The sequence below is a fragment of the Ruditapes philippinarum genome, unplaced genomic scaffold (genome assembly GCF_026571515.1).
Source record: "Ruditapes philippinarum isolate M1 unplaced genomic scaffold, ASM2657151v2 ctg5897_1_1_1_1, whole genome shotgun sequence".
Taxonomy (NCBI): Eukaryota; Metazoa; Mollusca; class Bivalvia; order Venerida; family Veneridae; genus Ruditapes; species Ruditapes philippinarum.
In genome coordinates, this window is record NW_026859329.1 from 1,602 (window position 1) to 73,690 (window position 72,089).

General features: G+C 33.3%; 3 protein-coding genes across 3 annotated transcripts; 2 read left to right on the plus strand and 1 right to left on the minus strand.

Annotated features, from left to right (window-relative positions):
- Positions 1 to 3,460: 3,460 nt before the first annotated feature.
- LOC132756102 (RNA transcription, translation and transport factor protein-like) lies at positions 3,461 to 19,313 on the minus strand. Its single transcript, XM_060747091.1, has 8 exons — positions 19,177 to 19,313; positions 14,662 to 14,786; positions 14,020 to 14,119; positions 13,301 to 13,402; positions 10,540 to 10,628; positions 10,076 to 10,144; positions 4,407 to 4,455; positions 3,461 to 3,691 (listed from the first exon to the last, which is right to left on the minus strand). The coding sequence occupies exons 1-8, from the start codon at positions 19,235 to 19,237 to the stop codon at positions 3,537 to 3,539; spliced, it is 750 nt and encodes a 249-aa protein (XP_060603074.1). The 5' UTR covers positions 19,238 to 19,313; the 3' UTR covers positions 3,461 to 3,536.
- LOC132756101 (phosphatidate cytidylyltransferase, mitochondrial-like) lies at positions 19,273 to 22,034 on the plus strand. Its single transcript, XM_060747090.1, has 2 exons — positions 19,273 to 19,411; positions 20,353 to 22,034. The coding sequence occupies exon 2, from the start codon at positions 20,781 to 20,783 to the stop codon at positions 21,816 to 21,818; it is 1,038 nt and encodes a 345-aa protein (XP_060603073.1). The 5' UTR covers positions 19,273 to 19,411; positions 20,353 to 20,780; the 3' UTR covers positions 21,819 to 22,034.
- A 5,822-nt stretch (positions 22,035 to 27,856) lies between these two features.
- On the plus strand, positions 27,857 to 52,434 carry LOC132756103 (uncharacterized). The gene is made up of 10 exons (XM_060747092.1): positions 27,857 to 27,958; positions 29,794 to 30,076; positions 35,696 to 36,034; positions 37,422 to 37,518; positions 39,899 to 40,014; positions 40,792 to 40,854; positions 42,806 to 42,859; positions 45,410 to 45,609; positions 47,404 to 47,481; positions 50,919 to 52,434. Exons 2-10 carry the CDS (start codon positions 29,794 to 29,796, stop codon positions 51,012 to 51,014), a joined length of 1,326 nt encoding a protein of 441 aa, XP_060603075.1. The 5' UTR covers positions 27,857 to 27,958; the 3' UTR covers positions 51,015 to 52,434.
- The last annotated feature ends 19,655 nt before the right edge of the window (positions 52,435 to 72,089 follow it).

Here is a 72,089-nt window from a genome sequence, read left to right on the forward strand (position 1 = left end):
TATAATAAATCTGTCTTAAAATTGACATCACAAAATACAGCTAACAATTAATTTCAAGCAATCTGGATGTAAAACTGGAAAGGCAGATAAGTCAAAAAGTCTGAAATACCAGGTTGTAAATATGTTAACTATACAATAAATACAATATCTTTTGACTTGTTTGACCAAGCCTTAACCTATATAATAACTATCAAGTCATGTATTGAATAATGTTTACTTAAAGGTACATTATGCCTCAGAAACGCATATTTTTTCCATTCTTTAAAAGGGCAAACATGAGTTTTAAAACATTTAAGTAATGGTTTTAGAGCATTTTTGAAACTCATCACCTCAAGAAACTAACTCTGAGTGTGAAATTATTTGTCATAAAAGTAGCAAAATATAAACAAATCAATAGTTTGACTTCCATACAAAATACTAATTCACTTTACCTGTACTTATTACCAAAAATGCAACAGAAGAAAAAAGATGATTCAGGTATTTGGCCAGTGACTAACTTTTTGGAAACTATAAAAGTACACCAAAAATAAAAAAAAGCCTTTGGGAAATAAAAACTAAAGCATTTCTGGGGCATAACTGCCCTTTTAAAAAATTCAGAAAGGTTAAAAATAAGATTAACAGAACAGAGCTGACAGAACAGAGCTGACATTTTCTATGTTAACGTGATAACGTCCAGAAACTCCATGTACATACAAATGAAAAAATAAATTTTAGATAACATAGTAACTTTTTTCTAACATCAAAATGATGACACTTTTGAGCAGACGCATATACAAATAAATTTCTTGACAGGCTTCTGCCAGTAGTATGGCTTCCAAAATGTTCAAGTCTGACCATACTAAATTATAACAAGATATGTTTGTAAAACATGTATGCCCCCTATCAGCAGCCAATTATTCATGTGATAAGGTAATTATGCATGACTTCTGACCCAGTGATCAAACAATTAATAAGGGTTATCAAGTATCTACTGGTCATGACCTTGACCTTTGATCCCTTGACCCAAAACTCAATAGGGGTCATCTGCTGGTCAAGACAAATCATCATACAAAGTTTGAAGTTCCTAGGCCTAAGCGTTTTTACTTAATTGATCAGAAACCGTTTTTACTTACAAGGTCAATGTGACCTTGACCTTTGACCCCTTGACCCCAAAATCAATAAGGGTCATTTGCTGGTCATGACTAATCACCATGCCAAGTTTGAAGTTCCTAGGCCTAAGGGTTCTTTTATTATTGATCCGAAACCGTTTTAACATACAAGGTCAATGTGACCTTGACCTTTGACCCCAAAATCAATAGGGGTCATCTGCTGATCATGACCAATCACTATGCCAAGTTTGAAGTTCCTAGGCCCAAGTGTTCTTTAGTTATTGATCAGAAACCGTTTTTACTTACAAGGTCAATGGGACCTTGACCTTTGACCCCTTGATCCCAAAATCGAAAGGGGTAATCTGCTGGTCATGAAAAATCACCTATACCAAGTTTGAAGTTCCTAGGCCTAAGCGTTCTTAAGTTATTGATCAGAAACCGTTTTTTACTTACAAGGTCGATGTGACCTTGACCTTTGACCCCTTGACCCAAAACTCAATAGGGGTCATCTGCTGGTCACCACCAATCATCATACAAAGTTTGAAGTTCCTAGGCCTAAGCGTTTTTTAGTAAATTGATCAGAAACCGTTTTTACCTACAAGGTCAATGTTACATGACTTTGACCCTTGACCCTAAAAACAATAGGTCATCTGCTGGTCATGACCAATCACCATACCAAGTTTGAAGTTCCTAGGCCTAAGGGTTCTTAAGTTATTGATCGGAAAGCATTTTTACCTACAAGGTCAATGTGACCTTTCCCTTTGACCCCTTAGCCCCAAAATCAGTAGGGGTCATCTGCTGGTCATGACCAATCACCATACCAAGTTTGAAGTTCCTAGGCCTAAGGGTTCTTTAGTTATTGATCGGAAACTGCTTTTACCTAAGAGGTTCAATGTGACCTTGACCTTTGACCCCTTGACCCCAAAATCAATAGGGGTCATCTACTGATCATGACCAATCACCATACCAAGTTTGAAGTTCCTAGGCCTAAGGGTTCTTTAGTTATTGATCCGAAACTGTTTTTACCTAAGAGGTCAATGTGACCTTGACCTTTGACCCCTTGACCCCAAAATCAATAGGGGTCATCTACTGATCATGACCAATCACCATATCAAGTTTGTAGTCCCTAGGCCTAAGGGTTCTTTCGTTATTGATCGGAAACCGTTTTTACCCAAGAGGTCAATGTGACCTTGACCTTTGACCCCTTGACCCCAAAATCGTTAGGGGTCATCTACTGATCATGACCAATCACCATACCAAGTTTGAAGTTCCTAGGCCTTAGGGTTCTTTACTTATTGATCGGAAACCGTTTTTGCTTACAAGGTCAATGTGACCTTGACCTTTGACCCCTTGACCCCAAAATCAATAGGGGTCATCTACTGATCATGACAATCACCATACCAAGTTTGAAGTTCCTAGGCCTTAAGGTTCTTTAGTTATTGATCGGAAACCGTTTTTGCTTACAAGGTCAATGTGACCTTGACCTTTGACCCCTTGACCCCAAAATCAATAGGGGTCATCTACTGATCATGACAAATCACCATACCAAGTTTGAAGTTCCTAGGCCTTAAGGTTCTTTAGTTATTGATCGGAAACCGTTTTTGCTTACAAGGTCAATGTGACCTTGACCTTTGACCCCTTGACCCCAAAATCAATAGGGGTCATCTACTTGTCATGACCAATCACCATACCAAGTTTGAAGTTCCTAGGCCTAAGGGTTCTTTAGTTATCACTCGGAAACCATTTGGTCTACGGACCGACGGACCGACGGACCGACAAGTGCAAAGCAATATACCCCCTTTTTTTCAAAAGGGGGCATAATTATTTGTTGCTGATTTTTACCATTCTTGACAATTTAACAGAATAAAGTGTTATGATACAGGTACTTTTATTTTGAGTTCAGAAGTTATAGAATATGCAAATGAGGTATCACATTGTATAAAGTAACCAACCGAGAACAAAGCAAATAATTTCAAGGAACTCCACTAAGGTTTTTTTGTCAAGGCCACGCTGGAAATATTTTTTTCGAGATTTTTACACCATCTGATATAGGTCTGGACCAATAACTTTCAATAACTTTTGTGCTAAAATTTCAGATTATTTGCTCACTTTCGTTAGCCAAAATAATCAATTTTATTGAGTAAAATAACCTGAAAATATGAAAAGCTTTCAAACATCTTTAACTAAAATTGGGCCCAAAATCACACTAAATATTAAATTTCAAATTCATCTTCAAATTGAATGTATTTCTTTATTATCTTTTTCACATAATTCCATCTTAAGTGCTTTAGATTTTCAGTTTTTATATTTTTTCAGCTTTTGGGCCTCAGTGGAGGTCCTTTCAGGGGTTGTTTTTGTTTTTTCTTGTAAGTTTTGAACACACATTACAAATGCATAGCCCATGCAGGAATATTTGAGTCGAGTCACTTTCATCTAATGAAACAATCATTATCTTCCTACTCTGCCAAGTCGACTGTCTGTTTTAGGATTGGCGGTAACAGTTTGGACTGCCACAATGGCCTGATTAATACTTGACTGAAGCTCACGTAAATCCCGAATATGAAGAAGCCGTAATATTTTCGCTGCTTCATTGATGATGTAATCTGGAATACAAATTTTCACACTTAATAAGCATTTGAGATCAATATAACAGAGGTATAAAGCATTATTTGGACAATAAAATGTATTTATTTCAATTAAATATTGAGAGGGTTACTCTGTTTTGCAAGTTGTACTAAAAAGACTGCAAGTTCAAAACACATTCTTAACCGCTTCAAACTATTCCCTATCAAACAGACAGGGCAATCAAAAGCATTATTACATGCAGAGCATGAAAAAGGAATGCTTACATATCATATGATGTCAGATATGACATCAATTAACCAAATGATGTCAGGAAAATTACTTCTACACTTAATGTAATTCAATGTATTTTTTTCAGTTCTTTTTTTCATGGCAATGTAAAAATGGACATAGATATAAATTTTTTTTTTGCATAAAGATACAATTATTGAGTAGTGAGCCATCGAAAATGACATTCACCGGCAGATGACATATAATATTGATTGAAGCGATAGCCGAGGTCAATATGATTTTCTGCCTGTGAATGTCACATCACATTCAATGGCTCACTAGTCAATAATTGCTTTATTACATGAATAGGCTAGCCTAACAATAAGATATTGTTTTTTTTTAAATCACAAAAAGTAAAGCTTTATAAGGAATTTCAAAACACAACTTTTGCCTATTTGAAGCATGGAAAAAAAGGGTTTGTAGTCAATTTATCTGTATAATATTATATGTATATATATATGTTACCTCCAGTGTCAAATCCTAGATTAATACTGTCTATTGTTGTCTGTTCACCCTGAAATAAAAAGTAAAATTATTGTTTCACATGAAACATAGCACTGCCACAAAGCCAGGTTTTCAATTATCACCATTGTAGCAAGTTTTGTTGCCATTGGAATATAAATACAAGCAAAATACAATGTAACTTTGTGCATTGTAAAAGATAAATAATGAAAAAACAAATTAAGAAAACAAGAAATCTGTTGGCATGCCATTGTTGCCCCCGCATGCAGCCAAAATTTCAGATGTTATAATATTTGGTTCCAAATTTGTTTACACAAACTATTTTCATTTTAAGTTCAAAACCCTTAAAACTAGTCAATGTTAACACAAACCATTTTATTACTAAGTTTCAGGCACTGAATGTTAACCTTTTGTAAATTGCATATTTATAGGCAAATTAATGACTACATACATTTCACAAAAGTATGAGTGCTGAAACTGAAAAATCAAAATTTTTCCAACATTCAAGAGAGATAATTTTGTCAATACAATACAATACAATACAATACAATACTCTTTATTGGTAAATCAGGATACAAACATGGTAACAACATGACGATTTATCTAAAATATTAACAATATGTGGGTTAGATCATATATTAGTTAGCTAGTTATCAATTTAAGGTAAATGAGCATAATGTTGCGGGGACAGAATAATAAATATATTTATCAACAATGTTCATGTTCTTTGTCAAATGTGAAAAAAAAAAAAAAACAACAAAACAAAACAAGAGCTGTCTGTAGGACAGCATGCTCGACTATTCTAAGTGCTTGATAGTAAAAGAGCCTTGATATTGTTAAATTTTTTAAGTTCACAAAAGGGCTAATTTTTTTTTATAAATTCATGTTATAGGCCTTAGAGAGAGTCTAATTATACAGAATTGGGTTGACTATTCGGAAGGTAATGTCACAAGGGTTTTTTATTGAGTATAATAATACTAATTACCTATGAATACATAAATTTGACAGAAAAGGTACAAAGGCTTGTTATTAAGATGTTTTATCAAGTAAATCACTACTTTATTATTATGAATGCATAAAATTGTCCAAAAAAAGACACAAACCCTTCAGTAGTTATTGAGATAACAGCTTACAAGCAAAACTTTTATCATGAATTTCTAAAGTTGAAAAAGGGGAGAAAAATCAGCCTAAATGCAAGATAGAATTATGGATCTTTGTCAGTGACCTACAATTATGACCCTAAATGCATATGTGAAGTTTTAAATAAATATCTTTAATAGTTATTGAGATATGTAAAACTTGCATGTAAACATTAACCAAGAGACTAAGTAGAAAAGGGGATATGAATCAGCCTTAATGCAAGATAGAGTTATGGAACTTGGTCAGTGACATACAATTATGACCCTCCAATTATGACCCTAAGTGCATGTGTAAAGTTTCAAGTAAATATCTTTGAAGACCGTTAACCTTTAACCAAAATTTCTAAGTTTCAAAGGGGTAAATAATTCTGCAAATATTGCAGATAGAGTTATGCAATTTTGCAAACTGATGTACATTGTTACTACATGTATAAATAAGTATTTTAAATTTCAATTGATTATCTCAAGCAATAATTGAGATATTTGACTTTACAAAAAACTTTAACCAAAATTTCTAAGTTCCAAAGGGGCATAATTCTGTCAATATGGTAGGCAGAGTTATCCAACTTGTCAATCTGATGTACATTGTTACTATAAATAAGTATTGTAAGTTTCAATTGAATATCTCAAGCAATAATTGAGATATTTGACTTTACAAAAAACTTTAACCAAAATTTCTAAGTTAAAAAGGGGCATTATTCTGTCAATATTGTAGGCAGAGTTATCCAACTTGTCAATCTCATGTACCTTGTTACTATAAATAAGTATTGTAAGTTTCAATTGAATATCTCAAGCAATAATTGAGATATTTGACTTTACAAAAAACTTTAACCAAAATTTCTAAGTTAAAAAGGGGCATAATTCTGTCAATATTGTAGGCAGAGTTATCCAACTTGTCAATCTGATGTACCTTGTTACTATAAATAAGTATTGTAAGTTTCAATTGAATATCTCAAGTAATAATTGAGATATTTGACTTTACAAAAAACTTTAACCAACGCAGACGCCGACGCGGACGCTGACGCCGACGCCGACGCCGGGGCGACTACAATAGCTCTCATATTCTTCGAATAGTCGAGCTAAAAACAACAACAAAAAAAAACAATAGTGACAAATAAAAATACAACAAATACAGCAAATGATGGTCATCAAAAATGCAGTCAAACCTATAGTTAATGTAAACAGATACCGTGGGAATTTTTATTTACTATAGTTAGGCACGGGTTTCCATGAATTTTCGTGGCATTTCATTTTGTTATTGAAACAGTATTTTTTTAACAAAGTTAAGTGCATCGGGAAGAAAAACAAAACAAAAAGGATATTTGCAAAAAAAAGGATTGTAAACAAACTGGGTATGTTTATTTAATGCAATTTGAAATTTCGAGCTTAGGATGTTATACTATTTATCATCAAATATATAATTATTGTTGCGCACGTGGTGTGTTTAGTAGAAGTAGACGTAAAATATTTTACTTGGAACTATTATGCGGAGAATTTTGTCCAATTTACAGCCGACCTTTTCTCGAAACGGAAAGGGAAAGGGGGTTAACTTATTGGACCACTTGTATTTAATGTTTATTGGACTATCTTTTAAATGAAGTCATTATTTCTTTTGAAAAAAGGGCGATATTTTTTAAGTTCCTTTTGGTAAAAAGACATTTAGAAAGACATAAGTTGTGAAAATTTAAGCATATTGGGCCTATTGGGAAATAGTAACGGTTTATAATAACGTTTCCCCTAGAAGCTAGGAAAAAAGGACATTTGAAGAATATAATGAAAACTCGTCTCCCAAATCGTTTTAGTTGACAGTGTTGGCACTTTCGTTCAGCAATGTGGGACAAAAGACTGCCTCCACCGCCTGCCTGTTTCTATAGGGAAGCCGTGGTTACCTGTTCTTAAGTGAAAAAAGGGTCAATCTAAAAGATAATTAGGTAATGCAATGAGGTACTGTTCGAAAATTAATTATCGGATTTGAATGATTGGTATATGTCAGACCTTTAGAAGGTAAACCCTGTAAGTGAATATTTCCAGGTTTGCAAGAATTGGTCAATTAATGTACGTTTTATTGTCATACTGGGAAAATTTTTAAGATTGATATTGCATTTGGTTTTCCCATAATGTATGTGTTACCTTGTATTATTCTAAAAATTTGTTTAAATACACTGTGACCATTTAAAACTTGTGTCAGAATTGAGCATTATATCATAACATACTTTAGAAATTTTATTTCTGTTACCCATAACTAATTTACACCAATAATTAACCATCCTCGATTTTTAATGACTATGTCCATTGGATAGCGCCCAAGCTCTCCGTATACCATATATAATGGTGTACTTTTTTTGCTTTTAGTTATAGTTCTTAGGAAGTTATTTTGTACCGTTTCAATTAAATCTAGATTTTTCGAATCCCCAAACTTCGCAGTTAAAAGTAAAGTATAGGAACAATAGTTTGGTCAAATAATTTCAACTGTAAATCAATTGGGATATCAAGATTAAATATTTTTGAATAAAGTATATGCATTGCTTTATTTGCTTGATTTACTTAATATTTTCTAGCATTAAAGAAAACTTCCCAGAAGATGAGAAAAGTACTCCTAAGTATTTATATTCCTTTATTATTTCAATTGGTTCGTTGTTAAGAAGGAAGCGGAAATTACCGGGTTTATTCGATCCAAATATTATTATTTTGGTTTTACTTTTATTTATTGTAAGTTTCCATTTACAGCAATATTCGTAAAAGTCGTTCAATAATTTTTGTAATGATTCAGGACTATCACTTACAATTATAGTATCATCCGCATATAGTAACACAAATAGTTTTAAGGTAAAGGTCAGCTTGAATATTTTGTTGTTCAATTATAATGCCATCATTGGTTTAAACCAAGATGCGATTCTAGGTCGTTTAGATAAATAGAGAATAACGCTGGAGACAAATTTTCCCCTTGGCGTACCCCACAGTTACTTTTAAAAAATGGGGATGTAATATCGTTTACAGAAACACATGATTTAATACCTGAATACATGTTTAAAATAATGTTATAAAATTTTCCATCGATCCCATTCTTAATTAATTTGCCCAGAGGCCAGTCCTCCATATTTTATCAAAGGCTAAAGAAAAGTCTATGAATGCGCAAAAACAATTTCTTTTTCTGAGATTTTAAAACATTTATTAAAAATTTAAGTGTAAAAATATGATCTGTTGTTGAGTAATTTGCCCTGAAACCAGCTTGGTTCTCTTTTAATATATTATTTCTCTCTAAAAAGGTAGACATTCTCTCATTAAGTATAGCAGTGAAGATTTTACCTAGACAGCTTAAAATAGTTATTGGCCTAAAAATTTTCTGGTTTAAAGGTGAGCCTTTCTTTTTATAGATAGGTTTAATGGTCCAATAAGCCAGGTATCGGGTATAATTCCTGAGTTAAAGAATCATGTTAAAAAATAAACAATAAATTGGAAGCATTAAGTGTTTTGTACATTTTATATATTCATTGATAATATTATCTTGGGGGGATGATGCCTTTGAGTTCTTACATTTATTTATAACCTTATTTATTTCTACGGTAGTGATTGGGCAGTTTAAACATTCGGTATCATATTGTGCACTTTGGTCTTGATTTATGAATGAATCTTCATTATGACTTTCATCGTAATTAATTTTTCGAAAAATGGTCATACAGATCTTGGATATCGGGCATTTTATCGTGTGTATCTATATTAAAATTCTTCAATATTCTCCAATAATCTTTCGTTGCTTTAAGTGTTTATCCCTTAGTTTACGTTCATTCATAAATTTATGTTTACGGACGAATGAATTTATTGGTGCACTTATAATGTTTACTTGCTTTGTTAAGTAAATGTTTATTTAGGTCACATTTGCTACGGTTATACTTTTTTCGTGCAATATGATATAATCGACGTGCTACAAGAAGGCCCGTACCAAGGGTTTATTATTTGGTTGTTTTAAATGATTCTTTTTATTTGTTTTATTTTTGAAAGTAGCGAAAGCAGAATCCACAAATCCAAAATCATTGAACCACGACCAAATTAAAACTTGAACAGCTTATTCCTAAGCTATATCTATAAGTCAAATTAAAGTCAAATGTGTAATACCGTTGCCAAAAATCATCGAACCATGACCAAATTCGAACTAGACCTGCACATTCCTTTGAAGTATCCATATGTCAAATTTGAGTTGAATGTGTAATACTGTTGGGGAGATAATGAACGGAAACTGAAAATTTCATATTATTTTCAAAGTGAAAGGGGCATAACTCTGCCAAAAATCATAGAGCCATGACAAAATTCGAACTTGACTTGTATTTTCTTATGATATATCCATATGTCAAACTTGAGTTGAATGTGCGCAACCGTTACTAAGATAATGAAAACCAAAAATTGATGGAATGATAGAATCACAGAATGACGGAACAGGGTAACACTATAATTATGCTCCGGCCATTTTATGGTGGGGGCATAAAAAACAACAGTCACTTATAAAAGAAATTTAAGTGATTTAAACATTTATCATACCTGTGATTCTTTTTCTGCCCTATCTAATGACTCCTTGGATAATTTTTCTTTTACTACAATGCATATTGCCTACAAATAACCAGAGTAAATGTTAAAACATAAAAATATGTAAACTATAACTTTATAAAAGACATTTAATCTTAGTTTTAAATTTATTAATGAGGCTCTCCTAAAAAATGGGAAAAACACTCAAAAATCACAATTAAAAATACATACTTATATTTGATAAAACTGCACTGAAGAAGTTCAAATAGGTCCAAAAGTCTAAAACCATACAAAATTTAAAACTCTTACTTAGATCACATTTGCAATTAAAACTGAAAAACACGCAACTGATAGTTAATAAATGCATTTGGCATTTGATATTGAACAATAATATAGTCACATATCTGTTACAGATAACATTCTTAGCAAAGGCAGAGAAATATGAAATGGTAAAAAAAAACAACAGGGGAGGTAAATACCTTTAACTGTTCAAGATGATCATGATATGGAGGTATCTGTAACATCATTGCAAGGGAAGTAACTCCTGCTTTAAAATCTGGATCCTCAACTGTTGAATAAAATTATTTCATGTAAAAATAACAAACATTTATGTACATTTCATATAATTAATGATACTGAAAGGTATAGCCAAATAGACAATTTTATTTTTCCAAAATATTTTGTTTAACTTTTAAAGTGCTAAATTCTTTTAATGGACTTGCTCTTTTGTGAGTTTTGTGCAGAATAACATCCTACCAAGAAAGACATTTTTTTTAAATCACCAAAAGAACTTCAAATATCTCAACAGCAGTGATTTTTTTACCTCTGCATCCTGAGTCCAGAACTCATTGAATTTGCTGTGGATGCAAAGTTTCAAATAATGTGCATCTTTTGGATGCATTCTTTTTCTGAGTAGGGGGTCCTGTCTAACAGGAATTTCGTAATAAATACCAAATTGTGTTCAAGTTATGTCAAATTGTCAATCATATTCTAGGTCTGCAAATCTTCTACAGATATGAAATAATAATGATATTCATACAAATATTAAGGAAAATGAAGTTTTGATTAATCTCAAACTAAACAAGATATGTTTGTAAAACATGTATGCCCCCTATCGGCAGCCGATTTGTCATGTGATCAGGTTATTATGCATGACTTCTGACCCATTGAACAAGCAATTAATTAGGGTTATCTAGTATCTACTGGTCATGACTAGTCACAAGGTAATAATTATTGTGACACCATAGGTTGTGTGCAGCAATTAAAGTTATTAAAAAACTTACCAAATAATATATACATAAATTTTATGAATCACATAGGCCTCATTAATGACAGCCAAGTTGTTTTATTACATAAGACCTTCAAATGTGTATACCAAAAGCACATAAAAATATCAACCAAGGCAACTTGAGTTGTTGAGTTATTGGGTCAGAAATGGTCATTAAGTACAAGGTCACTATGACATTGACCCCTTGACCCCAAAATCAATAGGGGTCATCTACTGGTCATGACCAATCATCATACCAAGTTTGAAGTTCCTAGGCCTAAGCGTTCTTTAGTTATTGACCAGAAACCATTTTTACCTACAAGGTCAATGTGACCTTGACCTTTGACCCCTTGACCCCAAAATCAATAGGGGTCATCTGCTGGTCATGACCAATCATCATACCAAGTTTGAAGTTCCTAGGCCTAAGCGTTCTTTAGTTATTGATCAGAAACCGTTTTTACCTACAAGGTCAATGTGACCTTGACCTTTGACCCTTGACCCCAAAATCAATAGGGGTCATCTGCTGGTCATGACTAATCATAATACCAAGTTTGAAGTACCTAGGCCGAAGCGTTCTTTATTTATTGATCGGAAACCGTTTTCACCTACAAGGTCAATGTGACCTTGACCTTTGACCCCTTGACCCCAAAATCAATAGGGGTCATCTGATGGTCATGACCAATCATCATACCAAGTTTGAAGTACCTAGGCCTAAGAGTTCTTTAGTTATTGATCGGAAACGGTTTTTACCTAAAAGGTCAATGTGACCTTGACCTTTGACCCCAAAATCAATAGGGGTCATCTGCTGGTCATGACCAATCACCATAACAAGTTTGAAGTTCCTAGGCCTAAGCGTTCTGTAGTTATTGATCGGAAACCATTTTTACCTACAAGGTCAATGTGACCTTGACCTTTGACCCCTTGACCCCAAAATCAATAGGGGTCATCTGCTGGTCATGACCAATCACCATATCAAGTTTGAAGTTCCTAGGCCTAAGCATTCTTTAGTTATTGATCGGAAACCATTTGGTCTACGGACCTACAAGTGCAAAGCAATATACCCCCTCTTCTTCGAAGTAATTAATGGAAATAAACTTATTAAATTTATTTGAAGGTTTTGAATAATTTCAATATCAAAAGTATTGTAATTAATGTAGAAATCAAATTCATTTTTTCTTCATTCTTCATTCCATTGTTAATATACCTTTCATATCACTAAAGCAATATTGAGCCTTGTAACTTGGATGACTCATAGATTTATAGCCCAGCGAGTCCTAGGACCCACACTGATGAGTTTGTAAAAAAATCACTGCAACAGTGGTTTAAAAATTATTTATTTAAGCTCGTTATTTGAAATATCTCTTGAAACACTCTTGAGTCCTAGGACTAACCAATACTGGTACCATAGACATGAGGAAACATGGCAGTGCACCCAACGGGGATTGAAGCACAATTCCTGGGTTGAGAGGCAGATATTTTAACTTCTCGGTCACAGAACTCAAAATGATCATTATAGGTGTTCGATAGGGCTGTCATTGAATATCCCAATATCGCTGTATCATTGATATTTACCATTCGATACAATATTGATACACAATTTTGAATATCGAAACGCTCAAATATTTTTTTCTTATCTTTTGAAAATATTTTTCCATTTTGTGTAAATAAAGAAGTCAATTCTTATCATTTTTTATGGCAAGCTTTAACTATAAGTAAAATTTTTAGTCAGTGAGAAAAAAAAAGCAAAAAACAATTTTCCTTTATGTTTATTGTATTTGTGACATCCAAAAAAAACTTACATACCACCATGAGCATAGTCTATAACAAAAATTCAAGCATTTTTCACTCGACTTACATGTACAACGTAATTTTATATATCATTGATAATTGTCCTTTGATGTATTGATACAAAAAAATTCCATCAATGAAGCCCTGGTGTCAGACATCATTGATAACCAATTTGAAAAACTTACAATCTAATGCATCTAGAGGATTAGTTGATGCCCCACCCTGTGGAACTTTACCAGCATCAGATGAACCTAGTGTCAGTGGTTTGGTGGATCTATATTTCTCCGCTGAAATCATATGTATGTAATCTTTAATGAAAGTCAATCTGTCCATTAAAGACAGTTAAAACAAATTGCCCCTAAATAAAGTACAAGCTGCCCATTAGTATCCATGATTTTGTTGTCAATACATTAAAAATAAAAAGCTATTTGCCTTGCTCTTTACTGGTGACAAGTGCAATTGATCAATAGAGGCAGATCATAGTGTTTATTGATGATTAAAATTAATCTTTTCACTGCATTATTGCCATTCTAAGATAAAATATCAAAGCTATCATCTGATACTCTGACAGATACAACAGCAGTAAAGTAAACTAATCCAAGTTGGTGAAAAAACAATAAAATATAATTAATTTTCTAACATAGTTTATTTAAACATATTCACAAAACAAGTTCTTTAAACTTGTATTAATCATGTTTAAGTCCGCTTCCTGGAACTTAACCAGTACTGGTGTCACATGAAGGGACATACATGACACAAATCGGGCTCAGACCCACAACCCCTTTCGATAAGAACAATAACAGACAAAAGTTTATCACAAAAAATATTTTCTGGGGAAAATATTTTCATTGCATTTACAAATGTTTATCAAAAACCTCGGCCTTCAAATGGTTAATTTACATACCTTCGTCTCCGTAGTCCAGTCTTACAGCATAACCTAGCATCCAATCTATTAAAGCTAACCTTTCACTTATAGGGTACGGACAACCAAGCTCTTGTACATACTGAAAATAAACTTAAACATAGTTTCTATGACACAAGAAAAAACGCCTACATTGTATATTCTAAATACATGTACACCTACCAAGTACACATCGCTACATGCTACACTATAACTAGTGATTGTAAAGATTCAAATTCTCAACTTTTCATGTAACATATATGTTACACAAAAATTGATTAGAACAAGGCGAAAGGGTGCATTTTAATAATTTGATATTTTTGATAAAAAAACCCATCATGGCCATACTATGCTCTAATGAATTCCACAGGTCAAGTAATAAATCATGATAAATTCTATGTTAAATTGCTTTGTAAAAACTATGCAAAACAGTTGACTACAGACAGAGATCTAAATCAGAAAAGCTTGTTTTGATGTTGATACCTTTAGAAGTCTAAATTCAGACAATATCATTTCAATTTATTTTGCAGATTATCATCACACTTTTTACAAGACAAAATCAAATGCACAAAATGACATAAATGTTATAATTTCACTATAAAGAAATAATGACTGGAAAAAAAAAGACCATACGGAAGCCCTTACATTTTCCAATGCTTTTGGCCAGTCCGATGACTCAATGTTTCGAAGTCCCGCTCTATCTTCAATCTTGTAATGTCGGACTTTCTGATCTTCTAGCCATACAATCATACTACGAAATTCATTCTCAACTGAAACATTTGTGAAAATAAAAGTTTCAAACAGTTAACTCTTAGGCTACTGGTGTCAACTACTTCTACCCATCTGATCAGAGCAGAGCAAGATCAGTCAGCATTAACTTTGTCATCTGATTAAGGTCTGCGCTGGTCACTTCAGTCATTACTTATTTAGAAATTTTCCCTAAAAATGAAGAATGGTTTGGTCCAGATTGAATGTCCAGACTGAAAGATGGACAAGTACATGATCTGAAGTGTATATATCTATCAATATTTGCTGCCTCTGTGTGGATTGTAAAATTATTGTTTAAATTGTGATTAAATTGATTACAGAATACCTAGAATAATACATAAGAAATAATACATATATTGTACATTACCATATGAACTTTACTATACCTATATGTACAATAAAATGTATTTGGAAAAACTTCTTTAAACAGCATGTAACTGTTTAAATAAGATACTACAAATACATAGGAGAGTTACTGTAACAGATCCCATTGCATTGTTTCAATTGTCAGTTTTTTTTTCAATTTTAATTGTTTGTTTGTTTGGGGTTTTACATCGCATTGACACAGAATAGGTCATGTGGCGACGTTCCAGCTTTACTGGTGGAGGGAGACCTCAGGTGCCCTTCCGTGCATTATTTCAGGCACGAACAGGCACCTGAGTAGAACCACCGACGTTCAGTAAGCTAGCTGGATAGCTCCCTCACATGAAAGAATCCAAGTCCCTGTTGGGATTCCAACCCACAGCGGTGAGGGGCTAAGTGGTTTGAAGTCAACGACCTAACCACTCAGCCACAGACAACCCCAATTTTAGTTATAATCATTTCAAAGCAAGAAATTAATATAAAAGTAGCCTACATGTACACAAGAACAAAAACATTTTATATAACAAATTAATTTTGTGTTATTGTAGCATTATTATAAAAAAAAGCACTAGCTTCTGAGATTTTAGGGGTACCTCTTTACAGGCCGGTGAAAATGCCCAATCAGACTTATGACATTAAAAATCATATTTCTAGAAAAATAATGAAGAGATTTGTTTTAAACTTTGTTTGTCTATTGAGCATAATGTTATAACATAAACAGAAAGAAAAATATTTTGTAACTGTCACTTTTGTAAAAAATTATTTCCCATTTTTCATGTTTATATGATACAAAATTTTCCAAGTTCTTAAAAAATATGTTACATGTACATAGGCAAAGTATAAAACAAAATAGGTTAAATAACTTCTTTATGATCCAATTCATTGCACCAACACCTGTCAGCATACGTTTCATTCAGTTTTCCAGAGATCGGGAAAAGAATTTTTTGCAGATGAGACTATGTCTCCACCTGTTGGAAAACTTATGAGACATTTTTTAAAAGTTATGAGACATTGTTCAAAAACTAATGAGACATGTTTTTCTTAATGATTATAAAGTACGGATACTGGTCGGAGACCATCAACCAGACACTTTTGGAATATTTTTCTGTACAGATTTCATAATTTTTAACCTAGAGACCAAAAAAATTGACACAGTTCAGCTAGGTTCTTCTCCTAACTAATTAACTAGTTTGTTTATTTCTGATTTTATTGACACTTTATATATCTGAGGCTTGACAAGGAGGTAGGTAGGTTAATTTCACCAACAATTGCAGACTTGATAATTTGGTCCTATTTGAATGAACATCATGGTTTAATACATAATATTTGTTGTTGTGTAACAATCATGACGAGTTAAGGCCCTTAAATACAGGAACGCCATTTGCACGTAAAGTGAACATACGTAAACAATACGTTGCACTAGGAACTATATTTTTTTTTTAAGGTTAGTTTGCTAATAATCTTGTGTAAATAATGATGTGAGCATTTCTTTGATGTCATTGTAATGTAAAGTATAAATAGTTTCTACTACAATGTTTTAATTGACATTATTTGTAATGCAGACTATATAATCTATATTAACATTTTATTAGCAGGTGATCGTTTCTGTATAATTGTTTTGTAAGTTAATTAGCCAATCATAAAATAGCCGTAAGAGGGCGTTGTTGTGCAAAGCATATATAAGCAGAGGTATTCAAGGTGAGTGTGGGTTTGTGTTGGTGGAAGTCAGATTGTCAACATCTAATCTTGAAGCTTTGAAGTTATACCTGCTATATATTGTCTGTAATCCGTGTTTCTCTAGGGGGCAACGCTACCGGAGAGGATTACAGGTTTTTATGTAGTAGAAAGTAAACCGGGCTGCAGGATATTTTTGATGGATAATTATTTGAAGATAAATAAAACAGAAGACATAGAAAATACGGGGTTTATATAAAAGGTAGAATCAAGACGGGGTTTATAAAGTTAAAAAAGGGGAATTTTAGACTAGGCATAGAGGGCCCTTTGAAAGAAAACAGGATTGTAACCAAAATACCAAATATTGTGTATTTTCTTATCTAATATGGGGTTTAATTCAAGTTGATTAATTTATATTCCAATTATTTTGAAATCATTGGTCTTCAATCATTTAGGTAAGGAAACCTAAAGGAAAATTATTAATATAATATATTGATTATAAATACGTATTTAAGCTCGGTACACGTTACAGTTGTTATTTTTTGGTGTCAAGCAGTTTGTTTATTTGCTGAAGATAAATAAGATAAAAAGAATCATAATTAAAATGAATCCGACATTTTATAAGTACCTTTCCATGACACATCAAGTAATATATGACGTAATGTGTAATATCCATTGTTTTATTTGCACTGAATGGCTCCTAAGTAGCATTCATTGTTGTCTTTTTTTTTTGACAACTCTACATCAAAGGGACTCACAGCATACAGAAGTCATGCAGTTCAGATATCTGATTGACTAGTGACCTGTCAATTATTGTAGTGATGTAATAAACATCACTTCAGCTCATGTTTCACTTTGTTATTGTTAAGTTTTCAAAGGCAGGTTATGATGACCTAGATTTACCGCAGATTTTTTTTTTAATGCAACTATAAATAGTTACACTTTTTTTCTGTGGATAAAGTTTGAAGTCACCAAACGTGATTTTAAACACAAAAAGAAAAGGTTTGGATTATTTTTGTTAAGGAAGGAAGATACTAAAAAAAATTAATGAACTTTTTAATCTAAAATGTTTTTGGACTGATATCGGATGGAAACGGCAAACAATGGAAGAATGGAAGCTAATGCTTTAATAACTACTAATGCATGGAAAATCTAAACTTTTGAAAATTATTTTGGACATTTAAAAACTGACTGCCTTGCTTTCCTAATCGACAGAATATTAATGATATTTCAAACAGAAAAGCATGAAAAATTGACGGTGCTAACTCATAGCTACTGTACCACGTGGTGTTGGCAGATAACTGGTTTAAACTGGTTTAATGCAGATAATTAGTTCTGCCTACTGTACCTGTAGGCAGAGCAAAGAAATTTGTCACTTTGAAATTTATTTGGTGCCGCTAATTGATTGACAAACAGTCAGACTTTACTGCTTTCGCTGAATTTCTTAGGTCAAATTTGCATTTTAGAAATTACTTGTCTCCTCATTGTTTTTTCATGCAACCCAATGTCGTATCTGCAGGCTTATCAATGCGACAAAAATCATTTTAATGCGACTATGTTGCAGGTCGCGGGACTTTCCCGATCTCTGGTTTTCAAAGGAAACTTCGTCAAAGTAGTTATGCCAGAAACAGAATATTAAATCCAAATATATAGAATAAAGGTACTGGTGCAATTATTTTGAGCAAATGAAGATGTTGGACACATTTCTGTTAAGAATCTTACGTTGGAACTTACTTTTTAAGGACTTCATTGTGTTAAAAAATTATGGGTCATGTAAACATGAAAAAGGGGGAATAATTCTCGCAAAAGTGAAAAAAAAACAATTATTTTTCTTTCTGTTTATGTCATATAATATGCTCAATAAACAAACATAGTTTAAAAGAAATGCATATCTTTATATTATTTTTCTAAAAATATGATTTTTTATGTCATAAGCCTGATCAGGCATTTTCAACAGCCTGTTTAACTTTTAGAATACTTGTATTGCTTTTTGCAGAAAAAAAATCTTATAATCATACAAACAACTTGTCAAAAACCTTTTCAATATAAGGTTTAAAAATGCTTATTATTGAAGTTATTATAATATTTTTGTTCAATACTTATCAGCATATATACATAATTATAATATGTAAATGTTTAATTTGCTATCAGTGAATTAGCAAATCAATCTGCGCTTAAGTCAGGCCTTAGACTTAGTTCCTCCCAAATTGTATTTTGTTGCATAGGACAATAGGCCATACATTGTATACATAGAATCTACAGAGTCACCTGGTCGAATTATTGAGCATCCGAAAACTGCAACAAAAGTGATAAAGCGAATATATGTATAAAATGGCATAACACTAATGCAATTACCTTCCGGGTTGAACTTTTTTGGTTGCTGATGATTTAAAGCAATCAGTTTTCTATTGAACATGTTTATTTATCGTTGAAAAGATTAATTTAACTAATATTCGTGTGCAGTTGTTGTTGTTGTCGAGACCGGAAATTGGAAGCCGGTGTTCTGTCATAATACTTGCCAGTGGGGACAGCGGTCAAATACGTTTCTTTGCTTCACCATTCCCCTACCATATGCCACCAATATTTACAGGTTAGTAAGATTTTTTGGTTTTAAAATGATCCGTTTTTTCCCCATAAAAGTAACTCAAAAGCAGAAGGTTACACAATACAGATAATTTCGCACCCTTAACATTTCAACCCCAGACGATTCGTCCCCATTTTAATCACATAGTTAAAGCCACTGACCTCCTGATGGAAAAATGAAAAAAAATGAAATAAAATTTCAAGTAAATAGTAAATACTGATCTAGTTAGGTTTATTGTATAAATCCATCACCTTGAATCAAGAAAGAATGTTGACAAAAGCATTAATATATCAGGTTCTTCTTTTCCATAATCTACTACGTTACTAACACAGTAGCCAATATAAATAGGAGAAGATAATTTATTTAACAAGGTCACATGTCACAACAGTGGTCCAGAAAAATTCTGGTATCCGGTATGACCAGGATCCTTTATCAATTTTCATCATTTAGTAGGCCCCTATGACATTTCAAGCTAAAGGTTAAATCGATAAATTGGTCATCATATTATATATAGAATAATTAATCAATTATAATTTTAGTGCCATGAATTACTACAAATATAAAAACAAAAGCAGTTATTTGTATCCCTATATGTTTGATTAAATCCCGGATTCTGTGTGTTCCGGTGCACAGGTCCCGATATTGTCCTGTACCACCATGTGATACTAGAAAAAACCGTGATGAAAGAATTCTGTGGTATAAATTATAATATACATTATCATGATTATAAACTATAATCAATGATAATAAAGAAAATATAAATTTATGCACTGTAGGGATTGACAATAAATTTTATTAAGACAGCTGTCACAGTATATAAAAGAAAAAAATTGTTATGCACAGTTTAAGACCATTTGAAAAGTTTGATTTTTTTTTAAGTTGAACTGAACTTATATATTAAAAAAAAATAATTTAAATTATGGTTTTTTTTATTGTTCTTTTTTCAGATCCTGAGAGCATGTAATTTAATGAATGCAAATTCCATGGAAATATGGTAGATCAATGTGATATTTTGTGAGAATGGCTAGGCACAGCAAGGTACAGGTCCAAGTTTTAAGTCTATACCGTGAATTTATGAGACTCTCAAAAACGCAACCTGGACTCAGAGATTATGTGAGAAGTGAGTTCAAGAAAAACGCTGTAATTCCTCGTACAAATACACTCCAGATTGAACAATGTTACAGAAGAGGTTTGAGACAGCTTGAGATGTTAAAACGTAAAGATGTAAAAGGTGTTGGTGTTTTTACTAAATCAGAATAGAAATCCTTGTTTAATCAGAGATATAAACTTCATTTAGCTTAAGTAAAGCATATATCTGCTTCAAAAACAAAATTAATTGAGTTTTGGAAGTTTCTAAAAGTTACAAAACACAAAGATGGTTTTTTTGCAAGCAAACACAAGGATGGTACTATGCAGAAGATTTTGCTCTGAGGCATCAGTTGCAAAGAAAGATGTGTTCCAAAGAGTTTTGGCTGGTTTTCCTTCAGGAATACAAATGGCTTTCGCATATGGATCTGGTGTATTTCAACAGACAGGCGCAGATATGTCAAAAAACATGCTTGATTTTATAGTGGTCGTTGACAATCCAACAGAATGGCATAGAGAAAACATTGAACATAATTTTAAACATTACTCATTTTTGAAACATTTAGGAGCCAAAACGGTGTCCAAGATTCAGAATTCTTATGGTGCTGGAATTTATTTCAATACCCTAGTTCCGTTTGAACAGAGACTTATAAAGTATGGAGTTATTGGTACAGATGTATTGATTTCTGACCTGTTAAATTGGGACACATTGTATGTAAGTGGACGTTTACATAAACCTGTGAAGATTGTAAAGAAACCAAATTCAACTGAGCTTGTTCAAGCATTACACACAAATCTATCAAGTGCTGTTCATTCCTCGCTACTATTTCTGCCTGAAAATTTTACTGCAAATGAACTGTATATGACAATAACCAGCCTTTCCTATAGTGGTGACTTTAGAATGAAATTTGGTGAGGACAAAGGAAAAGTGTCTAAGATCGTTGCGCCAAATTTGCCTTATTTCAATAAACTTTATAACCCAATTTTAAATGAAACAGAATATTTAACGTACAGTGACGAAACAGAATTATTTATGCACACTCTTAGCAAGGAAACAAGGTGTTATCATTTGAATCATGTACCAAATGTTGTGGTTGATAAGCTATCGGATATATGCAAAAAAACAAACCCAAATATCCCCAGACATGAAATTGTAGAGGTTATAGCATCCGATAGTAAATGTAATGAATTTGTTTCTGGGAGTATAGCAAGTATAGTAAACAAATCTAGCTGGAGTCAGAGTGTCAAGGGTATCTTGACAGCTGGCGTATCCAAGAGCATTAGATACAGCTGGAGTAAAGTTAAGAAAATGATGAAAAATAGTTAAGTCAGTTACAGATTTGTGTACAGTTCTATTTAAAAGTGATAAGAGAATCGATAATGATTAAGAATAAAAAGTATAACTTTTATTTAAAAAATGTCAATTTGAAGTGTTTATGCATACAGTGGAAGACTACTTTTTATAAGAGGTTTTTTTTATTGACTAATCAAAGGAGATATAAGATATGATTTAACAGAAATAAAATCTACCTTGTTAAAACTTCTTGAATGTTATTTCCTCTCTATGTTGCCCAAAATTACATTTAAAACCATTCACATAATAGTATGGTTTGGTGCTATTTAAATAACATGTAAGCCTGTTTACCCTAACCCTTTACAAGATCTTTTTTGTTTCATTAAACAATACTTAAAACATCATTGAGAACATTCATAGTGTCACCACATTCAAAAATGCATTTAACCTTTAATAAATTGCCTATGTGGTCAAAGATGGCCCTGCCATACCTATGTCACTTTGTAAAATTGTCTTGTTGTATACTTTCTATAGGAAATAAACTTTAAATATCCTCTCATAAACAACAATGCCCAGAGCTGAAAAGTTTAGCCAATTAGTTTGTAACATTACCTTGTGGTTCTCTTGCGTTATATAAATCATGGCCAAAGGTATGCCGACCACTATTAAAGGTGGCATAGATTTAAACAGGAAACACATTAAAATATTCCAACAGGCAACTGAAATAAGTGTCAAATAACAAGAGATTAAATATTAATATTATAGAGTAGAGTAGTAAACATTCGAATATTCTTTTAGAATCTACGATTTATGCAAATCATACCAATGGAGTCAAAATCTGCCCGCTACAGGGGTGGGGGAGATATCTTGTAAAACCTCCTGTCCTGGGGCTTAGATATTTGAGATATGACATGACCTTGGTTTCCTCGACAAAGGATACTTTTTGTTCTCCTTTACAAGGATACTTTTATATTAATAGTGCTAAAATAAGCTTGACCTTTAGAATCGCTTTACTTCATACACTTATAGAAAATTCATATTTGAGTGAGGGAAACTACAAGGCCTATACAGATCAGTATTTCCTAATTGATCTCTACACAAAAGACTCTGGCTTAATGGTCCCAATAGCCTTTTTAATTCAACAACCTATGAACTTTTCTTGCAAAGGATCTCGGGCAAGTTATATAGGACTTTTGTGGTCCTCTTGTTTAAGCAAAGCTCACTTTATAGTGCCAATACATAACTAGTTCTTTACCTCGTATGGTCCCCTCTGTCTAATACATTTGTTGTTCCTTGCAGAAGAAATACCCTTGCTGTGTACTCTTACTGCGAACATGAAATGTACGTATAATTGCTGTACTAATGACCAACTGTAAGTACACAGGATAAAGTCTTGGAAGTGTAAAATAAATACTTCAATCTTTATAGGGGAAAGTCTTATTTTAAGCATACTTGTGTGTACAGCTTTGAGGACATTTGGAAATAAAAAATCACCGAAAAAAAACATTGTAATTTGCTCATTTATTTCATTAACACATAGTGTTTGAAATGTCCCTTTCTAATTGTCTTGTATTTTGACGATTTTAGGTAACTATCGTATATACCACAGGAGCTTGAAATTCTATCAATAATCGCTCAAAAGTCCGATCTAAAAAAAATCCATACCTATATATAAAAAAAAACACTATATAGGTATGGATTTTTTTTAGATCGGACTTTTGAGCGATTATTGATAGAATTTCAAGCTCCTGTGTATATACATAGACAAAGAGGGCCATGGTAGCCCTTATATCTCTCACGGGCCTCAGATTATAAGGCTCTTAATAACAAGGAACAATTGATATTGTTAACCATGAATGGGATTATCTTCATTTTATACCAGCTAATATTTATAATAATATTCATATCCACATAAAAGATACAAGCTTAGGGTTTCCCATATTTGGTGGTGGTGGGGGGGGGGGGTTTACTTAACACAGCAAATTTGTTTATTTTATTATATGTAGTTCTATCATTATTTAACATGATTTTAATATTCAGGAACGAAATGTGTTCTTTCATAGTTAATTTGTTAATTTTAGGCAAAAAAGAAACCAACAACTTTTATTGTAACTTTATCGGGAGCGAGTAGAATTTAGCGTGAAGTCAAATAAAGTTTTGCAAAGTTCGTTCTTTTAAAAATTTCTAACATTATCTAACATGATTTCAATATTCAGCAAAGAAATATGTTCTTTGAAAGTTAATTTTGACAGAAAAAATAATGAAGTAAAGTGTGTATTGTTTAAATATACATGTATTCAAATTATCAAGAATCGTTTTCGAGAAAATTTACAACATTAAAAATAGACACCTCACTATTGCCTGTTAATTTTTAATTCAAAAATAAAGTAAAACATTAATAAATCAGATAATAATTAAAGTCAATTGAAAGTCAACAACTGACTTTGTATGACTTTAGACTTTGAAAGTATAGGCAATTACAACATACTGAAAGTTAACATTAAAATTTTTATAATATTAATTAACATAAAAATAAAAGCAAAGTACAAAGTCATTAGAGTAACTTATACTAAAATTTTATATTCCAGATAAAGGTGACGAAACAGAAAATTATTTTTAAACTGTTATCGGCTATTATAGAAGTGACTTCCGCTACAAAATTAAAATTATATATTTTTTGCCTAAAATTAATTTCCAAAGAACATATTACTCTGCTGAATATTAAAATCTTGTTTAGTAATATTAGCGTCTCAGCAGTGGCGGTTTCAGACACGGGCTTCAGGGCTGTACCCCCTCCAGCTCAGCCCAAACTGAAAGATACGTTTACCAGCTGGGCTGGAATATATTTTTGTCAGTTTCAAACTTTATTGGCTGTAGTGTACTCCTTATCAAAACATTAATTGCTGTCATCCTGTAGTTAAAGGGGGGAGGAAGTGTTACACGAAGGATGGAGTTCTTATGATAATTTGTTCAGGAGTTCTTTTGATAACTGTCACGGAGTTCGTCGGAAAACATCTGTATAAACTACAAAAACACTCGTAAAAAATGGTTATTTTCATCTTTCAAAAATGAGTTTTAGGTGCTAAATTAAACTTTAATGATTAAGCTTGTCTTACATCTTGTATTATGTGTCAAAGCCTAATTCATAGGCCATTTTTCATCGCCTCTTGCTTCAAATCTGGTAGTTTTGAGTAACATTTCCAAATTACTTGCCGATTCATAAGTTTTGACCCTTCATCCTTGCCATACATAATTACCTAATTATAATGCAAAATTGCAAACTTATAGCACCGGCTAACAGATTTATACCAGATTTTCAAAATGTCCCGGAGTGACAGTTATCACAAGAACTCCTGAACAAGTTATCATAAGAACTCCATCCTTCGTGTAACACTTCATCCCCGCGTGTATTTGTTAATCTCCTGCCTGGGGGGTTGGCAGAGATCTTTATCTATCGACATGCTTGGATGTCTCCAGTGTTTAAACTGCTTAATTGATTGGTTTATTACTTTCCAAAGGTCTAATGAATTTAATAGTCACCGATAGTGGCAAAAGATGTGTTACATCGATTGTACACCATATTTTAATATCTTTGGTTTTTTTACCGTTTTCTTTGGGAAAGCTCTATAAATAGGAAATTGAAAATTATTATCTGTAAATTGAATAGATAGAAAGCTTTTTCAGGGTCTTTCAAATAAAATGTGAAAGACCCTGGTTTTATAAAGATAATATTAAAGGAATCACTTTTTAATAACTAGTTTTACTAAGATTTTTATTAAGATGAAATGATTGGTCATTTGCTGTAAATAACTTTTTTTGGCAGTTATATATATTTAAAAAAAAGTACTGACCTATATGAGTATATATCTAAAATGGATTCATTGATGGAAAAAATTCCTATTGAATATTAGTGTTTGATTTTTTTGTACAATATATGCAATAGAAAGGCAGATCGTATTTTAATATCACTTTACTTTGGAAAATCGTCTAGAATAACTATTATTCAGATAAGTAAATTGATCAAGTGTTTGAAATTATTTTTATCAACAGTCGCGCATACATTGGTTAAAGTGTGTTGTTAGTTTGTAAATGCTTAATAATACTAAACACCAGAGGAATTCTATTTAAAAGACCCTGAAAACACTAACCCCTACAAAATACAGTGTGATATAAAACCATCCAAAAGGTACCATAAACAGCACTAGAAAGTCAAGGAAATAACACCATTTTCAACCTCATATTTCAAAATTTTCTCAATCTATGGGAGGGGACACCCCTCCCAGGCCCACCACAATTACATATATTTTTTCTGAATTCCCATTAGTATACAGATATAATATTATAATCAAAGTAAATTGCCATTTATAAGATGAGCTATAAAACACATCAGTTACAATTTTTGTCCGGCTGTCCCAATCTTCAAACATGCACAATTTTCGCCTGTTGCATTATTTTTGTCAAAACCTTCCGCCCATATGCCAGCCTCCCCCCAGGAAGCCATGCTCTGCATCAGCCTCTGTACGCTCCCTTCGCAGCTCACTGAATACACTCGCGTTAGTGGAACATTCGACCGATGCGCAGGAGAGTACAGCCTCTGTCTCATTCCTCTGTTCTGCAGCAGCATGTTGTCTAAAATTGCCTGAACATTTCTTGGTGCTCCTCATCAAATGACGTAAACCAAACATGCAGGGCTTCACTTCGCTGTGTCTCCTCTGCTCTTAGCTGTTCACCATCTATATAGAACGTTCAGGTGGCGTTGGTGCTCTCTTTTGTGGACTTTATGCTCTGAGAGGAGGAGACGTCAGTGCTCTACCAGACGGCGTTTATGCTACTGCATGTGACTATTATGTGGCTGGACGCTTTTGTGTCACCTGCACGTACTGTGCCACATCGTCGGATACCCACGATTGATAAACATGTCACATAACATGCAGCTGAATGTTAATGGTTCGGCCGTGGGTATCCGACGATGACTGTGCCACAGCAGTACGTATATACGTGCTTCGAATGGTGAACTTTCTTTACGACAATGCTGGTGGCCATAACAGGTTACTGGAAAGGAAAATATATTTATATTAGTATTATTATAGCCAATATTAAGTCGTTTAAAAGATCCTGTAACACATTTTTTTATGGTTTTTATATTTATATCATAAATAGGCCTATGTTATTCAAATTAAGATTTATCAATTTTGTAAGTTCCAAAAACCATTATTTTTGAAGATATTACCGAATTTGACATTTCATGCAAAAAAATAAAGGCACAGACAATTGGGTTGTGGAGCTCAAAACGCCTTTAAAATCCAAATAAAATGCATATTTGTCAATTCCAGCACATGTACGTATACTGTACAAAAAAAACCTTAAAGATCCTGCAACACTATTTTTTTATGATTTTCAATAATAGATCTAAATATGATGCTCAATTGTGTCAATATTCTGGGACATAAGATATCGTATGTCCCAGCAATATTGTAGGTTCCAAAAAGCATTACTGTATTTATATAGAGATATTTCCAAAATTAACATTTCATGTAAATTATGTAAGAATTAAATGAATGCATATATTTCAATGAATTTACATATAATATATGCACAAATATTTGCAGTAAATATTATAATTAACATATTCTTCGATGTTTGAAAATTGTTTTATTTGCATAATTATTTACATAATATATTTAATTTCACTTAGTGTGGTTTACCACCTTGACCTCAACATACAGGATCTTAAATATAAGCCGTTTTGAAGAAAAAAATCATATTTCATGCAACGTCTGTACTGTAATAATACATTATACGGTACTGTACAGTACGTAGACGCTCAAATATGATTTTTTTTCAAAACGGCTTATAATTAAGTTTTTTTTATATATATATATATGACTAACTAACCAATATGACTAGTGCACTTACTCAGACATATATGTGTTTCATCATGCCTGTACGCTTTAATTAAACCGTTATTCAGATATATATAATCTTTAACAGTGTTTAAAATACAAGCAGTTGTTTGGAAGTCCCACAATATCGGTTTAGGAACGGGAGAGTAGGCTCTTAGTCATGTTACCCCCCACACGGAACATTCTCGATTAACAGTCACATGAAATTTACGTCAGATTTATACAGATTTATGAGACACATCCGTAAAAGTGTTGGTTTCAAAAGTAATTGTAAGCAACAATTCCATTTATTTCCTGTTTAAAAACGGTTACATATTGTAACCGCTTTTGCGGTCTTATTTCATATAGATCTAGAATCTATGCCGGCATAAATATAATTTGTTTTAAGATGGCGGCCTATGTTGGATGACACGGGTAAACGTCGCGTGGCCATGACTTACACTATACCCCCGTTCCCCCTCTACAACCCAAAACCCTTAAACATCATCCAAACATCGTATTATATTGACAAAAATAAATTTTATGAAAAAAAAAACAACAATTTTTATGACTCAAAAATATTATAAAGGTATTTTGGCAATCTCCTGGATTAGAGTTTAGACCCCTAAGGCTATGTATATTTCAGAAGTAAAACCTGTATATATAATACACTAAAGAAAACGGAATGAACCTTATACTGTTATATATACTCCTGGTTTAGACCCCGGGGTCTATTCCAGGATATAGCCGATATTTTACTCTACTTTCATTTTGCATATAGAAATATCACTAGCATCTCAATTATCAGCGCATATATAATTATATTCATCAATTTTTCACCAATCTTAACAATCCTGGTGTCAAATCTTAGATAAATAAATACTCTTTAAGAAAATAACATTGGCACCTTCGCTGATTATACGTAGCAAGAAATATTCAATCCCAAACTGTCAAGAAATGAATGAAACTCAGAAGATTTCTGATTGCACTGTACCAAGTTTGTTCAAATAAAAGCCCTTGGGTTGAAATTGGCCCTGTCGGGGGGGGGGGGGGGGGCTATATACAGGTGAGCGACATCAGGGCCATCATGGCCCTCTTTTTATATTAAGCATATTATAACATTGACACATGGTCCTATACTGTATACTGTGGGATTCTAGTTCAGGTCTGTTGCGCATCCACTTCCTGTTTACCCACTTAGTTAAATTTTCGACATTAATGGTCAGTGGAAATTCTCAGCAACTACTTATCAGTCTTTTTATATTTTGAGCATTGACACATGGTCCTTTACTGTATACTATGGGATTCTAGTTTAGGTCTGTTGCTCATCCACTTCCTGTTTACCCACTTAGTTAAATTTTCGACATTAATGGTCAGTGGAAATTTTTTTACATAACATCACAGCATCATGATATTTGGTATACAAATGCAACCCAGCCTTTTCTGTCTTTGACCCATTTTTTACTGAACTGTCCTGAAACATGGTCAGGATGCTTGTCTAGATAATTCCTTAGATGAGTTTGATGGGTCAGGTGAGTCAGATCTACATGTAGGGCCATCTTGGCCCTCTTGTTATGTTTTAGGCAGAATTATATTTTATCATAAACATTTTATTTTTCCATTATCAATTGTTGGTCAATCACCATTATAATGGTCAATCTTTTGAAATATGTAATCAGTTCAGCTGAACTAAACAATAAACAATTGAGCTTAATGTCACTTTTATAATCAGGCCATATGTAAGGACACAGACCAGTCTTGGTGGTGAGCTAGCTTTTCTCCTACAGGGTTTTGTGTGCTTTAAAACGTTATATTTGGTGGCAGCGATAGGATGTAGTCAACTGCAGGACTGGAGTGGCTATACCCAATGACAAGACTTTTCGGAGGAGAAAGTAATGTAATGAAGTTGGTAGAAAGTCATAATACTGATAATGAACATAATAATATCCAAAAACTAAAGTGTGTGAATAAACATAAGGGAATTTTTCCCATATATCAGGACACAGACCACTCTTGTGATGAGCAAATTTTTCACAGACAGGGTTTGGGTGCCCAAAAACGTTACAATAGTATTGCATATTACTATGAGAATCACAATTTAACATAACAAACTTCTATTCTTTCAGATGATGTCACTAACATTGCCGTGGTGCTTATTACTACTACTAGTAGTTGTAACATATAAAGCAACTGCCACAAAAGTGTATGTACCGGAACTTAGTTCCAGGAACTTCGATTATTGCCATGATAAGAGAAAATATTCATGTCCAGACTCTAACAGTGCTCTGGAGTTAAGGACAAAGGCTTGCGGTTTCCAATGTGCAATAGGGACATCCTATGTATGCAAAGATGATAAGAAGGGCAGAGGTGTTTTAGAGTTCTGTGCCGAGCAGGAAGTTTGTGGAATAGGTATGTAAAGTATTACGTAAACAGTGATAATTTACATGTACATTTTGGTCTAGAACTATACAATTTTGGGCTTTATTCAGTCTTCACAAAAAACTTTAAAAAGCACTGGGCATTCGGGCCAGTAAAATTTCAGATCTTACTGGACCTGTTGATTTTTAGCCGGACCAAATACATAGATGTAATAAATTGACGGGTAAACGAAAACTCTTTAGCATGCTTCCCTTGATAATTTTGAAGGAAGCATAATACTTCTTGTATTCTGGGCCATATGTTGACAGCTTTGAAAAATCTAAAGGACCAAATGTTTAGACAAAATTGACTAGAATTGAACATGAACAACGCACTTTGCTTCAAACAAATCACTTTCACACAAAATATTTACTTAACTCAATAATCACAAAATCATAGCTAAATTATAAACAATGGTTTAATTTACAGTGTGGTACGGAAAATATCCAAGAAAAGAAATGGCGGCCTCCATTTCTCAATACTATTTAGACATCTTTCGCTGTATTTTGAACATTTACGACAGAATTGATGGGTTTCATTTGCAAAAAAGGCAAAAAGATCAATCTTTTAGGGAACCCTGCTTCATTATTTTGATGAATTTTTCTTATAATATTTTTTCATGGCCAAAATACTACTGGCCAATCGGACCACCAACCTTGCAATAATCACCAGACCGATGCTAAATTTAGTGGCCTCGGGCCTCGGACTGGCGTTTTTTTCGAAGACTGTTTATTGCATAGTTGGACCAGACTTAACTTCTGATAATTTGTTTTTAAACATTTCATTATCAAAAACTGCATTTGTATTATTGAAAGACCCTTGAAGATGTAACAAAGGTCATTTACCTTCAAGAAAATTATTTTTTGTGAAAGAGGTCATTCTCAAACTTATATGGTTATTGTGCCCCCACTTGGGGGGGATTTACCCTTGTCCATCCATTCTCATGCTGTGTCGCACATAACTCAAAAAGAATTTGACCTAGAGTCATGAAATTTTACAGCAATGTTAGTCAGGATGTGTAGTTGTGCACCTGAGTATTTGCTTGTAGATTTGTTCAGTATTTGTATTTGTTCAGAGTTATTTCCCTTGACTTGGTAAAAATTTGAAATTTTCAACAAGTGTCGCATGTAGCTCAAAAAATATTTGACCTAGAGTCATGAAACTTAATAGGATTGTTGTTTAGCATGTGAAGATGTGCACCTGGGGTTTCTCTTGTGGATTTATTCTGTTTTGCCCTTGACTTAGTAAATGTTTGCAATTTTCAACTTGTGTCGCACATAGTTCAAAAAGTATTTGACCAAGGGTCATAAACATATGGAACAGAATTAATGCATTTATTCCATCTTGCTTTATGATATCGGAACTTACATTATGCTTGCTTCTATACTTCTTTATGACAATGAAAACCTGCGTTTTGCTGAATTCAATCATGCCTTATGATTACTGAATGCACTTTCATGTAATTGCAACCTTGTGTGTTCCCTACTAAACCATCAAACTCACATATTTTAATATGCTATATGTTTAATTGCATCCTTTTTTAAGGACAACGTATTATGTTTGGTGTTTAAGATAACATTCTTTATAACTATATGTAACATGGTAGTTGTATCTTTAATTTGCTATAAATCTGCCACTGATATTGTCGACATATGTCAAAATAAACTATTCATTTTGATCAATAATTGGCGAATTTGATGTGTCTTAGCATTTATATGCTTCAATATATTCACTGATTACAAATATAATGCAATACATGATCACTGCGCATCGACAACAAAGATGACAACGATAGCGATATTATAGTCGCATGTGACAGTACGCACTAAGCAGTTGGCAGTAAGCATAATGCGAGTTGCAATAATTTGTGTTCATATTATGACAGCAGGTGTCGCTTTGTCGGTACATCCCGTTATTTTCCGGATGATCCCGTATTTTGGCACGTGGAGTAAACAAAGTTGCGTCCACTTTATATAGGGGCGTATACAGAACAGTGTTATAGTTGGGGACTGACATGTAAATTTACTGAAAAACAAGAGAACACGATGCGACAGACGAAAAGTGCGTGTTTTTGAAGATTCCGCCAGCATGTGGAAAAAAAAGTTATATATGTCTCTAATAACTCATCCTACAAGTGGCAACTCACCTCTTATACAATTGTTTACACTTCTTTTTGAGCGTGTGTGACAATCTTTTATCAAACTTAAGGTGGCACAATGGTGACATGTGTGTGTTTTTATTTATCTCGTGCGCACGAGATACTGTGTCGTGGCCACGGGTTACTAAGTCGTGGCCACGAGATAGTTAAGTCGTGGGAACGAGATACTATGTTGTGGCCACGAGTTACTAAGTCGTGGCCACGAGATAATTAAGTCGTGGGAACGAGATAACTAAGTCGTGGCCACGAGATAAATAAGTCGTTGGAACAAGTTACTATGTCGTGGCCACGATAAAGTTTAGTCGTGGCCACGAGAAAGTTAATTCGTGCGAACGAGATAAATAACCAATCAAATTACACTATTTATATGAATTTTCCTAACAAGGATGCCCCTACTTCACTTGCCCGTAGTGCCATTTATACAAGTTATTGATTGGTCAAAGATTTAGCGTCATTGTCACCCTGATTTCTGACCAAATTGCCTAAAAATTATTAGGTGTCTTCTACTGATCTTTTTGGGGTTATATAAACTACAGCTTATTCTTTCTAAATCATTCACCTCCCAATAAAATAAACCAGGACTAAGTCCCTCTCAAGTTATGGTATGAACAATGTTAACAGGCCTTTGTACGTACAAAATGACCAATTCTATCATAGAATTGTCCCACCAAAGGGCTATAACTTAGTCAAAATTAATGTCTGATTTATGGGCCTTATGATCCTAAAGACATGTATTAAGTTCAAAGTGAACACTTCAGTATTTTCAAAGATTAATGTTGCACGTAAATCTTTAAACAGAAATTTTCTAAGTTTAAAAAATCATGGTGTATTCTTATTTAATTATCTCGTCTGCACGACTTAGTTATCTCGTTCCCACGACTTAAACGACTTAGTAACTCGTGGCCGTTACATAGTATTTCGTGGCTACGATATAGTATCTCGTTCCCACGACTTAACTATCTCGTGGCCACGACTTAGTAACTCGTGGCCGCGACACAGTATCTCGTGCGCACGAGATAAATAAACACACACACATGCCACTTAGTAACTCGTGGCCACGACTTAGTACAGTACAAACTTGATTTATTTTTTTTGTAAAATAAAATAAATATAATTTGGCTTCACACAAACATTGTGCTTTTAATCCTTTACACTGTAAGTGGGCAGTATGAATATTCATGTATAGTGTTATTACAAAAATATATATGGAAGTTTCTTTTAAAGACAGGCACAACTTTACTTGACCCGTAATAAGGAAAGCAGATTCCTATACATTATGTGTATGTGTTTTTATTTAAATAAAACATATTTAGTAAGAATTTTATAGACTTCAATAAATTTCTGTGATAAAAATATATTACTGAAAGATGTGCATAGTATATCTTTTAGCACAAATGTATGTGAATGTGGTGGTGTGTGCGGGATGTCTGATCTATAATCAGACACACATATGCCCAACATTTATAATTGACTATGCACATGTCACAAAAATAAACAACTTCCTTCTTTCCTTATTATACATGTATATTTTAATGTGTTACATACCTATTCGCCACTATTAGTGACTCTGAGACATTTTATAAGTTAAAAGGCCAATTAATAACTTTTGCTTTTAATGTCCAAGTCATTAGATAAAGACCTTCGCAGTCGCAATACCTGGGCAGGTGCTTAACAACTGGATGACAGCATATGTTTTGATAAGGGAATACACTATGACCACTATTGCATGAAACTTACACGTATATATTCCATCCCAGCTCATCAACGTATCTTTTGGGGTAGGTGCAGCCCTTAAGCCAAGGCCTGAATCCGCCACTGTATATAACTGCCCCATTGAATAACTGTTTACGGGCATATTTTTTCTATTAGACTGTATACATATACATGTATAAAATTATATTGCATAATCCTTACTACTTGTATTTATATTCTTTCCACTGCAATCTATGTATTAAGCGCTTGGTACGTATTTATAGTATTGTCGCCCTCTGTATTTTAACGTATAACCACGATGGCCCTAACGGTATTCCGTAATATATACATGTACGGAAAATTCCGATGATAGGCGAATCATGGAAAAAATCCGTTAACAGAGTTCTCGCCCCTTAACAGTTCACAAATCGCTAGACATTGTTTAAATTGTTTATCATAATGTAAGATGATCAAACATAATCCACAAAGCCTCAGACACCGAGCTTTATTAAGCATAAACACTGAATAATGGATATAAGCGAAAGCTAATAGTAATCACGCCATGCGAGCTGTAAATCAAATAAGTCACATTTTAACAAAATCCATCAGGGAACAAAAAATAGTCAATTTTAAATGACTTCTACATAAAAGTGATACAAGAAAAACTAAACCGTAAATAGTTTGTATAGAGCATGAAGAAAGGTAGCTTATACATAACGGTATATGACGTTAATATTTTAGTATTCCAAATGGCTCGTTCCAGTTTAATAGTTATCACTCAATGAAAGCATTGGTCACTACGAAATGTTTGAATGAAATAATGAAAAATGGAATCCAGAATAATGCAACGTTTAAATATCATAAAGCAAGATGAAATCAATCATAATGCAAGTTCTAATGTCATGTAGCAAGATGGAATTAAGCAAAATGCAAGTTCCAATGTCATTAAGCAAGATGGAATCAAGCAAAATGCAAGTTCCAATGTCATCAAGCAAGATGGACTTAAGCATAATGCAAGTTCCAATGTCATCAAGCAAGATGGACTTAAGCATAATGCAAGTTCCAATGTCATCAAGCAAGATGGACTTAAGCATAATGCAAGTTCCAATGTCATCAAGCAAGAAAGAATAAATGCATTAATTCTGTTCCATATAAACATTAACAGGAATGTTGCTTAGCATGTAAAGTTGTGCACCTTGGGTAGCCCAGAAAATATTTCAATTTGACATAGTGTCAGTAGATTGACAAAACAGTTGAGTATGTGTAGTATGGACACATTTCTAATGTACCCTTCTAACAGGAATGCCGGAAGAAGAAAGTAAAAGTTGTATGCCAGAAGCTTAGAACTTGACCAGTTGCATGGAGATTGTTCTGAGTCTGAACAGTTAACTACCCAATTTTAAGGTTTTCAGTTTATAATATCTTAAATTTATGAAGGAGATATAAAAATTCTGGAATTAGTCTGACAAAAGCATACAGTCAGCATGGTGTTTGTAAGGATTCAATGGAATTATTTGAGGTGTTGTTGAACTTTTTTTCACAGGTAGGGGATGGGACCCTTCAGGTACATTTGAGAAAAATAACAGTATCTTTTGTTAAAAGGAAAGAAAAAATGTATTAGTTGATTAATTTTTAGGGAAGACTGATTTATCATTTTATATTTAAAGAAGTTTCTGTAACCTCATTTATAGGTAAAAAGCACTTTGATGAAATGAAAGTTATTTTTTGTTTGAACTTTTGATTTTACTTCTATATTTAAGGTCTGATGAATAAAGTTTATTTCGATGAGGATCACCAGAAAGTTGTAATAGAGAAAAGTGTTTGCCCAGAAGCGTTTTACCAGCCAGTCAGAGAAAACTGCTACACAGCATGCTCTTATTTTAAACATGAAGATGCAGACCTCATTGAACGTCTGGGAATTAAAGTGTTGTACCCAGGAAACAATACTCATCCAGGCCGTGGGTATTGTGATGTAGAACGTGGGTTTGTGAGTTCCAACTCTAACATGTACACAAGTCTGGCTGAGAATGAGGTTTCTGTCTGTGATAAGTTGGTTGATTTTGAGACACTTTGCCCTAAGGATAAGCGCCTTTTACCAAGTAAGTGTAATGTATGCTTCGGAAGCTTTTCCAATTTTATTATCAATCAAAGCTTATTTTGCTCTTGGAGATAGTGGATGTATAGTAAGGCAAGTCAGCAAATATACACAATTATTGTCAGGATATACTGCTGGCTGCCATACTTAATCACTTTTTAAGCTTCAATTACTGTTCGAAGGATAGGGAGACCTATTGTACTTACCCAGGCGTCGGCGCCATACTTTGGTTATGTTTTTGCATGCAAGTTGGTATCTCAAAAAATCACTGTCTAAGGTCTATAACCTAACTTGGATTTTGACAGAATAGTTGCCTTTTTGAACTTAGAAAATTCTACATTAACTAGGTTTGCATTAAGAGAATAGTCAAGCAAGCTTTCCTCTCGAAAACTCGTGTTGGCCAATGCCTGTTTCCAAGAAAAGATCTAGCTATAATGAACGATGCAAACTAGGCCATCCTTAAAAAAATGTTTGTTTGCAGTAATGCGACTGACTCACAAAATTTGCCCCTACTCAAAATTTTTTTTCATGGTCTGGATAAAAATTTATTTTTTTTGAATCAGGAAATTATGCCTTGTGCTTTGTTTTTGTTCTTTTAAAGGTTAATAGAAGAAATAAAATGTAGGTCTTATTAAATTAGAATTCAGTTATCAATTTATTAATTGTTACCAGATTATCAAAGCATATATTGTCCAGCATTTTGAAATTCCATGTTTATTTGGGAGTACAGTTGAATAAAAAAAAATAAAAATCGACCTACCTACCCACCTTGGAAATTCTGGGTCGGGTTACTGCAAACAAACATTTTTTTAAGGATGGCCCTGTTGTTGGGAGTTGAGCAAAAACTTTTATGTACCCTATTATTCAAACATTTTAAAAGGTATCAACACAAAAGTTGGAAATCATGACAATCACTGTTGTGAGACAAGGGGCGTTATCCTGAAAGCCAATATTTTTAGGGGGTTTTTTTTTTTCATTGCTCTTTTTAACGTAATATAACGTTTTGTACTTTAAGTCGAGTAGTATGAAGAATATTTCATATCTCCTCTCGAGCTAGAATTATTATGTGCTTTAGTAGTCTCTCAGGTCGCCTCTATGAATGGTCATACCATAGAGGAAGTAATCTATGCACAATACATCTATCCGCATCAGTGATTTAAGGCGGATAATTACATAGATATTGATATTCCAGAAACTTGTTCTCTGAGTGGAATGTTTAAATAGAGTGGCTTTTTCTTCTGCAATGATAGCACTGCTTGGTGAGGTAGCCATAAAAAATAGACTATGTATTCGAGCCATATACAAGTACTATCCGTTCTGCCCACAGTAAGCTGGCAAGAAATCTGTTTAGTTGTATTACTATGAATGGTGTATTAACTTTTTCTTTGTAGATAGGCAATGTGGTAATATATGTAAGAAAGGATATGTAGTGGATAAATTGAACTATTTCAAATGCTCAATGGGAACTGGTGATAATAGCAGTACTGTGTAAGTAAATTGGAAATTAAGCTTTTACCCATGAAATTAAATTGCTTATTATTATTTAAAAATGCAGCTGCCCCGCCCCCCACCTCCCACCCCCACCCCTTATGTACCTTATACCAGAAAACGACACATTTTTTCCAATACAAAAATGAAAATAAAACAGCAGTTTTCCCAATTTCCAAAATTACTCTGAAAATTTCTCTCCAAATTGATAAATCAAGTTTATCAAGTGTCTAATTGTTGATTGCTAGCTCAAAGTCCAAGCCAAAGGGCCTGCTCCCAAAGCTAGCATAACAATAACAAGAGTATATTCAGAAGTGATGGTTTTGAAAACATTTGCCTGAAGTACAGCAAAATTTTGGGTAATAAGTATGCCTGCTTTTCATCATAGCTTATTTTTGTTCCCTGTCCTATTGTATTTAGAGCACACCAGGAATCTCTTACCAGCAGGTAACCTGCCAGGCAAAAGTTTTTCTTGTTTCCTGTGCCATTATGGTCCCATTTAAATTGACATTTAGAATCCCTTGATGTGTACCATCAATCCTAATAACAAGTTTTGCGAATGTACCTTTTCATGAAATGGGATTCTTAGCGCTTTCACTATTGTGACTGTCATTTGATGAATTCATCATTAAGTACTTAAATTTTGACTGATTCATGTATACAGAGCAATTTTTGATAATATTACAGGTAAGAAATTACCTTTATATACGACTTACTCATAAAATACAAAATAAATAGAAATAGGTGCTGTGTCAATATCAACTTCCAATACATTCCTGTTTCAGGATATCATCCTTTACCTGAGATGGAATTACTTATTGTGAAATTTAGTTTTAAGTGAATTTATGTACTATGAAGGGTGTATTTAATTTAGATATCATATAAAATATGAAATGGTCTTATTTGGAAAGTAAAAAAAAAGATTGTAGTACTAGTAGTGTTAAGTGAATTTTTTGGACGAAATAAATCAAAATCTAAATTGTGCAGTTCTAAGTGTATTGAAGTAAAAAGTATGCAGCCGTTAAAGGGCCAACTGAGCCTGCAATATTTCCAATTTTGTTGTTTTGGCGTTCTTTAGGGATTCCTTTTCTCTATTTTAATAAATGTGATCATATTTATGAAATGTATTGTAATTTCTGTCAAAGAGCTCGTTTTGAGGCTTTGCCTTTACTTATTGAAACAAGGTTTTAAGGTGAAAATTATGCATTGGAGTGCGAAGGAAAAGCATTTTTGGCACTTTTTATAAATTTGTAAGAGATACAAAAAGGTTCTAACATGTAACATGCTAGTTGTCATACAACATAGTGTTTAATTACTTTCATATTTGTAAATATCTTTCATTTTTTTCTCTCTTTATAGGGTTTAATTAAAATGAAAGTACTGTATTCCTAGAAATGTTCGCGGATACAATATTTTGCGTTTTTCACGTCAGCATTTTCGTGGATACAAACTTTCGCGGATTTGTAGTAACGGCGAATTTCGCGAATATAAAAAAATTTAAAGAGGCTACGTTTTTGATACATGTCCTCGCCTGTTGGATACTTTTAATTCTTTTAATTTTTTTTGACAATACCCATCTATTGACTTGTCGAACACAGACAGTTGTTCCGTGAACACTTTTATCTTATTTACTTACCTTTTTCATTATATGATTAAGTAAGATATAGTCAGACCCATTAGCACTTATTCTCATTTGAATCATAACTGACTTTATCTTCAAAATGTTGATACGTATTTTTTTACTCAGTATCGGACAGTCCCACTGAACATCGCTTTTATTATAACAGCATAACAGCTGCTTATCAGTGTAGCTCTTGATCGCTATTGTAATTTTAACAAAGGATTACACCTACTCCAAGCAAATAAAAACCAAGCCATTCAATGTACACAAACTGTAAATGCTTTTGTTAACGTCTTGACTACTAATAATTGACAATTTATTTTATTCAGGGTCCAAACAGGTATCTATAACATACATACATATTTCTTTACACATTTCTGTAGCACTTTTTGTGTAATTAGATTATAATAAATATTCTGCACATTTATGTTTATATTTGGTTGAAATGTTCACGGATTTGTTATAAGTGACATATTCGCAGCTATAAAGATTCGCGGAATCATGCCTACAGCGAAAAGCGCTAACTTAAAATGCGAATTTTTTTCTAGGAATACTGTAAGCCATGTATTATATTTTTACATTGCTTTGTTAAAGGAGAGAACTACAATGAATTATTGCAGCTCTTGGTCCAATTCCTTTCTGCTTTAAATTGTAAATTATTAACATATTATTATATATCTTGATTAAAAATATGTTTAACTTTTAACTTTAAACCAAATTATGAATGATTGTCATTAATTTAATATATTTCTATTACAGGATAAAAGAAACCACTGCTCATCCAGACCAAAATGTAACTCCGTCTCCTCCAGAAATCTCAAAACATATTAATATCACAAGTCCGTCCACTCCATCAACATCACCTCATCAGAAAGGTTAGTTTTGTTGATTGGCTTATTGGCAATATACATGTGTACTACTCTACTGGCCATTAATGTGGACAAATTATGTCTTGCTTAAGGTTCTTTAGGTGCATCTTGTAAAACTCATTTCTCATTAACCACTATAGAAATTTGCTTATTTATTCATGTCTTTGAGTTTTAAAATTTGAGATGACTATCCATGGCCCAAAACTTTATGTTATGGATTTTAACTGAAATGTGACTGTGTGTGTAACATCATAAATCTGAAACAAAACCACTGAAGGAATTCCCTGAAAACTTGATGCATGTCTTGGGGATCATTATTGGAAGTCACTACACGAGGCCCCCACAACTACTGCCATGACTTTTTTTAGGTCCCCACTCTGGGTGTGGGATTTCGATCTGCACTTGTCTGTGCTTGCATACAGTTGTGTCGGAGTAATTGCCCTTGACTTAGTATAAATTTGCCATCTTCAATTTGTGTTGTGTGTAGCTCAAAAACCTGAACTGGAGTCATGAAACTTTACTGAAATGTTGGTCAGCAACAAGAGTGGGCATGCTATTCACACCTGCATCCACGAGTATCCTAATTGAAATTTTACACATTGAACAAGTGTTATAACAGATACAGCACATTATCAGTATAGATGAAGATTTTTATGACTAGCGAAAAATAGAAAAGTACAATTGGTTGGCAGTGTATGTACATGTATAAAGAGAATATTTAAATAAATTACAATTTTTACGATATCACATTATTATTAGTTGTATAATTTGTTTCTTTTCTAGATTCAAATTTGGTCACTATACTAGTAGCAGTGTTTGTGTCTTCTACAGTTGTGATTGTTTTAGGTAATTTTTTCTAATGTCTATTAGATGATAATTTTTACAATATCTAAATGTATAGCCCCTGTTTCATGTTTAGGATTTTTGCTGGTCCTTATTTTGTTTGGTGGCAATTATAAGCAATGTAATTTAGATATATACTTTGCAATGTCGGAAAGAGGAAAAAATCACATTTTTTTTTTTTGTTCCAGAAGGACTTAAAATTGTGGTAACAACTTGTGCCAGGCAATAAGATCAATTTTTTTAGCTCACCTGTCACAAAGTGACAGGGTGAGCTTTTGTGATCGCTTTTTGTCCGGCGTCTGTAAACTTTTGCTTTAAATGACATCTCCTCATAAACCACTAAGCCAATTTCATCCAAACTTCACAGGAATGTTCCTTTGGTGGTCACCTTTGAAAATTGTTCGAAGAATTTAATTCCATGCAGAACTCTGGTTGCCATGGCAACCAAAAGAAAAAACTTTAAATATCTTCTTTTAAAGAACCCAAAGAGCTAGAGCTTAGAAATTTAGCTTGAAACATCTTCTAATGGGTGTCTACCAAGTTTGTTCAAATAAAAGCCCTGGGGTCAAAATTGGTCCCGCCCCGGGGGTCATTGATTTTCCCTATATGCATATAGTAATAACTTAAAAAATCTTTTTTTAAAGAACCCATAGAGCTAGAGCTAAGATATTTTTTTTCTTGTAATTAACATTTTATTTCCCATATTGTACATATTGAACAGAAATATTTTTTGGTCAATATAATGTATTGGCAATCAATAAACAGTCAAAACTGTGTCCAAACCACCTAAATAATTATTCATTTTCATGACAAAAGCCACCCTAACTAACACTACAGTGCTTAACAGATAGAGGATTCTCTTGATAAAGACCTCTTCTTGTCTATATAGGAAATGTTATATTTCTCTTCCGTGCGACCCTGGTCACAGGCTTGAGCTAAGATATTTAGCATGAAACATGTTCTAATGGATGTCTACCAAGTTTGTTCAAATAAGAGCCCTGGGGTCAAAATTGGTCCCGCCCTGGGGGTCATTGATTTTCCTTATATGTGTGTATAGCAAAAACTTAAAAGATCTTCTTTGAAAACCCAAATAGCTAGAGTTTAGATACTAAGCATGAAACATTTTCTAGTGAGTGTCTACCAAGATTGTTCAAAATAAGCCTTGGGGTCAAAATTGGCCCCGCCCCGGGGGTCATTCATTTTCCTTATATGTGTATAACAAAAACTTAAAAAGTCTTTTTTGAAAAAACTCAAATAGCTAGAGTTTAGATATTAAGCACGAAGCATCTTCTAGTGAGTGTCTACGAAGTTTGTTCAAATAAAAGCCCTGGGGTCAAAATTGGTCCCGCCCCAGGGGACATTGATTTTCCATTTTCCTTATATGTGTATAGCAAAAACTTAAAAATCTTCTTTGAAAAAACCCAAATAGCTAGAGTTTAGATATTAAGCATGAAACATCTTCTAGTAAGTCAAAATTGGCCCCACCCTTGGGGTCATTGATTTTCCTTATATGTGTATAGAAAAAACTTAAAAATCTTCAAAAAAAATCCGAATAACTAGAGTTCAGATATTAAGCATGAAACATTTTCTAGTAAGTTTCTACAAAGATTGTTCAAATAAAAGCCCTTGGGGTTCAAACTGGCCCTGCCCCAGGTGTGTCATTGTTTTTAACTATATGTGTAAAGAAAAACCTTGACCAGCTAGACCTTAGATGTTTAGCATGAAACATCTTCTAATGGGTGTCTACCAAGTTTGTTCAAATAAAAGCCCTGGGGTTTAAACTGGCCCTGATACGGGGGCCTATATACAGGTGAGCGACTTCAGGGCCATCATGGCCCTCTTGTTGAGTATATTTGATAAATCTGATATGGTAATAACTTATTTCATGTATTTTGAAATATTTTAAGTAATTGATAGTTTTGTTTAGGTGGATAATCATTAATTTTTGGTATAGTTTCAGTTTGTTGTATCTGTTGGAGACGTAGAAACTCAAGGAATAGGAGAGGAGGTAGAAATATCTTATTATTATTTCTAATTGTCCATTATAAAATAAGTAACTGTAAAATTGTCCAAATGAGACAGAGATTTTTTATGTACTTATTAACCCTTTATCTCATGAGCATATTGTGAAAAATGGCCGTTTTCCTTGAAAAGCCTCCTGTTACAAATTCAAACTGCTATGAAACTTTGAAAAATGCTTCAAAACTGATGGAATTTGGCACAAATGTTAACCTCTGTAACAGCATGCTCAATCTTAAATTTCCTGTTATCATGGCAACGGGGGAACGTCTCAAAATTGCCAAAAATCACTTTTTTGCATTGTTTTTTTTTCCATCAAAACTGATTTCAAAGTGCTGCAACTTCTCAATGGATAGTGACAGAGTAAAAGGCTTTTCAGCGTTGGTCTGAGGCCATTTTTAGCCTGTCACATGTTCAAAAAAATTTTTGGCGATAAGGGGGACTGCCTCTCCCCTTCAAACTCCCCCAAACAGAAGGGGCACATCCCCATTCTGGCAACCCCTTGATGTACCTTTTCGATTGGGGGCGGCGCCGAAAAAGTGATCACTTTTTGGCCGGGTTGCACATGTGCGAACTCGGGGTATAATATGGTGAATGATGGGCGGCGGGCGGGGAAAATTTTTCGTAACAGTTTTCTCAGCAACTACTTATCACAGCCTCTTGATATTTAGCATACAGCATTGACACATGGTCCCATACTGTGGGATTCAATTTCAGGTCTGTCACTCATCCTTTTTCTGATTACCGACTTAGTTAAATTTTCAACATTAATGGTGAATGGTAGGAAATTTCGTAACAGTGTTTTCATCAACTACTTATCACAGCCTCTTGATATTTGGCATACAGCATTGACACATGGTACCATACTGTGGAATTCGATTTCAGGTCTGTCACTCATCCCCTTCCTGTTTACCGACTTAGTTAAATTTTCAACATTAATGGTGAATGGTAGGAAATTTTCAAAACAGTTTTATCAGCAACTACCTATCACAGCCTCTTGATATTTGGCATACAGCATTGGTCCCATATTGTGGGATTCAGTTCCAGGTCTGTTGCTCATCCATTTCCTGTTTACCGACTTAGTTAAATTTTAGACATAAATGGTCAATGGTAAACATTTTTTTGTAACATCACAGCCTCATGATATTTGGTATACAAATGCAACCTGGCCTTTTCTGTCTTTGACCCATTTTTTCTTAACAACATTTCTCAAACAAAAAACAGTGTTTGGGGTCTAAATAGGGTATTTTTTTGACTGGCCTCAAAAAAGGGGGGGGGGGGTGAGGTTGAAAAGCCATCAAAACCTGTCTGTATGAGGTAAAGGGTTAAACATTTGTACAGATGAGATATATGAGATATATAGTGTGTGTGGGGAGCATTGTCAGTTTGTTCCATTTTGTGTTACATGAAACTTTTTAGTGCTTGAGCTTAAGTCAAACTTTACAGAAATGTTGATCAGCATTTAAAATTGAGCACCTGAGGTTTTGTGTTTGCCCTTGATGAAGTAAAGATTTTCAATTTGTGTCGATATAGCTCAAAAAGTATTTGACTTAGAGTCATGAAACTTTACAGGAATTTTGATCAACATAATTTTTTTATGTAGCTGTGTACATAGGGTTTTGTTTGTGGATTTTTTCAGTATTTGTGGAGTTATTGCCCTTGACTTTCTAAGAATGATTAAATTTTGAAAATGAAAAAGTACATATAGATATAATATGTTTCCTTTTAATAACAATACTTGTGTAAAGTACACATGAATATATAGAGAAATATACAAATCATCACATTATTATCATATTCTATTGCATACTACTTCATGTTCATTGATTTTCATCATGGAAAAATCTTACAACAGGAATAGGTTGTAATTTAGTCTTGCTAAATGATTTAATTGTACATTTGTGAATCTGTTTTATATCAACTAGTCTGTTGTTAATGTATTTCATATTAATTGATAGCAGGACTGTTGACCACATTGTATATATTATTTTTTGGTTAGTTCATAATGTAAGTTGGTATAAGCGTGTGTCTATTTTCTATATCCTCTAGCAACTTGCCTGGCAATACCCAGCCCTAACAATACTTTTTAGCAATCGTTCCTCCATTACTTAATGAATGGGTAAACCTTTTGGAAATGTTTTTTTACTGTTCAAAAAACATGATCAGGTCCATTTGTTTCTACACATTCTTGTCTTCTATAAATTTTAAGACATTGCTTCGAAGTTTAGAATAGTTCTTTATTACCATCACCCCCCACCCCCGTCCTCTCCAGACAATAGAACACAATTCTGGCATTGATTTTGGTAGCATTTTGCCTTTTGTTCTCATTAGTATTGGCATTGAGGTTTTTGCACCAGCCAACTAATTTTCTATACCCTTTAAGTTATTGTCACTTGTTTGTGACCATCATCCTCACTTCTAGTTAAATGGGCATAACTATCTCTCTAAAAAAGAAAAATAGAAATAAATTAAGTTTATTGATACAGTTATGGCATGTGCTCTTAAAGAATTTGTTTTCATTTTGTAATGCTCATATCAGATTATCAGTCGGGATCAAAGAAGAAAGAAGGAAACACACGTTTTAAGAAGATACAGAAAAACTGTAGCTTTACCAAGTACAACACGAAGAATGGGGATATTGTGATCAACATATTAGGTGATAACAAGGATGAAAGTATTACAAGAAAGAGTTCGTCAGCAGATACGGGAGTGTCCACGTCCAATGTATCAGAAATTGAGGTAGCATATCTTTGATTATTCCAACCTTTGTTCTTTTTCTTAGCTCATGTGAAAAACCAACACTTTTGATAATTTTTGAGAAAATATGAATGCTATGTAGTTTGTCAGTGGTTTGTTCATTGTTTCATTGTGTTACAAAAGCCTTATAACTAAACAGGCTTTTATGTAAAGACAATGGTTTATTGTTTTATTTTTCTTTGGCAGAAATACAGTCCCATTCACAAAGCCCAAAAGTTGGGGGGGGGGAGTCATATTTTTTAATGATAATTCATTATTGTAAAGTTGTCAACGTTTACAAAATTATCATTGACTAAAAACATTAGAAACAGAGACATTCCGATTTAACTATGAGACTTCTTAAATAAGGTGTTTGTTATGAATCAAGACATTTTCCAACATATGAATTAACTTATTTCCACATTGAACAGCTATAATTTATCAGTGTGAAATAGGACTATATTCAAAAATAATGGCTCAAATATTTACAATTCAAAAGGTCCCAGTCCTGGAAAAAACTCTTAAAGAACTTTTTGTTGGTATTTATCTTAACTTTATATGAAGTTATATTTGGAGATGACATTAAAGTTCCATTGACATGCAAATCCAGCAAAAAAAAGTTTACATTTTGCCGTAATTCCTTTCACTTTAATAAAATTTATTATGCTCCCCGAAAAATTTTGGGGGGAGCATATAGTCGGTGCCTTGTCTGTCTGTTTATCCGTCCGTTGTCTTGTCCGGAGCATAACTTGAAATTCCTTGGAGATAATTTGTTGAAACTTCATACAGTGGTAGAGGGCATTGAGGGGGAGTGCAGTGTCAAAGAACCATAACTCTATTTTGCTCGGTTTTTGAATTATCTCCCCTTATAGAAAAATCTTGTCCGGGGCATATCTCGAAAACTATAAGAGATATCAACATGAAACATTGTAGGTGAATAGATCTCAATGGGTAGATGTGCAGTGTATAAGAACAATAACTCTTTTTGTCCTAATTTTGGAGTTATTGCCCTTTGTTAATTTTAACACTTTGCACTTTGTCCGGAACATAACTCTAAAACTATAAGAGATATCAAGATGAAACATTGTAGGTAGATAGATCTCATTGAGTACAGGTGCAGTGCAAAAGAACCATAACTCTGTAAAGCCTCATTTTTGAATTATCTCCCCTTTTAGAAAAATCTTGTCCAGGACATAGCTGTAAAACTATAAGAGATATTAACATGAAACTTTGTAGGTAGATTTATCTCAATGGGTAGATGTGCAGTGCATAATAATCATAACTCTGCCTTGCCTAATTCTTGAGTAATTGCCCTTTATTTATTTTTACTTTTTGGAGTTGTCCGGGACATAACTTGGAAATCATAAAAGATATCATCAAGAAACTTTGTAGGTTGATAGATCACATTGATTATAAGTGCAGTGCAAAGAAGAGTAACTCTGCCTTGCCTAATTTTGGAATTATTGCACTTTGAACTTTTTCCAGGGACATAACTCTGAAACTACAAGAGGTGTACTTTCCAGTGTCCAAAACCTATTGGGGGAGCATCACCCGGCTCAAACTGGGCTCTTGTTTTTTAATTTGCATAAATGATGAACAATTTGCATTCTCAAAAATTAAAAAAAACACCATTAACACTAATACACTAAAAAACATTTCTTTTGTTTAAAAGATCTAAAATTATGGGGGGAAAAAACAACATTAATTAACATAGTTACATCCACAAGATGCATTTTTAATCAGGTTAGTTTGTTCCATTGACTTAAAATACAACTGAATGAAATGATTCTTTTACAGTTAGATCAAGAACTGGATCGAGGCTCAATTGAATCTGGTTACAGGACAGTACACAGTGGCGAGCCGTTACCACAGCAGGTAATTTTGATTATGATTTGATACATAATGTAGCGTTTTATCAATGTTTGAGCATCAAAATGTTATGCAGGGGAGTTAATATTTATGTAGGTTTTTAGACCTTTCAAAAGATGTCAGTCTGTTTGTCAATAGGTTGTCTACTTTCATCCCATGGTTTGTTTGTTTTTGTAATGGATGAGTGAGGCTGAGAACATTTTTTATTTCCTCCGGGCATAAAATAATTGAACCATTCATCCATTTGTACGAGGTAAATGTTAAACGACATGTTGGATTTAGCTTAAAGTCTATGTGTACCAATGGCTTCATAATTTCCACAGTTTTCAATACAAAGTACATTTACATGATATTGCAAAAGTACATAACTGTGCCTTTCTATTACATAACTGTGCCTTTCTATTACATAACTGTGCCTTTCTATTTAGCTCACCTGAGCACAGATGTCAAGGGTGAGCTTTTGGGTCAATTTCCCGTCTGTGCGCTTTTAATTGCATTTAAACTTTTCTTTAAAACAACATCTCCTATTCCAATAGAACAATATTGTTAGAACGAGGCAGGAATGTTCCTGTCATGAAGGTCTTTAAAAATTGTTTAATTAATTCAGTTCAGTGCTTAACTTAATAAACCTATAAAAAACCAAAAAACAAAAGTTAGTTTGTTTGTTAGCTCACCTGTCACAAAGTGACAGGGTGAGCTTTTGTGATCGCTTTTCGTCCGTCCGTCCGTAAACTTTTGCTTTAAATGACATCTCCTCATAAACCACTGAGCCAATTTCATCCAAACTTCACAGGAATGTTCCTTTGGTGATCACCTTTAAAAATTGTTCAAAGAATTTAATTCCATGCAGAACTCTGGTTGCCATGGCAACCGAAAGAAAAATCTTTAAATATCTTCTTTTAAATAACCCTAAGAGCTAGAGCTTAGATATTTGGCATGAAACATCTTCTAATGAGTGTCTACCAAGTTTGTTCAAATAAAAGCCCTGGGGTCAAAATTGGCCCCGCCCCAGGGGGTCATTGATTTTCCCTATATGCATATAGTAAAAACTTTAAAAAATCTTCTTTTAAAGAACCGTAAAAGAGCTAGAGAGCTTTTAGATATTTGGCATGAAACATCTTCTAGTGAGTGTCTACCAAGTTTGTTCAAATAAAAGCCCTGGGGTCAAAATTGGCCCCGCCCCGGGGGATCATTGATTTTCCCTATATGCATATAGTAAAAACTTAAAAAAATCTTCTCTTAAAGAACTGTAAGAGCTAGAGCTTAGATATTTGGCATGAAACATCTTTTGTGAATGTCTACCAAGTTTGTTCAAATAAAAGCCCTGGGGTCAAAATTGGCCCAGCCCCAGGGGGTCATTGATTTTCCCTATATGCATATAGTAAAAACTTAAAAATCTTTTTTTAAAGAACCCAAAGAGCTAGAGCTAAGATATTTAGCATGAAACATCTTCTAATGAGTGTCTACCAAGTTTGTTCAAATAAAAGCCCTGAGGTCAAAATTGGCCCTGCCCCAGGGGGTCATAGATTTTCCCTATATGCATATAGTAAAAACTTAAAAAATCTTCTTTTAAAGAACCCAAAGAGCTAGAGCTAAGATATTTAGCATGAAGCATGTTCTAATGGGTGTCTACCAAGTATGTTCAAATAAAATCCCTGGGGTCAAAACTGGCCCCGCCCCGGGGGTCATTGATTTTCCTTATATGTGTATAGCAAAAACTTCTTTGAAAAAACCCAAATAGCTAGAGTTTAGATATTAAGCATGAAACATTTTTAAGTAAATATCTACAAAGTTTGTTCAAATAAAAGCCCGGGGGTCAAAACTGGCCCTGCCCCAGGGGTGTCATTGTTTTTAACTATATGTGTATAGTAAAAACTTAAAAAATCTTCTTTTAAAAAACCCAATGAGCTAGAACTTAGATGTTTAGCAATTGAAACATCTTTCTTATGGGTGTCTACAAGTCTGTTCAAATAAACAAATAAAAGCCCTTGGGTAAAAATTGGCCCAGGGGGGAGGGGGGGCTATATACAGGTGAGCGACCTCAGGGCCATCATGGCCCTCTTGTAGGGCCATCATGGCCCTCTTGTTTTGGATTTTACGTCGGGATTCGAACCCACAGCGGTGAGGAAGCAAGTGGTTTGAAATCAACGACCTTAACCACTCGGCCACGGACACCCCATAAGAGCTTAGATATTTAGTATGAAACATCTTATAGTGTGTATCTACCAAGTTTGTTCAAATAGTATAAATATCTGGAAAAAAAGGATCTCTCTGAAGCAACAAAAACAGCAAAGTTACATGAAAATTGCAGACATGGTTCATTTGAGTCAGTACACGAGGAATAATGCAAAAGTGTAACATCCCTCAGGCCCCCTAGCACCAGATTGAAAAGCCCTGCAGTCAAAATTAGCCCGCCCCAGGAGGTCATTGAATTGCCTAATAATATTATGTTGATGAAAAAAAAATCTTCTTGTATTACACCTGATATGTTGATGAAAAAATAAATCTTCTTGTATTACATTTTAGAGGTTTTAGCTTAGATATTTGATATGAAACATTGTCCAATGGACCTCTACCAATTTTCTTCAAATTATAGCCCTTGGTTAAAAATTGGCTCCACCCAGAGGTCACTTAGTTTACATAAGACTTGTATAGGAAAATACTTTTTAGGATGATTTCTAGCTCATGATCTTGTCTTGGTCATCTGGGGTCAAAAAATAGGTCACAAAGCCCATATATGCAAACACATTGTAAATACTCTAGAGGTAACATTTTTCAGCCCAGATATCCTGAAAATTGGTCAAAAAGGTTGTTTAGGTGATGTGTAGCTCAAGAGTGAGTATGATTCTACAGGGGTGAAAACCTAAAGTAGGAAAAGCCCTGTTAACACCCAGGAGGTGCTAATTTCATTCCAAATATATTATGGAAAAACCTATTGGCAGGTTACAGTCTAGAGGCAATATTTTTAGCGCAAGTATCTTGGAAATTTGTTTGAAAAGTTGTTGTGTTGTTTCTAGCTCAATATTAATATAGGTCATCTGGGGTCAAAAACTAGACCACAGAGCCCAAATATGGAAATACCTTGTTAACACTATAAATGTAAGGATCACTTGGGGTTAAAAAAACTAGGTAACACAGCCTAAATTTTGCAAAAAAAACGTGTTTACATATGCACTTTTTCAAATACAGATATGAACATTGTGATTTTACATTATAATTGGTTTTCTTTCATAAACAATATAAAATGTTCCTTGTTATTTAGAGCACTTATAAACAGGTAAGTGCTTTATAAGGGCCCAATTGATGGCCCTTTTGGGAGTACTTGTTCAAACATAAGAGCATATGGATTACAAATAATTATGCTGTTATATTTCTGAATATTCCTTTTTTGTATAATAATTATATTGTCAAATTTCTTAATAGTCCACTTTTTTGTATTTCAGTTCATGAAGAAATTGAAATCTCTTGTCAGCACCCATTATACAGATGAGGACATAGAACAGACAATACCTATGCAAATAGTAGATTCAAAATTATAAGTAACAAAAGATAAATTTTTTTTATAACAAATGAAATTTGGATGTCTTTAAGATGTTTACTGCTGCAAGAAGAAATTTTCTCCTACTTTCTTCCTGTTTTTTTTTCTCTCACTTTTACTGTTTCAGCGATACATTGATTTTCTTTGATATTGTTACAACAAAAATGCAGTTTTTTCTCCCTTTTTGATAAGATAAAAAGATGTAAAACATAGATTGAAGATCTTACTTACAAATCTTCAAATAATTTTTGATTCAGTCACAATGTGGTTTAATATTTTATTGTTTGATATACTTTTATTTTCTGCTACGCTAAAGACCCAGCTGGGCTGTTGAAACCTCTTCTTTTCTTTTACTGCACACATTATACTGCTTGGCTGTAACTACGAATTTCATTAGAAGTGAAAAACTCAATAATCTTATTGTGTACTCTGTTTTATGGCAATACTTACAATTATTGAGTTGACAAAGATTAAAGTGACATTATGCTAATTCAAGGGTATTCAGTGAGTGAACAGGTGAAAGTCAAAATAAGTTTTTATATAGCCATAATTCCTTTTAATTTAATAATTTACTGCATATAAACAATAAAACAACCCTGGATCGAAACGGAATTTTTGTAAATATCGCTTAGAACTTACCTGAAACATGAAAGAGTGGGGCAGTCTTTTTATATTATAGGCAGATTTTGAATTTTATCCTAAACATTTTCCAAAATAAACTGTTCGTCAAACACCATTTAAACAGTTAATCTTTTGAAATAAAAAGTCCATTCAGCTCAACTTGACTATGAAAATATGAGCATAATGTCACTTTAATGAAATTTTAAAGATTACATAGATACCTTTAGTATAATTTGAAAAGATAAAATATGTCTTGTTCTTGTGAAGTAGTTTGTCATATCTTGATGTACACGTAATTAAAAGAAAGCTGGAAAAACTTACTTGAAAGAATGATAGCTGATAGTAGGGCAGCATTTTAGTGATGCTGCATGCATCTCTAGCAGTAAAAGTGTGTACCTCTCAACCATGGGAATTATGGTTTTGAACCCTCTGGGGCTCGTAACCTTTTTAAACCTGTATGCTCTATTATTTATAATTGAGCTGAAAAAAATCAGTGATTGCTGAAACAGTAAAAGCTGATACATAAAAAGTGATGTTGACCATTCATATGCTTGTTAGGATTTGAAAATCCACCTCAATTGCATATATAAGTAGTTTTATTGAGATAAAACTCATGTTTTGAGAAAAATGAGAGACAAAAAAAAACTTTAAATTATATTTTAAAAGGTTTTTATTGTTAAAGATGTTGTTTAAGAAATCCAAAGAATTTCAAAAGAAGATTGATTTTGATATCTTTTTAGTTCCTATCCCATCGTTATTTTATTTTTTAAAGGATACACTTTTATTTCATGAATATGTTTTTACTTCATGATCTGGAATATTTTTTCAAATAACAATTTTCTATATTTATCAAAATTTTTGATTGATTAGTTTACACTAAGTCCTTTGGTTAATTTTAAAAAATTTAAAAAAATGAAGAAAAGTTGCTTTTCATTATTCACACCAAAAAAAAGGTTTTTTTTCCTAATTAGGTAAAGGAGAACTGTTGTAAATTTTATGATATTTAAAGAAATTAACAAAAAAAATTTAAGACCGGTAAATTGAATTATAATATTTTTGATCTGTGACAGAAATATATCCAAATCTAGGTTACTTTGACAAATATAAGTTGTAACATTTTATGCTACAAACTTAATTTGACAAAATTTATTTGCCATGTTAGACTAATTGTGAACCTTTGTGCTCAGCCTTGTATTATTATATTATAGATTAATTCTTTCTACATGACTTTCCTAGCATCATACATGTTGCACTTTCTTGGCCAATGGCTGTTGATTGAGGCAAAAGAAAAAAACATTTGTTCTCTGGGCCATTGACTGAATTTAGGCTAAAGAAATATTATTTGCATGTGTAGTTATCTAGGGAAATCCTTTGGATAGAAAAAAGTCTGGTTTTGTTTAGAGATGCATTTTCAGCACTTAAACAATGAAGTCTGCAACTTGAACAAATTCTTTTTAATGCTTTAATCGAAGTTAAAAAGACATGTTAGTGGAAATTAAATAACCATGTTTTCTAGGCAGATGATTCATTCAGGAATTTAATTCTATTTTAATTAGGAATCAATCTCTATTTAAATAAGCTATTAATTTCTAGTTAAATTAGCAATGGACCTTTCCAGTGTTTTACAGTTGTATGCTAATTGGCTGACTGACTGGCAATCTAACTGCTTCTATAAAAATAACATTATATATTGCTCATCCCTGGGGAATAGTGCAAAAAATTATTGATCAAATGATATTCATTTCGAAATAACCCTATGTGATTTCACATTAGGCTATGTCATTAAGGAGGTATAACAGTTACTGTGTATATAAAACTATATCTTATGAGAAGCGATTTTACAAATATGTAGTATTATGTAAAAGACTGTAGTGTCTTTGTGTGATTTGCTGTTATCTAATACTATAAATAATTTTATCTCTTAATGTTTTCAGCTCACCTGTCACAAAGTGACATGGTGAGCTTTTGTGATCACTTTTCTTCCATCCATCCTCCGTCGGTAAACTTTTACTTTAAACAACATTTCCTCATAAACTGCAAAGCCAATTTCAGCCAAACTTCACAGGAATGTTCCTTTGGTAGTTTGCTTTAAAAAAATTTCAAAGAATTTAATTCCATGCAGAACTCTGGTTGCCATGGCAACCAAAAGAAAAAAACTTAAAAAATCTTCTTTAAAAAAAACCAAAAGAGCTAGAGCTTAAATATTTAGCATGTAAAATCGTCTAGTCATTATCTACCAAGGATGTCATTATATGTTTATAGTAAAAACAAAAAGAATCTTTTTTTTTTTCTTTTTTTTAAAACCCAAAGAGCTTTTGCTTACATATTAAGCATGAAATTCTAGTGTGTTTTCTACCAAGTTTGTTCAAATAAAAGCATTGTCAAAATTGGCCCCACCTCGGGGGGGGGGGGGGGGGTAATTGATTTTCATTATATGCGTACAGTAAAAACAAAACAAAATCGTCTTTTAAAATACCCAAAGAGCTAGAGCTTAGATATTTAGCATGAACTATATTCTTGTGAGTGCCTACCATTTTTTAAAAAAATAAAAGCCCAAGGGTCAAAATTGGCCAAGCCCTATGGTGTCATTAATTTTCCTTATGTATATAGTAAAAACTTTTAAAAAAAACTCTTCTTTTAAGAAAACCCAAAGAGGTATTAAGCATGAAGCGTCTTCTTGCTAGTGTCTACCAAGTTTGTTCAAATAAACAGGGGGTCATATGCACTCCTCTTTTGCTTAGCAATAACAACCAATAATGTCTTTACGCATGCACTATTTTAGATACAAATATGAACTTTATGATATTAGTTTAAGATTTAGATATCAGATCTGCTTTTGTTTATAGTTAACAATATTACTTGTTCCTTGTAATGTAGAGCTGGTGAGCGATTTTAGGACCATCATGGCCCTCTTGTTATAATTTTGTTTTTTCAACTAAGTAGTTATTCATAATTGCTTTTATTTTCTCATGTTGCCATAAATTTGGTGTATTGCCATAATTTATTTATTTTTTGGCTGAATTAGATCTATATCAGATTTTTAATCTGAAGCAAAGCATTGTTTTATCTGTTTTGTATGTCTGTACTTATTCCACTTTGTTTAGTAGAAATATGCTACATTGTAATGTGATTGAATTTTTACAATATACTGGTTAGTGGATACAATGAAATGTTAGTGAATCAGTTTGGTTTATTATTTGATTATTAAACACTATAACTATTGTTAAACTATCTTAAATTCAGGTTTGCTGGATGAACTATTTTTCTAGTCTTGTATGTGAATATGTATTCTGTCATACACTAAATAGCAACTTTAAACTAAAAACTAGTGGGCAGGCTAGTCTGACTTTATCCTTGTGGCATATGCTAGTGATTTTCTCTGCTAGCATGGAAAGGTTTTCATTCTCACAGATTTATAAATATTCCTACAAAAAAGAGATACTCTGAAAACCTGCAAAGCATGTAGAGTGTAATAGTTGGTTTTTTTTAAGCCAAAGCAGAAAAACTGTAATACATGTAATAGCCAAAGCAGGAAAACTGTGATTAAAGATTTTCTTTTATATTTTATATATAAAAGTTTTGAAAACTTATTTGCATTACATTAATTTATTTATGATTAAGAAGTTTTATGAAAAACTGTACCTGGGTGTGAGCATTTTTCTTTTGTTTTTATGAGGCAAGAAAGTGAAAAAAGTTGTAAATGACAGGGTTAATTGACTTAAAAGTATGTTATGAACACAGGGTGAAAGCAGATTTTTTTATACTTTTTTATAGTGAGTTGGCTCCAGATAACTATAGTATTGTTATCATTAGTGTCATAGTAAGCGACTCAAACTAAATGTAAGAATCTACACTTGCTATGGGAAATAATGTACAGGGTAACTGTTAGCCAGTGTTTCTTTCTTTTCCTTCCATATTACATAATTTTTAATATTGTAAGAAAATGATTAACTAAAAAAATTAATTTCTGAAAGCAAATGACTCATACACTTAGGGGATGGGATGTTGTACTGGTACATTAGCTCATAAAATTCTGTCTGATGATTAAGAATAAGTATATTCTGTCCATAACTTTACTTATTAACAAGGTTTTCAACGAAAACCGGGTTATTGTAATGCTGAAGTCGGCGGACGGGCGGGCGGGTGTCGACTTTTGGTTTCCGCTCAATAACATGAGTTTGCTTTGGCCTATTGACACCAAACTTGATGTGTAGATAGCTTATATCAAGAGGCAGCTTGGGTATGCTACCCAGGTGTCTGTGATCAAGGTCACTGTTACTAAAAATAGAAATTCAGTTTTCGCTCAATAACTTGAGTTTGCTTTGGACTATTCACACCAAACTTGGTGTATGGATAGCTTATATCAAGAGGCAGCTTGGGATTGCTACCCAGGTGTCTGTGATCAAGGTCACTGTTACTAAAAAAAGAAATTCAGTCTCTGCTCAATAACGGGAGTTTGCTTTGGCCTATTGACACCAAACTTGGTGTATGGATAGGTTATATCAAGAGGCAGCTTGGAATTGCTACCCAGGTGTCTGTGATCAAGGTTTTCATCGCATTGCAGCGCTTCTTGTGTATGTTTATTTGGATGAACACAGATTATACAGATACAATTGGTAGTGGGTTGTTTTGCCTTTCATCTGTTAAATGTAAAAAGGGAAGGATGATCTTATGACTAAGGTGTCTGCATGTCAACCAAGGGGTAATGGGTTCAGTACTGGCTAGTTTATGAAAAGAACATTTCCTAAGCTTTCATTATATCTTAAATGAATGCATGTATAAATAGATAAGGTAATTTTGAGATCATTTTATCCCACCTGTATGCCGCCCTTTTATAGATAAACACTTGCTCAAATCTGTGGCGATGTCTGTTTATATTGAATTATCAATATTCAACTGATTAGCTCATTGTTTTAGGGTTTTTGTGTATGTTAGTGTGATTTTTCTTTGTTTTTTCTTCTAGCAACATTCTGGGTATATGTACTACCAAATTAATGTGGAAGCATGCAGCTTTAAGTGCAGAATTAATTTAATTTGTGTTTAGCTGATTAATTAGTTTATCATACTGTTATTGTAGAAAAAAAACGAACAACTACAGAAGTTAATGAACAAAATGTTGAAGAATGCTTCAACTTTAGGTTGAATTTGTGTTATTAAAATCCTGGTTAAATGAAAATTTATATGTATTTTTTGAAGACTTTACTTTAAGACTTTGATGTCTTGGACATTTTTACAGAACTTACACTGGAAGCTAAGCTGGTCTTTAATTGAAGTTTTTTTTAAATATCACAAAAATATGCTGATGATAATAATAAGAAAAAACTGCTTATCATTATGTTCAACACTATTTTGTCTGTATTACACAAAAATTAAAAATTTGTTTAATAATAAGATTATCAAAAGAGGTGTATTTATATTTATATGTATTATTGAGAAGTTACAGAGAAAAGATCATGTTTATTTGTATTAATTTTGAAGCAATAGGGGTTGATTGATTGAACGAAATTAGAATGAAGTTTTGGGTTGTAATACTATGCATATCAATATTACGTTCCAGGGAAATTTTGAAAGTGAGTGCTATTTAAAAATACTTTAAAGCGGCCTTCAGTGTATATTAACAATTCTGCGTTGTTTCAATCTAAGTATTTCAGTAATTTCATCTTGGAAAAATCCATCATATAACTGTTAAAGCTTCTTTAAAAAAGCGTTCCAAGAGCTATTTATAATGTGTTGGTGATGTTCGTTTCTAAAAATTGATCAGGAAAAAAATCATCCGCTTCATTAATTTTTTAAATATAGAAAGTAGATTGGTAGATTTGAGATTGAAGTCAAGGGGGTTCCTTAATGTTTATGTATTTTATCGCTGGCAAAAAACCTTAATTCTTTTGATTTGACAATTATATGAAACAATTTATCTAAAAGTAACATATTTAACCTTAAGTAAAGCTGAAGGCTGCTTTAAAGTATGTGTATTACATTTGCCTACACTCGGGCTTAGTGTGAGTTATTTATATGTGCAAATTTATAAAGTGTTCATTGGAGCATAATATACATGTAGACATATCTTTGCTGTAAGCATACCATGTGTCTTGGTTGTTAGGCAAATGTATCTTATAATCATTCAGTCAAAATTGTTAGGCAAATGTAAGTTATCATTCTGTCTGTTAGGCAAATGTAAGGTTTTATCATTCTGTGTACATGTACATTAAATGTCATACATTTGTTATGAATTGAATAATGAATTGGACAGACATTTTTATTTTGAATCTCCTTATGTATAACAACTTTATCTTATCTTTACAGTTTTTAGATACATCACTTAATATATATTGAAAATGGAAAGGGAGGGGGATGGGAAAAGCTAATTGTTATCAGATATAAAGTACAGTGCAACCTCTACAGAGCAGCCCCTTTATAAAGCAATAACATCTACAGCAATAGTATCAGTTCTTCCAGGAATAAGCATATTTATCTCCTTTGAGTAACATCTTTCAGCAAATTACAAAATATTTGTCACCCAAAGGGTGTTTCTTTGTAGAGGTTGTACCGTCTGTAAATACTTGGTGCTTTTGTTATTGGAAATAATCCTTACTGTACAGTGTTAAAGATTGTTAAAGGTTAATATATGAAAAGGAATCTAGCAGGTCTAGGATTTGTTGTTTTTGAGATTATTTTTTTTCTTATCTATTTTTGAAATTTAAAACATTGTTAATGTCTGTCCAATTTATCCGATGAAAAAATGTTTATTGCTGAATTTTCCTCATTAAATTTCATGTTGATAAGAAAAGTATGGCATTGTTATTCTTTTAACCCCAAGTGCTCTTATTGTTAAATTATCATTGCTTCAAATTCTGCAAGGTCTTGGTAATACAGTGCCTATGTCTGATACAATTTACGGATTGATATACTAGAAATATCCCGACCAGCATGACCTTATTTATAATCAATCAGCCTAAGAAAATAAGGAAAGACAGGCACTCTAAAATAAATAACTTAAAGTCTCAACTATTGGACACAAAACAGATTGATTTTTTCATTTTTTTGCTTGACATTTTTTTCAACTATTGGACACAAAACAGATTGATTTTTTGCTTGACATTTTTTTTTGAAGAAATGAAATAGATGTATTGTTACAGCCATGTTGGTATTGACGTTGCTGCCCCCAAAACTTTAATGTTGATCATACCTTTTTAAGCAGGTTTTCAAAAAACCAGTTATTGTAATACTGAAGTTGACGGTGGGCATCAACTCTTGGTTTCCTCTCAATAACTTAGTTTGCTTTGGCCTATTGACACCAAACTTGTATTGATTGATAGCTTATATCAAGAGGCAGCTAGAGATTGCTTCCCAGATGTATTTGATCAAGGTCATGGTCGCTGTTGCTTAAAATAGAAATTCAGTCGCCACATAATAAGCTTATATCAAGACGCAAGTTGGGATTGCTACGGATACCCAAGTGTCTGTGGTCAAGGTCACTTGCTTAAAAAAAGAAATTAATTTTCCACGTAATAACTTGCTTTGACCTATTGACACCGATATTGTATGGGTAGCTAATATTTACATCAACTTGAGATTGCTACTTAGATATCTGGGAACAAGGTCACAGTCACTTGCTTACAATAGAATTTTTAGCTTCTACTCAATTACTTTAGTACACTTTGACCTATTGATTCCTGGCACATCAATATTTGGTTGTTGAAAACTTAGATTTTAACATAGTGACCTATTTTATTTTCCTTTGCTGTACAGCTATTCAACGTGGATTAAAAGTGCGATAAGAACCCCCTAAAAGGCCTATCACCGTGGGTTGGGTGAGCTTTACTGTGTTCCCTTAGGCTATCACCGTTGATTGTATTGCGATTAGGATCCCCCTAAAAGACCTATCACTGTCAGTTTTGTTAGCCTGCCTATATTTCCTGAGGCTTTCAACGTGAGTTGAAACTGCGATAAGAAACGTTAAAATGCCTATCAATGTGGGTTTTGTGAGCTCGACTGTATTTCCTGAGGCTTTCAATGTTGGTTGAAACAGCGATGAGAACCCCCAAAAGGCCTATCGACGTGGATAATGTGAGTTTTATTGTGTTCCCTGAGGCTATCACCGTAGATTGTATTGCCATGAAAACCCCCTTAAATTCCTATCGCCGTGGGTTTTGTGACCTTGACTGTCTTTCCTGCGGCTTTTAACGTGTGTTGAAACTGCGATAAAAATAACCCCTAAAAGTCCTATCATCGTGGGTTGTGTGAGCGTTACTGTGTTACCTGAGGATATCACCGTGGATTACATTACATGAGGACTCCTTAAAGGTCTATAACCTTGAGTTGTGTCAGGTTGACCGTATTTCCTGAGGTATTCAACGTGGGTTGAAACTATGATAAGAACCCCATAAATGGCCAATCACCTGAGGTTATTTACGTAGATTGTATTGCGATGAGAACCCTAAAACTCCTAACACCGTGGGTTTGTGAGATTGACAGTATTTCCTGAGGGTTTCAACATGTTTTGAAACTGCGATGAAAACCCTCTAAAAGGCTTATAACGGTGGGTTTTATGAGCATTACTGTGTTTCCTTAGGCTGTCATCGTGGAATGTATTGCGATGAGGACCCCTAAAAGGCCTGAATACCGTGGTTTGTGTGAGCTTCACTGTGTTCTCCGTGGCTATCACCCACCGTACGTTGTACGTCGATGGGAAACCCTAAAAGGCCTTTTACCGTTGGATGTGTGGGCTTGACTGTATTTTTTAGGCATTCAACGTTGGTTGAAACTGAGATAATAACCCCTAAAAGGCATACTGCCGTGGCTTGTGTGAGCTCTACTGTGTTCCTTGAGGCTATCACCGTTGATTGTATTGCGATTAGTATCCTTTTAAAGGCCTATCACCGTGGGAGTGTGAGCTATACTGTGCTGACTGAGGCTATCAGCGTGAATTGATTTTCGATACGGACCCACTTAAAGTCCTATCACCGTGGGTTGTGTGAGCTTTTCTGTGTTGACTGAAGCTATCGCCGTTGGTTCTTTGACCCTGACTGTATTTCCTGAGGCTTTCATTGTGGGTTGAAACTGCGATAAGTACCCCTATAAGGCCTACCACTGTGGGTCTTTTGAGCTTTACTGTATTTCTGGGGCTTTCAACGTGGGTTATTACTGCGATAAGAACCCACTAAAAGGGATGTGTGAGTTATACTGTATAGCCTTTGGCTATCACCGTGGGTTATATTGCGAAAAGGATCCTTTAAATGGTCTATCGCCGTGTTTTGTTTGAGCTGACTGTATTTCCCGAGGCTTTCATATTTGAGTCACACAAGGTCATTATAAAGAGAACGTAAATTATGATGGAAGGTGTCATTTTTGAATCAGACATTGTCAGGTGAGAATTAAATATGAGTTATACATGTAGTACCAAATTCTAGATAGGCTCAGACTTTCTTAAATTACTAGGTTAGGTTTGGGTACTATTGATACGAAAGTTTTTTTTATCTATAAAAGAGCTGTCGAAAACCGGTCATATAACGGATACATTGGTGCTGTAGTTTTTCTAATTTTGTAAGTAAGCTGAAGCATAACTTTATTTATTAAGACCATAATATTGACTGATGTGAGGGACGTCACTCTACCATTTGAAAAATTTATCTATTTACTCAGTTGTTTCCCCTTGATGATTTGAGTCATCATTAGTAAGGAAACGAATGTATTCTATTATCCCTCATCAGTGGTGAAGAATAAAATTATGATAGTGGTGATGATACGTATTAAAGAAATGGTGATAAGTTCACTTTAGAATATGCAGATATTGTCCATATGGCACCGATGTACAGAAATGTGAAAAAAAACTCTGTTTAATCGGATCATGACGAGTAAGTGGACTGAATTTACTTCGATTAGATGTTTTAACACAATTTATTTTATTCACAAAGACACAAACACAAATGCTACATGTACAATAATGTGTTTGCAAAAATGACATTATGCTCTTTTTCACAGACAAGTCCAGCTGTACTATTTACATATTTCAAAAGATACACAACTAATACGAAGGAGAATCCGCAACAGAAACAGACAAATGGTGCTTTTTAAAGTCGGCTTCAGAAAATGGTGTTTTTTATGGAAATTCATACACTTTTTAGACAAACAGAGATAATCCCCGAACAATTTAAAAATCAAAACAAAAAAAAAAAAAAAAAAAAAAAAAAACACTATAAAAAAGATCTTTGAAATCACAAGGATATTTTCCTAGGGTAAGAGCATTGTGTCTTATATTGCTGTAAGAAAACACTCGAAACCAATGTAATTACTAATCTGCAATGCTGTTTAAACTGTTGACACCAGAAAATGATGTTTCTTTCGAAAAATCGTAAACTACACGTACGGAAAATACAATTCGCCTGTATAAGAATATAGAATATTAAAGCAATGTCACAAATTCTAGAATTTTATATACATGTATATATTATTTAGGCTGCTTCTTCGTTGTATGACTTTTATACATTTACAGTTTCATAAGCAAACTAAGCTTTCAAAAGAGCGTATTCTCCATGAAATCGACCCACTGAGTAGGTAGGAGTTGGGTGTGAACTGGATACGGAATTGCAATATCTGTTACATGCTTTTAGGCCACCCAAGTAAATCACTTTAATTGTGAAAAATAAGAGACATTTTCTGCATTAAAGTAGTTTCCTTTGTACACAAAAAGCTTACATAGCGATGGATATGAAATAAATGTCAAGCATAATTTTTGAGATATTCATAAAAACGGCAATTTTCAGATATCTCTGAGATAAGCGACAGAAATAACTCATTTTGTAGCAATATTAATGGGATTTACGAGGGACGAAAATAAGTGTCTATGTAATAAGAACTCTGACATGCAACTAAACTCATATTTTTGTGAAATAAACTTTTTTTATTGTTGTTGTCTAATTTATTTATCTAAGCCTAAAAAATGATATGATTACAAAAATAAAGTGAAGCACTGAGAGTAGAAACATCTGCAAAAGATAATAAAGATATATGCCCAGAATAAATTGGGGGGGGGGGGGGGGTGGTAATTTTGCACAGTGAAACTGATGATTCCTGAAACAACAGAGCAAGGGAATGATCTGAAAATTGGCAATAAATTATAAAACCAGACTTATATCAGTAAACATTAAACATCTCTTAAACATATTTCCAGTCCATTCTTGTCAAGACACCTTAGTAGCGTCCCTTTAAAGTGTAAGAGTATTATACTGAACGCATTTTCTGTTCAATCGGTCGGTAATGAACACGGTTTATGTAAAAAATATAGAATATTTAGACAATAAAAGTTTTTTCTGTTATATTAAAATTAATCAAATATATTGTGTTAATTTCGCAAACGTACTTACATGCATAATACAATGTCTGGATTTGTTTTGTTATCCAAAAATAAGCGTGGTGTATTTGTACTTTTATTGAAACATTTATTGTCATATCTTGTCACAAAGGAATGACAAATATTCCGATGAATGCTAAAATTGTTCTTCATATGTAGCAATCAAGCTTTCTAGGGACAAATTAAAGGAAACAAGTCTATTTTGGTCAGGAAAAATAGATTTTGCAAATTCATAACGAATGTATCATTGATTTAAAAGTTGCAATAATTCATAAATAAGGTTTAATGAAGAATATGTAAATGACAAATAAGGTGTTTTACAAATACAGGATGTCATTGCACTCGTCCGTTTACAGAACATTGTAATTTGTTTCTTTGATTTTGTCTTATGTATATCTTTTTATACAAAAAATGCATTTCCACACAAATATTTGACTATTACAACCAAAGATTTGTTAAAATGTAAAGAAAACATATTATTTGCTTGAATATTGTGTATTTTTGTTTAAATAATTCATTTTTACTAATAAATGGGTTCTTTCTATTTTTTTGTAAATTGCAAGAGTTACGTCCCTTTGTTAATTTGACGCCATTAATAATTCGTCTGTTTAGCAGAGGTCATTTAACAAAAATAATAAGCTTCAATCCTACTAGCAGAAAAAAGAAGTAGAAACAGGCTTTAAGGTAAGATATGCTCTGTTTTATGGTGTTATCAAACAAAAAATAGTTGTTTTTGAGTTTTTAAAACGATAAAAAATATGTATTTTGATCAAAATAAAAAAGAAACACTGTAAGATATAGATCTATTGCACTATTGCACTATTATAATAATAAACTTCTAGAACAACTTATATGTTATTTAATTTCTTTTTCAATGTCTAGAACTCTGAAATACTGTAATATTGATTAATATATATTTACAGAGACTGAGAGGCAACCCCTTTTAGTTGATTTTTAAAAAGTTCAGTAGTCTTCGCATATCCACTAGTGGCCGGATAATTAAAGAAAAAATTAATAAAACTGAAATTAAGTATTTATTAAAAATACTATATGTGTGATAATAAAAAATATGTTTGTCTTTATATTTATGAATAAATGAACTGATTTCTTTTGTTTTCATTAAAGTATAGCTGACAGTGATAAGGCACCCATGTAACTTTGGACTTAACAAGTGGTATGACGTCAAGCATAACAGAGAAAATGCACAGTAAAAGGTAAGTGTTATCTATATTTTACGCTTAAATATTTTAATAAAGCATTCTTAAAGGATTGAAAAAAATACCAAAGAGAAAAGATCAAGTTTATTATTTAACATTACATATGATATACTTAATAATTCATAAGTATCAGGCTTCTAAACTACTCTCTTTTTAAATGTAGGTAGCTGTCTTTTGTGTCCTGTCCTGAAGAGAGTGCACCCTGGAAAATAACCTTGCATTGTCAACACGAACATGGTATTTAATGTTAATCGGTACTCTGCAGACTTTCACAAGAGTCTTTGTTCAGAGAAAGACCAGCAGCACAAGCATCATACGGACAGCAAAGCTAAACGTGAGCAATACAACAAAAGCGTAGCTAAAAAATGGCTTCGTCATTCGATGCTAATTTTATTGACCCCTTTAATACAAGAAAAACACCACCAAGACTAGTCAATTTTGCAACCTGTATCCAAGCTACAGAAGAAGTCGAGAAGAGCATGTTATAGATTTCTTGGATATAGGTGAAGAACTCATGAACAAGTTTATTTCGGAAAGATTAATTGTAAAACCTGATGGAACTGACCCACCATTGAAAATTTTCCATAGCCCAATGACAAGAAATAAAATTCTCACAATGACAGAGCCTAAGAAATGAACTCAAACTAAACAGCAATTAAAAACAATATCCAGTGAAGTTATGTTTCAGCTACTACTAGCTGTCAACTCCTATATAGAGGATATTCAAGTTTTTTCTACAAATACATGATTTATTTTCATCGAGTGGTATGAAAATAAATATTTCATGAGTAGCCACGAGTGAAATATGGTAATTTTCATGCCACAAGATGAAAATAAATCATGTATTTATAGAAAAAACTTGAATTTTCTGTTTATTATATACATTTTTGTCTTTTTTTGCGATAAAATTTGAAAGACTTTCCCTTAAATTTTGTGTACTGGCAGAATTTAAAAGAAAGTAGTCCGGCAAGACACCAGTGAAAAATAAGTTTTTACAGTGAAAATACGGAAAATGAAAATTTTATTTCATCAATATTTCTCAATATTTCATTTATAAGTATATAATAAAAAAAGTATCACAAGAACGGGTGTTTGCATATGAAAACACAGCGGTTCCAACGAGTATGTTCTCTGAAGATGGGTCAATGCTCAAATGTAAAAAGTCAGATTTCATGCAGATGCTTGAACACCTGCTTCAAGATCAGACAACTAGTATTAGAAATGTAGACACACTATTGTTGGATGCAATGGCCTCTGTACAAGCAATGACTCCTCCCTCTGAAAATCTTACATTTGATGATGTAGCTAATAACTTCCTTAAATTTGTTCTTATGAATGCACATAGTATTGAAGGTGTAAAATCTTTACACCTCATATTTGACAGATATGACCCTGAAAGTTTGAAGTCACAAACAAGATTGCAAAGAGGTGATGTCTCGTCGTCAGCCACTCTTCATATCCATGGGCAGCTGCGTTTGCCAAAGAACTGGAAGGCATTTATTTCAATTGGTAAAAACAAGGAAAGTCTAATTCAATACTTTACAGAGTACATTATCAAACATGCAGCCTTGCACATAAATGATGCTGAAACAATTTATATCAGTGGAAATCATAAATGCTTCAAAGTTGTAAAGACTTCTTGCGAAGAAGTTCCAGAATTAAACAGCAATCAGGAAGAAGCTGACTCAAGAATTATTCTTCATGCTGCATTTGCCAAATCCAAAGGCGTTCGTTCTGTTGCAGTGAGTAGCCCTGATACAGATGTGCTTGTTCTCCTTCTCCATCACTGTCAAACAATTGGTATAGAAGAACTTTTCTTCGTGACCGGAAGAACAGGAGTACATACCGATACAAAGAGGTACATATCTGTTCACCACTTATACAATATGTTAACTGAAGAGCAGCATAACATCATCTTACCAGTATACTGTTTATCCGGATGTGATACAACAAGTTCATTTTATGGCAAAGGGAAGAAGAAAGCATTTAAACTATTGATTCAAAATGCATCCAAATATCAAGGATTAAAAGACATGGGAGAGGAGGCCTTATTCACACAATCACAAAAGCAGGCTTGTACTAGTTTTGTTGCTGATCTCTATGGTAGCAGTGAATGTACTTCATTAAATGCCCTTCGTTGCTCTAAGGCATTGCAATCTCTATCTCCTCGATACTTGCCTCCTTCTGAAAACAGTTTTGTTTTGCATTGTCTGAGATGTGTACTACAACTGTATATTTGGCGAAATGCAACCATAGCAGTACAACATTTGCCACCGCCTTCGCAGTTTGGATACAAAAAAACTGATGCTGGAGTGTTGGAACCTATTACCATGTCTCAGTCTGTTGCGGCTCCAGAACTTCTAACTGATGTAGTTTGTTCATGTTTTATCTGCAATGAACTGTGCTCGTGTTTTAAAAATCAGATACCATGCACCTCTGCCTGTGTCTGTATTGGCTGCACAAATGATTCAGAAGACAGACCAATGTGTACAAATATTTTCACAATGACATCTATGTACAATGAAACTTCTGAAGATAACATTATGAAATGATTTAATGCTACATGGTGTTTTGGTATGTTAAAGTTTGTTTTAAGAGAAATGCACCAATTTCTTAATGAACTGTTGTCTGTTTAGAGCAAATGTACTGTATAAAAACAGTTTTACATTTCTACACTGATGATGTCAATTTTGTTATATTATATCTCTTATAAACAGATTGGTAATTAGATAATCATAGCTATTATTAAGACATGTGTATGTGTATAAAATGTTTTAATGTATAATTAAGATTTTTAAAAATTGTGATTGGAAATAAAATGACAGTATGTTGCGTTTAATAAATACATGTATTCATTTTAGCGTATTTTTTAAGGTTTTTTTCCTGTATTTTTGATAACATTTTCTTAAACTCCCTCAGGACTTGTAATAACTCTTAAAATGTTTAAAAAATGTTTAAAATGAAAATAATACATAAATTTAGAAAAAGAATCCAACTAAAATATGTAATTAAATGTCCACAAAGCTGACGGCGGCCATCTTGGACGCCATCTTGGATAAAAATGTTGTGACACATGTTAGGTCAGTGCAACATGCAGTTTCATATACTACAGATCCTAACGGTTATTTTGATATATAGAAACCCTTGTTTACTAACATAGACCGGTTAGGTGCACAAAGCCAGGCCGAGTTTGCAGCATTATATGTCACCAGATGTATTTTTACAGCACCGCGGATGTAGGTATGACCAGATTCGAAGAAATATCACGTTAAATTTTTTAGCAAACACTCAATATGAGAGTACTATGTATTGTTGTTTCAAAACAATAGAACAATTTCTTTGTACAGTAGCGTTCTAGATGTACTCACTTATACAAGGTATGATAAAAAAAAGTTCTCGGCCTGATAAACTTCTAGCCACTACACTGCCATTTACACACGGTATGTCGATACTGATATCTTATTGAAGATTACTGACCGAGTTACACGCGTTTTACACAGATTAAGTAACATAAAACAAACTTTGATCATTAGAGGGGTGTGTCATTTAGACCAAATGGAGAAAGTTCCTATGGCATTGGGAACAAGAGCACCGCTAGGCGGGGCATTATAAGCCCGAAAAGTGAGTTTTTAAAGGATGAAGCATTTGTAAGACATGAGAATATTTCATATTGTATAAATAATTGTGGAAAACGAAGTAGAGATAAAAGATACCATTCAGAATGCTCCTTAAAAAGCAATTCTCCTTTATAGCTGAAAAACATTCATATATAAACAGTTGCTGTTTCCAAAGCACAACCATCAAGTTGCTATCTTGTAAGTAAAAATGCTACGACGGATGAACGGAAAGACGCCAGGGGTATAACATAACATAAGCAAACTTTTTAGGGTATCTGATAAATGTACTCAATATAAGTGATCATCTTATGAAGTTTGACAGTTGTTAAACTGTTACTAATATTAAGGTCATTTGATATTGACCTTTGACCTTATGACCCTAAAATCAATAGGGGTCGAGTATTGGACATGGCTGTTCATTTTACAGCTGTAGGTTGATTAATACTTAAGTTTTTGAGCGAAAACCGTTTTCAGTTTTAAGGTTATAGTGACCTTGACCTTTGACCTTGTGATCCAAAAATCAATAGGGGCCTTCTGCTCAATATGGACAATCATCCGATGAAGTTTGGATATTGTGGGCCAAATGGAACTTAAGTTATGCTCCGGAAACCAAATTGCTAATTGACGGACGGACGCACATACCTATATTTGATATTTAAGAGGCAAATAAGCTAATTAACTACACCAGGACAAAATCTATAAGCTCATGAAAACAAATATTACCTCACAATATGAATTCTAGGAGTTTTTGTTCTTTATTTAACTATGGAATGAAGCTCATAACCTTGATATGTAAGCTTGGACGGACGGACAGACAGACGGACTGACGCCAGGGTGTATAACATAATATTCCCGAGTTCTTTCGGGCATATCAAAAATGGGCTGCTGAATTTAAGAGGGGCAGGGAGAGCATTGGAGATGATGAGAGGCATGGGCGACCAAAAGAGGCCACCAACGATGAAACTGCCAAAGCGGTGCACGATCTGGTCATGTGCGACAGAAGGCAATCATGTGGAACATTGCTAGGGAAGAAGGTAGAAGCTTTGGATCAGTTCAGGCAATTCTGACTGAAGTGGCTTTCCGCTAGATGGGTCCCCAGACAGTTGACGTACGACCAGAAATTATCCAGGCTTGACATTTCAAGATATCTTTTATCTTGCTACGTGGATGAACCTGAATTTATCTACACGATCATAACTCAGAATGAAACATGGGTCCATCACTTCGATCCAGAATAAAAAAAACCCCAGAGCATGCAGTGGAAGCACCCTGGTTCACACCCTCCGAAGAAATTCAAGAGGGTGCCATCAGCAGGAAAGATGGTGGCTTCATTGTTTTGGTATAGTCAGGGGATAATCATGATTGACTATCTTGAGCAAGGTCGTACCATAAACGGTACATACTATGCAGACGAATTGAGACGTCTGCGTCAAGAAATCGCGCGTGAAAGGAGGGGCAAACATACTCAAGGCGTTCTGCACCTGCACGACAATGCGCCAGCTCACACATCCCAAGTTGCGATGGCTGCTGTAACTGACTGCGGCTTTGAAATTGTTCCCCATTCCCCATATTCTCCGGACTTGGCCCCCTCTGACTTCTACCTGTTTTTGAAACTGAAAACCATGCTACGTGAAAGTTGTTTTGGAAGCAATGAAGCTGACATGGAGGACCAAAATAGAGAATTCTATTTTGAAGGATTAACAATTTGGAGCACAGGTGTGCAAAGTGCATTGATGTAGAGGGTGAAAAGTAAGACCATTTGTTGGGTTCTTTGATTACCCGAAGTACATCGGGCCAAGAACTTTTTGATCAATCCTCGTATATAAGTAAACAAAGTTTACGAAATTAAAGTAACATTATGCCCATCTAAGCGTATACAGTGAGTGAAAAGGTGAAAGTAAAAAAAAAATACCCCGTTTGAAATTCCTTTCAGTTTTATGATTTATTTCACGTTAACGACAAAGAATTCACCTATTTCATGGAGATTTTTTGTAAATATTCAACGGAATTTACATGTAACATATTCATCGGAATTTACATGTAACAAAGAGTGGGGCAGCTTTTTTTATGATTTAGGCAGCTTTATATTTTATTCTAAACATTTTCTAATTAATGTCACCTATTGGTCAATCCCCATTTTATCGTCAATGTTTTGAAATATATAGTGAATTCAGCTCACATTGGCAATGAAAGAATCAGCAGAATGTCACTTTAAAATGACATACATGTACATAATTCACAGAAAGTACAACTGTCCCAACAACTTTCTCATTCGTGTTTAAGATTCACTGATAATATTCTTTACAATCTAATAAAAATAAAATACATGTAATAGACGATGAACATCAAAATTAAATGTGACATTTCATTCAAGAAAATTGAATCTTAATCATAAAAACGCAAAGCAAATCTTGAATAAGATAAATTTATTCATGGAAATTTGCATAAGATAGAGTCATCTGAATTGGAAATGAAATTCAACTGATCAGCAAAATATGAAACAAGTTTTTGTTTTTATTTGTATTTCAGGATGATAAAGACTTTGAGATAATTTAAATACAACTTTAGATAATTAGAAACGAATCAAACACCCACGAGCAGGAAGTATCCATTTTGATTGCCATATTTGAGAAACCAACGTTTGAAGCATGTGATTTTTCTTTATAAAATAAATCCCATTCTTTTCTAATATCAATTGTGGAACGTATAATAAGAAGTGGATTTAAATAATTTCAGAAACAAAAGTACCGTTACAAAAACATTTAAGAATAAGACAGTTTCGAAAAATAAAAATAAAAGCGTTAGAATAAAATCATTTCAGGAACCATGAAGTTTTGTTATGTTTACGGTGACAATCAATTCACAATAGTCGAAAAAGTGTTCGTTTCGATTTTCGGAGCATCGTTTTTATATTGCAATTATTTTAGTATATCTTGTTAATTTGAAATGTGTTGGAGTCTGATTGACGCCAATGAATTATGTAGATTCAAAGTGAATGAATATAATAATATTATGGTTGCCTTCGTTGCGAAAACTTTGTATTAGCCCACAATTTTTTTTATCATATTTAGTCTTAATATCACTCATCTTTATTATTTTATTTAATGCATTTTATAATCCATTTCTAAACATTTTATTTCTTTATACTTTATATTATCTTATAACATTATGGTACATTACGAGCGAGTTATAGCAAACACTGATATCGATAAACATTTTTCCAACTTTAGAAATATCATCCCAAATCTGATTTATGGTCTCTTTTACAATTCTAGACAAACGAACCGTACCTATTAACACTCTCTAAATTACCAAGGCAGACGCAGCTGGTAGATTACTTTTAGTTCGTTTTACTTGTTTTATCATTTCCAATAACACGAACACTTTGAGATAATTTGTTTGCGTCACTTATTGTGTTTGAAAAGATACATTGATTACATTTGGTATTCATCTAGGTTTGTAGCTTAATGAAGTGTAAGTTAACCCTAAAACTTTATATAAATGTTTTGTCAGAATGGGTGTATATTAAGACAAGGAATCACTTTACTACGATTGTCTGTATATGCAATTATTTTGCCTATCTACTGTTTAAATTTGCTCAAATTCTACTTTTTGAAGGAATTCGTAGCATTCCTCGTCACATTTATTTTTTGTGTCGGCTTTCTCATGCATTGTTAAAAAATGTCGAGCAAATGTCGTATCGTGTTTCCTGAAACTTATGTAAAGTTATATTAATTTTTGTTAGATAAGATAAGATAAGAAACGAAATGACTCTCATTTATTACGTATATACATCAAATACATAAATATTGAAACAATCATGCAATCATGCCAATCGTTGTTAAATAAATATGTCAGACTAAAATGCACAAATGTATGAATTAACAATACTAAAACATTTTAAAAGATATCACGAAATATACTAAAGAAAAAGCTGACACAGATTATAAGTGATGTTAATTTTTATCCTAAATACCCGTGTAAAATTTCATATCGGTAGATAATTAACACAATTACTGCTAAATTTACACAATTACCACTATGATAAACACGCTCGCAACTTAAAGATCTGGAAAACGTGTCATGCCTCACAACAAAATTATATGAACATTGCTTAATTAAAGTCAATTGTATGTTTAAAGCGTAAAAAATTTAAAGAATTTTGATTGAACATAGTTTTATCTATTTTTTTAATTAAGGCCGTACTAAGTATATAAAACAGAATTCAATTTAACTATATCACTCTGCAAATTACTGCTGGATTTGCTTTG

Bases quoted from the DNA above. Each gene is read 5' to 3' on its own strand.
- LOC132756102 (XM_060747091.1), bottom strand. From the start codon at position 19,237: ATGTTCAATAGAAAACTGATTGCTTTAAATCATCAGCAACCAAAAAAG. The intron at 13,403-14,019 runs GTATGTAAATTA...ATATGATTTCAG, and splicing joins ACTGGACTACGGAGACGAAG to CGGAGAAATATAGATCCACC. The intron at 10,629-13,300 runs GTAAGTTTTTCA...TTTATTCAACAG, and splicing joins TCCTCTAGATGCATTAGATT to TTGAGGATCCAGATTTTAAA.
- LOC132756101 (XM_060747090.1), top strand. From the start codon at position 20,781: ATGGTTTTTTTGCAAGCAAACACAAGGATGGTACTATGCAGAAGATTT.
- LOC132756103 (XM_060747092.1), top strand. From the start codon at position 29,794: ATGATGTCACTAACATTGCCGTGGTGCTTATTACTACTACTAGTAGTT. The intron at 30,077-35,695 runs GTATGTAAAGTA...TCTATATTTAAG, and splicing joins GCAGGAAGTTTGTGGAATAG to GTCTGATGAATAAAGTTTAT. The intron at 42,860-45,409 runs GTAGAAATATCT...TGCTCATATCAG, and splicing joins CTCAAGGAATAGGAGAGGAG to ATTATCAGTCGGGATCAAAG.